Here is a 72,089-nt window from a genome sequence, read left to right on the forward strand (position 1 = left end):
TTCAATATTACAGGCATTTTTAGACAATTTACATGTTTGGTTTAAAAATTGTGTTTGAATACATTTGTATTGCTTTTTTCGCATTATCTCAGGAATCTAAGATCATTACTTTCATATTGAGTAAAACACTACTTTTTGTTTTTGCAAACCTTACAAACCCACATGAATACATTATTATAAGCAATTTTAGACATGACACACGTATGGTTCTGGAGTTATGTTTATATAACTTTTATATTTAGTATGACTGTTATACTGTCATATTGAATAAAAAAACTAGCTTGTGTCTTTGCAAACTCTACAAAAGATCATTTTTCTAGTAAAACTAACAAAGATACATGTCTCCAGGCATTATTACCCATTTTGCATGGGTTGTTTAGGAATTATGTTTAAATACATTTTATTGCTTTTTTCGCATTATCTCAGGATTCTTAGATCATTACTTTCATATTGAGTAAAAAACTACTTTTTGTTTTTGCAAACCTTATAAACCCACATGAATACATTATTATAAGCAATTTTAGACATGACACACGTTTGGTTCTGGAGTTATGTTTATATAACTTTTATATTTAGTATGACTGTTATACTGTCATATTGAATAAAAAAAACTAGCTTGTGTCTTTGCAAACTTTACAAAATATCATTTTCCTAGTAAAACTAACAAAGATACATGTCTCCAGGCATTATTAGCCATTTGCATGGATTGTTTAGGAATTATCTTTAAATACATTTTTATTGCTTTTTTCGCATTATCTCAGGATTCTAAAATCCTTACTTTCATATTGAGGAAAAAACTACTTTTTGTTTTTGCAAACCTTACAAACTCACATAAATACATTATTATAGGCAATTTTAGACATGACACACGTTTGGTTCTGGAGTTATGTTTATATAACTTTCATATTTAGTATGACTGTTATACTGTCTTATTGAATAAAAACAACTAGCTTGTGTCTTTGCAAACTTTACAAAATATACATTTCCTAGTAAAACTAACAAAGATACATGTCTCCAGGCATTATTACCCATTTTGCCTGGGTTGTTTAGGAGTTATGTTTGAATACATTTTTATTGCTTTTTTCGCATTATCTCAGGATTCTTAGATCATTACTTTCATATTGAGTAAAAAACTACTTTTTGTTTTTGCAAACCTTACAAACTCACATAAATACATTATTATAGACATTTTTAGACATGACACATGTTTGGTTTTGGAGTTATGTTTATATAACTTTTATATTTAGTATGACTGTTATACTGTCATATTGAATAAGAAAAAACTAGCTTGTGTCTTTGCAAACTTTACAAAAGATCATTTTTCTAGTAAAACTAACAAAGATACACGTCTCCAGGCATTATTACCCATTTTGCATGGGTTGTTTAGGAATTATGTTTAAATACATTTTTATTGCTTTTTTTCGCATTATCTCAGGATTCTAAAATCCTTACTTTCATATTGAGGAAAAAACTACTTTTTGTTTTGCAAACCTTACAAACTCACATAAATACATTATTACAGGCATTTTTAGACATAACACATGTTTGGTTTTTGAGTTAGGTTTTGATAACTTTCATATTTAGTAGGACTGTTATACTGTCATATTTAATTTTAAAAAACTAGCTTGTGTCTTTGCAAACTTTACAAAACATAATTTTCTAGTAAAACTAACAAAGATACATGTGTCCAGGCATTATTACCCATTTTGCATGGGTTGTTTAGGAATTATGTTTAAATACATTTGTATTGCTTTTTTCGCATTATCTCAGGATTCTAAGATCATTACTTTCATATTGAGTAAAAAACTACTTTTTGTTTTTGCAAACCTTACAAACTCACATAAATACATTATTACAGGCATTTTTAGACATGACACAAGTTTGGTTTTGGAGTTATGTTTATATTACTTTTATATTTAATATGACTGTTATACTGTCATATTGAATTAAAAAAACTAGCTTGTGTCTTTGCAAACTTTACAAAAGATCATTTTTCTAGTAAAACTAACAAAGATACACGTCTCCAGGCATTATTACCCATTTTGCATGGGTTGTTTAGGAATTATGTTTAAATACATTTTTATTGCTTTTTTTCGCATTATCTCAGGATTCTAAAATCCTTACTTTCATATTGAGGAAAAAACTACTTTTTGTTTTGCAAACCTTACAAACTCACATAAATACATTATTACAGGCATTTTTAGACATAACACATGTTTGGTTTTTGAGTTAGGTTTTGATAACTTTCATATTTAGTAGGACTGTTATACTGTCATATTTAATTTTAAAAAACTAGCTTGTGTCTTTGCAAACTTTACAAAACATCATTTTCTAGTAAAACTAACAAAGATACATGTGTCCAGGCATTATTACCCATTTTGCATGGGTTGTTTAGGAATTATGTTTAAATACATTTGTATTGCTTTTTTCGCATTATCTCAGGATTCTAAGATCATTACTTTCATATAGAGTAAAAAACTACTTTTTGTTTTTGCAAACCTTACAAACTCACATAAATACATTATTACAGGCATTTTTAGACATGACACATGTTTGGTTTTGGAGTTATGTTTATATTACTTTTATATTTAATATGACTGTTATACTGTCATATTGAATAAAAAAAACTAGCTTGTGTCTTTGCAAACTTTACAAAAGATCATTTTTCTAGTAAAACTAACAAAGATACATGTCTCCAGGCATTATTAGCCATTTTGCATGGGTTGTTTAGGAATTATCTTTAAATACATTTTTATTGCTTTTTTCGCATTATCTCAGGATTCTAAAATCCTTACTTTCATATTGAGGAAAAAACTACTTTTTGTTTTTGCAAACCTTACAAACTCACATAAATAAATTATTATAGGCAATTTTAGACATGACACACGTTTGGTTCTGGAGTTATGTTTATATAACTTTCATATGTAGTATGACTGTTATACTGTCTTATTGAATAAAAACAACTAGCTTGTGTCTTTGCAAACTTTACAAAATATACATTTCCTTGTAAAACTAACAAAGATACATGTCTCCAGGCATTATTACCCATTTTGCCTGGGTTGTTTAGGAGTTATGTTTAAATACATTTTTATTGCTTTTTTCGCATTATCTCAGGAATTTAAGATCATTACTTTCATATTGAGTAAAACACTACTTTTTGTTTTTGCACACCTTACAAACCCACATGAATACATTATTATAAGCAATTTTAGACATGACACACGTATGGTTCTGGAGTTATGTTTATATAACTTTTATATTTAGTATGACTGTTATACTGTCATATTGAATAAAAAAAACTAGCTTGTGTCTTTGCAAACTTTACAAAAGATCATTTTTCTAGTTAAACTAACAAAGATACATGTCTCCAGGCATTATTACCCATTTTGCATGGGTTGTTTAGGAATTATGTTTAAATACATTTTTATTGCTTTTTTCGCATTATCTCAGGATTGTTAGATCATTACTTTCATATTGGGTAAAAAACTACTGTTTGTTTTTGCAAACCTTACAAACCCACATGAATACATTATTATAAGCAATTTTAGACATGACACACGTTTGGTTCTGGAGTTATGTTTATATAACTTTTATATTTAGTATGACTGTTATACTGTCATATTGAATAAAAAAACTAGCTTGTGTCTTTGCAAACTTTACAAAATATCATTTTCCTAGTAAAACTAACAAAGATACATGTCTCCAGGCATTATTAGCCATTTTGCATGGGTTGTTTAGGAATTATCTTTAAATACATTTTTATTGCTTTTTTCGCATTATCTCAGGATTCTAAAATCCTTACTTTCATATTGAGGAAAAAACTACTTTTTGTTTTTGCAAACCTTACAAACTCACATAAATACATTATTATAGGCAATTTTAGACATGACACACGTTTGGTTCTGGAGTTATGTTTATATAACTTTCATATTTAGTATGACTGTTATACTGTCTTATTGAATAAAAACAACTAGCTTGTGTCTTTGCAAACTTTACAAAATATACATTTCCTATTAAAACTAACAAAGATACATGTCTCCAGGCATTATTACCCATTTTGCCTGGGTTGTTTAGGAGTTATGTTTAAATACATTTTTATTGTTTTTTTTGCATTATCTCAGGATTCTTAGATCATTACTTTCATATTGAGTAAAAAAATACTTTTTGTTTTTGCAAACCTTACAAACTCACATAAATACATTATTACAGACATTTTTAGACATGACACATGTTTGGTTTTGGAGTTATGTTTATATAACTTTTATATTTAGTATGACTGTTATACTGTCATATTGAATAAGAAAAAACTAGCTTGTGTCTTTGCAAACTTTACAAAACATCATTTTTCTAGTAAAACTAACAAAGATACATGTGTCCAGGCATTATTACCCATTTTGCATGGGTTGTTTAGGAATTATGTTTAAATACATTTGTATTGCTTTTTTCGCATTATCTCAGGATTCTAAGATCATTACTTTCATATTGAGTAAAAAACTACTTTTTGCTTTTGCAAACTTTACAAACTCACATAAATACATTATTATAGGCAATTTTAGACATGACACACGTTTGGTTCTGGAGTTATGTTTATATAACTTTCATATGTAGTATGACAGTTATACTGTCTTATTGAATAAAAACAACTAGCTTGTGTCTTTGCAAACTTTACAAAAAATACATTTTCTAGTAAAACTAACAAAGATACATGTCTCCAGGCATTATTACCCATTTTGCCTGGGTTGTTTAGGAGTTATGTTTGAATACATTTTTATTGCTTTTTTCGCATTATCTCAGGATTCTAAGATCATTACTTTCATATTGAGTAAAAAACTACTTTTTGTTTTTGCAAACCTTACAAACTCACATTAATACATTATTACAGGAATTTTTAGACATGACACATGTTTGGTTTTGGAGTTATGTTTATATAACTTTCATATTTAATATGACTGTTATACTGTCATATTGAATAAATAAAAAAACTGGCTTGTGTCTTTGCAAACTTTACAAAAGATCATTTTTCCAGTAAAACCAACAAAGATACATGTTTCCAGGCATTATTAGCCATTTTGCATATGTTGTTTAGGAGTATTGTTTAAATACATTTTTATTGCTTTTTTCGCATTATCTCAGGATTTTAAGAACATTACAGTCATATTGAGTAAAAAAACTATTTTACATTTACATCTAGTAAAACTCACATGGATTCAATATTACAGACATTTTTAGACATTTTGCATATTTGGTTTAGGAATTATGTTGGAATCATTTTTATTAATTTGTTCGTATTTGCTCAGAATTTTAGGACATTATTGTCATATTGAGTAAAGAAATAATTTTTGTGTTTGCAAGCCTTAAAAAAGCATATGTTTCGAGTAAAACTTACAAGAATGCATTATTTCAGGCATTGTTAATCATTTTTCATGTGTAGTTTAAGAGTTATGTTTAAATAACTGTCATATTGAGTGTGGCAGTTATACTGTCATATTGAGTAAAAAAAAACTAACCTGTATTTGCAAACCTTACAAAAGAAAATGTTTCTAGTAACACTCACAAAGATACATTTTTTCACGCATTATTAGACATGTTTCATGTGTGGTTAGGAGTAATAAATAAATAATTGTCATATTGAGTGTTACAGTTTTAATGTCATTATGTGTAAAACCTAATTTTTGTATTTGCAAACCTTACAAAAACAATTGATTCTAGTAAAACGTATATAAATTCAATATTACAGGCATTTTTAGACATTTTACATGTTTGGTTTAAAATTTGTGTTTCAATACATTTGTATTGCTTTTTTCGCATTATCTCAGGATTCTAAGAACATTACTTTCATATTGAGTAAAAAACTACTTTTTGTTTTTGCAAACCTTACAAACTCACATAAAAACATTATTACAGGCATTTTTAGACATGACACATGTTTGGTTTTGGAGTTATGTTTATATAACTTTCATATTTAGTATGACTGTTATACTGTCATATTGAATAAAAAAAACTAGCTTGTGTCTTTGATATCTTTACAAAAGATCATTTTTTTAAACTAACAACGTTACATGTCTCCCTAGGCATTATTAGCCATTTTGCATGTGTTGTTTAGGAGTTAGGTTTAAATACATTTTTATTGCTTTTTTCCCATTATCTCAGGGTTCTAAGAACATTACAGTCAAGTAAAAAACTACTTTTTGTGTTTGCAAAATATAAAACTCAGTAAAACTCCCAATGATTCATTATTTCAGGCATTATTAGCCATTTTTTTGTGTGGTTTATGAGTTATGTTTAAATAACTGTCATATTGAGTGTGATTTTGTCATCGTGAGTAAAACCTAATTTTTGTATTTGCAAACCTTACAAAAACAACCGATTCTAGGAAAAGTCACATTGATACAATATTACAGGCATGTTTAGACATATTGCATGTTTGGTTTTGGAGTTATATTTATATAACCTGCTTTCTGAGCCGCCACCTTTGTGGTTTGCGTGTACCACTGATCCAGGACAAACAGGTCCTAGGTGAGGGATCAGACAAAGAGCAGCTCAAAGACCTTTATTAAAAGTACAATTGAGGACCTAGATTTTTTCTCGCCCGGACGCAGGTCACCGTGGCTCCCCTGTGGAGCCAGGCCCAGAGGTGTGGCACGATGGCGATTGACGGGCCTGTCCCCATGGGGCCCAGCCGTGCTCAGCTCGAAGAGGCAACGTGGATCCCCCCTCCAGGGCTCACCACTCATGGGCTGGGTCATAGAGGGTGCAGTGTGAGCTGGGCGGCAGCCGAAGGCAGGGCACTTGGTGGTCCGATTATCGGCTACATAAGCTCGCTCTTGGGACATGGAACGTCACCTCGCTGGGAGGGAAGGAGCCTGAGCTGGTGCTTGAGGTGGAGACGTTCCCGGCTAGATATAGTTGGACTCACAGCAAGGGCTCTGGAACCTGTTCTCTAAGAGGGGCTGGACTGACCTGAACTTTCATTACTTGCAACGCCAGAGTGGAAGAGATTCCACACTGGCGTTGCAACTAATGAGAGGCTGGGGTGGCAATTCTTGTTGCCCCCCGGCTCAAAGCCTGCACGTTGGACTTTAAACCCAATAGACGAGATGGTAGCTTCCTTCAGCCTTCGGGTTGGGTGACGGGTCCTGACTGTTGTTTGTGTTTACACACCAAACAGCAGCTCAGAGTACCAACTCTTTTTGGATTCCCTTGAGGGAGTACTGGAGAGTGCTCCCTCGGGTGATTCCCTTGTTCTGCTGGTGGACTTCAACGCTATGTTGGCAACGACAGTGAAACCTGGAGAGTCGTGATTGGGAAAAATGGCCACCCGGATCTGAACCCAAGTGGTGCTTTGTTATTGGACTTTTGTGCTTGTCACGGATTGTCCATAACAAACACAATGTTCAAACATAAGGGTGTCCATATGTGCACTTGGCACAAGGACACCCTCGGCCGCATGATTGACTTTGTAGTTGTGTCATTTGCGGCCTCATGCTTTGGACACTCGGTGAAGAGAGGGGCAGAGCTTTCTACCAACCACCACCTGGTGGTGAGCTGGCTCCGATGGTAGGGGAGGTTGCCGGTCAGACCTGGCAGGCCCAAACGCATTGTAAGGGTCTGCTGGGAACACCTAGCAGAGTCTCCTGAAGAACTTTGAACATGTCCGGAAGAACTTTGAACATGTCACGAGGGAGGTGCTGGACATTGAGTCTGAGTGGACCATGTTCTCTTGTTGAGCCAGCTGATTGAAGCTGTGGCCGCAAGGTGTTTGGTGCCTGTCGTGGCGGTAATCCACCAGCACTGAGGGATGCTGTCAAGCTGAAGAAAGAGCCACCGGGTCCTTTTGGCTCATGGGACTCCAGAGGCAGTGGGCATATCGACAGGCCAAGCGAGACCTCCTCAGTCCCACCAACACGTCTTCCTATGAGGAAACAGTGCCTGGGAAGTCTGTGGTGGGCTCTCCTATTTCTGGGGCTGAGGTTGCCAAGGTAGTTAAAAAGCTCCTCGTATGGTATGAGCTCCGTCCGGAGTTCCTTAAGGCTCTGGATGCTGTGGGGCAGTCTTGGTTGACAAGACTCTGCAACATTGCGTCTACATCAGGGGCGGTACCTCTGGATTGGCAGACCGGGGTGGTGGTTCCTCTCTTTAAGAAGGGGAACCGGAGGGTGTGTTCCAACTATCGTAGATCACACTCCTCAGCCTTCCCGGTAAGGTCTATTCATGTGTACTGGAGAGGAGGAACCTCGGATCCAGGACGGACAGTGTGGTTTTCGTCCTGGTCGTGGAACGGTAGTCCAGCTCTATACTCTCGGCAGGGTCCTTGAGTGTGCATGGGAGTTTGCCCAACCAGTCTACATAAGTTTTGTGGACTTGGAGAAGACATTCGACCTTGGCCCCCGGTAAATCCTGTGGGGAGTGCTCAGAGAGTATGGAGTATCGGCATGTCTGATTGTGGCGGGTGTCTCCCTGTATGATCAGTGTCAGAGCTTGGTCCGCATTGCCGGCAGTATGTCGGACCCCTTTCCAGTGAGGGTTGGACTCCGCCAAGGCTGCCCTTTGTCACGATTCTGTTCATAACTTTAATGGACAGAATATCTAGGCGCAGTCATGGCTTTGAGGATCCCCTCAACGCCATGACTGCGCCTGGTTTGGTGGCTGCAGGATTAGGTCTCTGCTTTTTGCAGATGATGTGGTCCTGATGGCTTCAACTGGCCAAGATCTTCAGCTTTCATTGGATCGGTTCGCAGTGAAGCGACTGGGATGAGAATCAGCACCTCCATGTCCGAGTCCATGGTTCTCGCCCGGGAAAGGGTGGAGTGCCATCTCGAGGTTGGGAAAGAGATCTTGCCCCAAGTGAAGGAGTTCAAGTACCTAGGAGTCTTGTTCACGAGTGAGGATAGAGTGGATTGTGAGATCTACAGGCGGATCGGTGCGGCGTCTTCAGTAATGAGGACGCTATAGCGATCCGTTGTGGTGAAGAAGGAGCTGAGCCAGAAGGAAAAGCTTTCAATTTACCGGTCGATCAATGTTCCCATCCTCACCTATGGTCATGAGCTTTGGGTTATGACCGAAAGGACAAGGTACGGGTACAAGCGGCCGAAATGAGTTTCCTCCGCCGGGTGGTGGGTCTCTCCCTTAGAGATAGGGTGAGAAGCTCTGTCATCTGGGAGGAACTCAGTGTAAAGCCGCTGCTCCTCCACATTGAGAGGAGCCAGATGAGGTGGTTCGGGCATCTGCTCAGGATGCCACCCGAACGCCTCCCTAGGTCCGAACGGCAGGAGGCCATGGGGAAGACCTAGGATACATTGGAAAGACTATGGCCTGGGAACGCCTCGGGATCCCCCGAGAAGAGCTGGACGAAGTGGCTGGGGAGAGGGAAGTCTGGGCTCTCTGCTTAGGCTGCTGCCCCCGCAACCCGACCTCGGATAAGCGGAAGAAAATGGATGGATTTAGTATGACAGTTATACTGTCATATTGAGTGTGACAGTATACTGTCATAAAACCCAATTTTTGTATTTGCAAACCTGATTCTAGTAAAACTCACATCTATACAATATTACAGGCAATTTTGGACATAATGCACGTTTGGTTTTGGAGTTATGTTCATATAACTTTAATATATAGTATGTCATCTATACTGTTATAATGAGTAAAAAAACTAACTTGTGTCTGTCATAAAACTCAATTTTTGTATTTGCAAACCTTACAAAAACAAATGATTGTAGTAAAACTCACATGGATTCAATATTACAGGCATTTTTAGACACTTTGCATGTTTGGTTTAGGAATCATGTTGGAATACATTTGTATTGTTTTTTTCACATTATCTCAGCATTTTAAGAACTTGCTGTCATATTGAGTAAAAAAAACCTTTTGTGTTTGCAAGCCTTAAAAAAACAACCAATTCTAGTAAAACTCACATTGATACAATATTACAGGCATGTTTAGACATCTTGCATGTTTGGTTTTGGAGTTATGTTTATATAACCTGCTTTCTGAGCCGCCACCTTTGTGGTTTGCGTGTCCCACTGATCCTAGGAGCTATGTTGTCCGGGGGCTTCTATGCCCCCTGGTAGGGTCCCCCAAGACAAACAGGTCCTAGGTGAGGAATCAGACAAAGAGCAGCTCAAAGACCTGTATGAAAAGTACAAATCGAGGACCTAGATATTTTCTCGCCCGGACGCAGGTCACCGTGGCTCCCCTGTGGAGCCAGGCCCAGAGGTGGGGCACGATGGCGAGCGACTGGTGCCCATGGGGCCCAGCTCGAAGAGGCAACGTTGGTCCCCCCTGCAATAGGCTCACCACTCATGGGCTGGGTCACAGAGGTCGGGTGCAGTGTTAGCTGGGCGGAAGCCGAAGGCAGGGCACTTGGCGGTCCGATTATCGGCTACATAAGCTCGCTCTTGGGACGTGGAACGTCACCTCGCGAGGTGGAGAAGTTCCCGGCTAGATAAAGCTGGACTCACTTCGACGCACAGCAAGGGCTCTGGAACCTGTTCTCTCAAGAGGGGTTGGACTCTCTTCCACTCTGGCGTTGCAAGTAATGAGAGGCTGGGTTGGCAATTTTTGTTGCCCCCCAGCTCAAAGCCTGCACGTTGGACTTAACCCAGAAGACGAGATGGTAGCTTCCCTCCGCTTTCGGGTTGGGTGATGGGTCCTGACTGTTGTTGGTGTTTACGCACCAAACAGCAGCTCAGAGTACCCACTCTTTTTGGATTCCCTTGAGAGTGCTCCCTCGGGTGATTCCCTTGTTCTGCTGGGGGTCTTCAACGCTCATGTTGGCAACGACTTTGAAACCTGGAGAGTCGTGATTGGGAAAAATGGCCACCCGGATCTGAACCCAAGTGGTGCTTTGTTATTGGACTTTTGTGCTCGTCACGGATTGTCCATAACAAACACAATGTTCAAACATAAGGGTGTCCATATGTGCACTTGGCACCAGGACACCCTCGGCCGCAGTTCCATTATTGACTTTGTAGTTGTGTCATGGGATTTGCGGCCTCATGTTTTGGACACTCGGGTGAAGAGAGGGGCGAGCTTTCTACCGATCACCACCTGGTGAGCTGGCTCCGATGGTGGGGTAGGATCCCGGACAGACCTGGCAGGCCCAAACGCATTGTGAGAGTCTTTTGGGAATGCCTAGCAGAGTCTCCTGTCAGAGAGAGTTTCTTTTTCCACCTCCGGAGGAACTTTGAACATGTCACAAAGGAGGTGCTGGACATTGAGTCTGAATGGATCATGTTCCGTGCCTCTCTTGTCAAGCCAGCTGATTGGAGCTGTGGCCGCAAGGTGTTTGGTGCCTGTCGTGGCGGTAATCCTAGAACCCGCTGGTGGCCACCAGCAGTGCGGGATGCCGTCAAGCTGAAGAAAGAGCTTATCTGGTCCTTTTGGCTCATGGGACTCCAGAGGCAGCGGGCATACCGACAGGCCAAGCAGTGCCTGGGGAATCTGTGGTGGGCTCTCCTATTTCTGGGGCTGAGGTTGCCAAGGTAGTTTTAAAAGCTCCTCGGTGGCAAGGCCCCGGGGGTGGATGAGCTCTTAAGGCTCTGGATGCTGTGGGGCTGTTTTAGTTGACAAGACTCTGCAACATCGCGTGGACATCAGGGGCGGTACCTCTGGATTGGCAGACCGGGGTGGTGGTTCCTCTCTTTAAGAAGGGGAACCGGAGGGTGTGTTCCAACTATCGTAGATCACACTCCTCAGCCTTCCCGGTAAGGTCTATTCATGTGTACTGGAGAGGAGGAACCTCGGATCCAGGACGAACAGTGTGGTTTTCGTCCTGGTCGTGGAACGGTAGACCAGCTCTATACTCTCGGCAGGGTCCTTGAGTGTGCATGGGAGTTTGTCCAACCAGTCTACATGTGCTTTGTGGACTTGGAGAAGACATTCGACCGTGGCCACCCCGGGAAGTCCTGTGGGGAGTGCTCAGATAGTATGGGGTATCGGCATGTCTGATTGTGGCGGGTCGCTCCCTGTATGATCAGTGTCAGAGCTGGGTCCGCATTGCCAGCAATAAGTTGGCTGCCCTTTGTCACCAAATGTGTTCATAAATTTTATGGACAGAATTTCTAGGCGCAGTCATGGCGTTGAGGGTATCCGGTTTGGTGGCTGCAGGATTAGGTCTCTCCTTTTTGCAGATGATGTGGTCCTCATGGCTTTAACTGGCCAGGATCTTCAGCTCTCATTGGATTGGTTCGCAGCCGAGTGTGAAGCGACTGGGATGAGAATCAGCACCTCCAAGTCCGAGGTTCTCGCCCGGGAAAGGGTGGAGTGCCATCTCGAGGTTGGGCAGGAGATCTTGCCCCAAGTGGATGAGTTCAAGTACCTGGAGTCTTGTTCATGAGTGAGGGAAGAGTGGATCGTGAGATGCACAGGCTGATCGGTGCGGCGTCTTCAGTAATGAGGACGCTATATCGATTCGTTGTGGTAAGAAGGAGCTGCGCCAGAGGGAAAAGCTCTCAATTTACCGGTCAATCTACGTTCCCATCCTCACCTATGGTCATGAACTTTGGGTTATGACCGAAAGGACAACATCACGGGTACAAGCGGCCGAAATGAGTTTTCTCCGCTGGGTGGCGGGTCTCTCCCTTACTGTAAGAATTTTCACCGTTTGATTACAGTAACCTACTGGCAGCTAATGGTTCCAGTATAAAACTGTTTTTCTACAGCACACATACTGTGATTTATCACTACAGTTTATTACTGTAAAAAGTATCACAGTACTGTGCTGTATCAAATATACGCTTCACAGCATAATACTGTCATCTGTTTAGCGGCATTACACTGTTATTTTAGTGTATCTACTGTAATATCCATTAACAGTTAATTACAGTAAAATAATTGTAAGCACTATAGACTGAGCTTTACAGTATAATGCCACTACAAGTTAATGAGTTGAACTTTTAATTTTTCAAAATCAAAATCCCTGCAATCTGCTGGCATAAAAATGACTGGCCTTGCAAGATTATGTTTTTATTAACCAATTATTTATTGTGCATCAAGTACATTCAAAGTACATTTAGTGCATTCTTCTTATTTTCAGTAAAGCATTTTAACATTTATAACATGTCCACTTAATTTCTAACTGGAGACAAAACACTGAACACGAGTCCAGTGTTTAGTTGTCGGCTACATAAAGCCCCACTCAAAGTCTGTGAGATGTTTTATAAGGGTGGCTACGTGAGGATTTACAGTTGCTGCCTGTTTCTGGACCAGCTTCCCGGTCTTCTTGGACACCACCTTTCCCTGGCTAGCCTTTGTTCCCCTCTCAGGGTTAACGCCAATGAATCGCCTAAAAAAGAGAGAAAGCATATTAGATATTCTGTTGTGATTGAAGATTACTTGCAGTCGATACAGAACCCCCCTCACATTGTTATTTAGGAATATGCACTGCACAAATATTAATATCAATTTTAGGATATATGTGAGCCTATACCATAACCACAGCTGTAGATGAGCGAATGCTCTAAAACCCATTAAGACAAATTCAGAGAGGAAGACAATGCTAAAGCCTCCCCAATCCCTCTCTCTATTTATGTTTTCTCTCCATCTACGGGACCGTGTATTTACGCTGATGTTTCCTGCTTTCACCCATTTAACATATCGTTACCTGCTCATTACCTATCTTCTCTGCATCCTGGGGTCACACTGGTGCTTCTTGCCTTTACCCATTCAACATATCTTTACCTGCACATTACCTACCTTCTCTGCATAGTGTGGTCACGCTGGTGCTTTCTACCTTTACCCATTCAACATATCGTTACCTGCACATTACCTACCTTCTCTGTATCCTGGAGTCAAGCTGGTGTTTCCTGCCTTTACTCATTCAACATATCTTTACCTGCACATTACCTACCTTCTCTGTATCCTGGCGTCTAGCTGGTGTTTCCTGCCTTCACCCATTCAACATATCTTTACCTGCACATTACCTACCTTCCCTGCATCCTTGGGTCACACTGGTGCTTCTTTCTTTCACCCATTCAACATACCTTCACCCGCACATTACCTACCTTCCCTGCATGGTGGGGTCACACTGGTGCTTCCTGCCTTTACCCATTCAACATATCTTCACCCGCACATTACCTACTTGCTCTGCATTCTCGGGTCAAGCTGGTGCTTCCTGCCATCATCCAGTCAACATATCTTTACCTGCAAATTACCTACTTTTTCTGCATCCTGGGGTCAAACAGGTGCTTCCTTCTTTGACCCAGCCAACATATCTTTACCTGCACATTACCTACTTTCTCTGTATCCTAGAGTCAAACTGGTGCTTCGGTCCCTAATAAGAAGGTACACAAAGGAACAGAAGAGTCATTGATTTAAGGCACACAATTGGGGAAATGACAAGTCAAATTCCTGAACAGAGGTGAGAAATATAAAATAAAATATCCTAACAGTATTTTAACAGTATCAAGAGGATTTACCTTTGAACAAATTCCAATGTCCGAGGACCTTCCTCTTGGTATTCCAAGTTGAACACATAGTAGGTGGCAAGAAGGGCAGCAAGCCCTGAGATTAAGCTAGGTTGGACGCCTTTGCAGATGACATCACCTTCCATGCTGATCATCCAACGTTTTATTGTGACTTTGTCACCAGCAACTGGTACAGTCAAGAAATGCAGTTTATGTTCCTAAACAGTATCCAATATGGGTAGCATTTTAAAAGTATTTGGAATGGCCACCTCACTCGCTCTCTCTTTCCTCTGTTTACATCTAGTCTCCTAAGGCAGTGGTTCTCAAATGGGGGTACGCGTACTCCTGGGGGTACTTGAAGGTATGCCAAGGGGTACGTGAGATTTTTTTTAAATATTCTAAAAATAGCAACAATTCAAAAATCCTTTATAAATATATTTATTGAATAATACTTTGACAAAATATGAATGTAAGTTCATAAACTGAACAACTAATCAAGTAGGCTATTCCATTCATTACCATAAAGCCAGAGTTTCCCCCATGCCATGATGGTTTGACTCTACCTGGCGGTGCCACACGGCACCAACTGTCAATCAACTATCCATGTAGAAAACAATGGAGGTTTGGTTAAAGCGTAGTGGACATGTTCCATAAATATTGATGTTAAAGATTTCTTTTTTTGTGAAGAAATGTTGAGAATGAAGTTCATGAATCCAGATGGATCTCTATTGCAATCCCCAAAGAGGGCACTTTAAGTTGATTACTTCTATGTGTAAAAATCTTTATTTATAATTGAATCACTTGTTTATTTTTCAACAAGTTTTTAGTTATTTTTATATCTTTTTTTCCAAATAGTTCAAGAAAGACCACAACAAATGAGCAATAATTTGCACTGTTATATAATTTAATGAATCAGAAACTGATGACATAGTGTTGTATTTTACTTCTTTATCTCTTTTTTTCAACCAAAAATGCTTTGCTCTGATTAGGGGGTACTTGAATTTAAAAAATGTTCACAGGGGTACATCACTGAAAAAAGGTTGAGAACCACTGTCCTAAGGCAGTGGTTCTCAACCTTGTTTCAGTGCTGTGAACATTTTTTTAATGCAAGTAGACCTCCATGTCTTCATAACAGGAATATCCTGAATTCTCAAGTTGCATATCACAATAGTCATCATCAGTGTTAATAACATAAGAGCTGCTTGGATTTGCTGTTGATCAAGTCAAACTTCGTTCAGTGTAGCCGTAGTGCTTCCTTGACGCGTGCGATGTGAAAGTAGACTTAACTGTAAATCTTTTTTCACATTGACTGAAGGGGCACGTAACTGTCCTACCTTCGGTAATATGACTTTTCAAATGCAGGAGAAGGGCCCGTATATCATCGCACTTCGCGCTACATGAGACAATATTACAAGGTAAACCTTCTGCGCTATACATATCAGTCCTACTCTTGCCATATTTATGACGACGGCTGTGAGTTTTGAAGGCTGAGAAGTTGGAAAAAACTCTTGTGCATTTAGGGAAAGCACACTTAAATGATGCATTAGGCATACAACTATGACTTCGCATGTGTCTAACATACGCAAATACATTGCTGCAAGTCGTAGCACATATGTTGCAAGTTATCATCTTTTATGATGACTATGACAAAAAAGAAGAAAACTTAGCTAGCTAGCATGCGGCGGTACATGCGCGTGGTCAACGATAGTGTCTGTGATGCTGACATTTCGGACTTTATAAATATATATATAAAGTAATTCAAACAGAAAATGACACATCAAGGTACAAGTGACTCTTACCTTGTTATCAAAAACACACGATGCAGTAGGATGGATTTAGCCAGGTGAAATGAAGCTCGGTTGGACGAATTGTGGGCGGACCCAAGAAACAAGTCTGAAAAATACTGAATTACACTGTAGGTTTTACAGTAACTTACTGCTGGTCGATATTTTTTGAAAAATGCAACAAAATTTACAGTACTTAACTGCATTTAAGAAGAACATGATAGGTTGATTGGCAACACTAAATTGGCCCTAGTGTGTGAATGTGAGTGTGAATGTTGTCTGTCTATCTGTGTTGGCCCTGCGATGAGGTGGCGACTTGTCCAGGGTGTACCCCGCCTTCCGCCTGATTGTAGCTGAGATAGGCTCCAGCGCCCCCCGCGACCCCGAAGGGAATAAGCGGTAGAAAATGGATGGATGGATGGAGTATATAACTGTAATTTTATTTTTTATTTTTACAGTAATTTTTTACAGTGAAGGTCATGGGTGTCAAACTCTGGCCCGTGGGCCAAATTTGGCCCAACGTGTAATTTGACTTGGCCCTTGAGGCAATATCAAATTAACACTAAAGCTGGACCGGCGATTATACATTGCGGCAGTGCCGCGGTAACACCGCATTCACCGTTACTTCTAATACTTGCCAACCCTCCCGGGATTGACTCCAGCACTCCTCCCGAATTTATTTTTTTTATTTTTATTTTTTTTCAGCTAGTCAAACGAGTGCCGGCCCAGTGTCATGTCAGTGCAGCTTCTGCCAAGTGCCCCTGGCTGCAGCCCGCAGATCGAGGAGGGGCTTATTTTCCCTCAATGTGGGTGGGTCTCAACGTTGAGCCCGCGGGCTCCATCTGGTGGCGGAGATCCGGCAGCACACATTCTCAAACGTCAATAAAGCTACTTTTAACTTGTCAAATGTATTTTTTTTACCATGAAAAAACAATAAAAATATATATATATATATAAACCATAGTATGAAAAAAGGTTCATGTATTTGATAGACTTAGACATTCCTACTTTTAACTTGTCAAATGTATCTGCCATCTTTTTTGTAGTTTTATTCCTTTTTTATTATCTTCATTATTTTCTGTATTGATCCTACACTATTATTGTGTTTTTTTTGTTACTTCTGATATGGCCTTGCCACGGTTTATTTGCTTATTTATTCATTTATTTATTTTTTGTGTCTTTTTATTTTGTATTGTTTTACATCTGATCAACTTCTGTGACTTTCCTTTTCTTTTTTAAGTGTGAACGGTGGAGAGGTCCTCGAGAGGTGATCTTGGGATCACTTCCTGAGGATCCTTGATGCCGAGGAATGTTCATCCACTATGGTCTGGATAGCCTGTAGCTGATCCTGAGCCAGAGCGGGATGGATGGATATATATATATATACAATATCTGGGTATATTTTCTAATACTGTTTATACTGTAAACCTTGAATTGTTAAAGTTTAAGTGCACCTCTCTCCTCAAGTGTGCATGTGAGTGGGTATGAGTGGATGTGCGATTGTATGAAGGTTTTGCGTGACCAAAGTATGACTGTTAAATGTGATTTTAACTGTAAAATTCAATACAAATATTTGCAAAAAAAAACACAAAAAAAACTTGTCAAATGTATTTTTTTTTACCATGAAAAAACAATTTAAAAAATATATATATAAACCATAGTATGGAAAAAGGTTCATGTATTTGATAGACTTAGACATTCCTACTTTTAACTTGTCAAATGTATTTTTTTTTACCATGAAAAAACAATTTAAAAAAATATATATCTAAACCATAGCATTTCCATAAGAGTATAGACACATATCATTTTGCACACTCAATTATATTAGCAAAGTCAAATAAACCAAAGACAGAAGACTTTGCATCATTGATTTTATTTTTCACCCCAGGCTAAAAATGTTTGATCTGTAAAGAAAAAAAAATGTTGTAGCCTAGCCAAATACATTCCTTAAGCTCCCATAAATGTTTAACAATGGCAAGTATCAAGGTATTTTTCTGGCCCATAACAAGCAACCCTGTTCCCTGTTTCCAGTTCTGTTAATTTTCCACTGTCTAGAAAGGAAACAGATTGCGGTTCTTATAGGCACAATAACAATGCAAGATGTAAAACTAAGGTAATTGAAATAAGTGGAGGAATTACGCTTTAGTCTAGCAATAGTTGACTACAAGACTAATTAATCACATGACCTCTCACCTGTAGCCCTCCTTGCACTCGTCGCCGTTTTCTGTCCTGCAATCGGTCTTCTTCAGACCTTAGTGATTTAATGACAACATACATTCACTATGAAAACATTCATGTTGGTCTGTTGACCGTGAGTAAAACATTTTTTTTGTGATTTGTGATATTCAAAGCACTTACGGCATGGGGAAGTTCTGCAGGAGAGCGAGACACCACCATCTCCTAATTTGCAGCATGTTTTCCTTTGAAGAAGGAAATGCAGGAAGATGTTAATATCCATCCATCCATCCATTTTCTACCGCTTATTCCCTTCGGGGTCGCGAGGGGCGCTGGAGCCTATCTCAGCTACAATTGGGCGGAAGGCGGGGTACACCCTGGACAAGTCGCCACCTCATCGCAGAGATGTTAATATGTTGTAAAAAAAATAACACCTTGTACACTAAGCATAATGTGTCACGATTTACACATACCTCTCTGAAATCACAATTGGCCCCCATTACAATGTACAGAGTGTACTGTAAGCCAAGAGGTACTGCTTAATATAATGTCAGGCGTATTCCCAAGGATACATTTTTTTCAATACAAATTAATGTGTTAATGTGTTAAAGTTTTTTATACTGGCACCCTCAGTGTAACCTGTATCGCTGTTGATGAAGTATGCGTTGCATTCATTTGTGTATGCGTGCTGAAGCTGCACATATCTTGTGACTGGGTGTGAATGATGTTAGAATTGGGTGTACGAGATATGACTGTTGAACACCTTCGTTCGATAATGAAAGTTGCCTCAGCTCAAAGCCTGAGCCCCGACATTAAAGAACTAGCATCTAAAAAAAGATGCTAGGTATCTGGCTTGGGCACATCAAATTAGATCAGTGTGTTGCAAACTGAGCAGTTTAAAGTCCTGAATGGTTGTTTTATTCATTGTTATTTTATTTTCAAATTTATTAGCCTGTGGAAAAAGTTAATGTTGATATTTACCTCAGAAGGCTGCAAATAGAAAAGAGGCATTCAATTTTTATTTAAATTGTATTTGATATGCAATTGATATTTTTTAATTATTATTATTATTATTTGAAACTCCATTTTGCATGTCACTATAAAGTTATATAAGCCTTGCTTGTTCAATATTCAATGCAAAACTTGTTTGGGTCCCTATTAAAAGGTTAATTTGTTCAACCTTGGCCCGTGGCTTTGTTTAGTTTTAAACTTTGGCCCACTCTGTATTTGAGTTTGACACCCCTGGTGAAGGTGAATCTCTGTCATCCTGGAGGCCACGGGGAAGACCCAGGACACATTGGGAACACTATGTCTCCCGGCTGGCCTGGGAACGCCTCGGGATCCCCTGAGAAAAGGTCCTAGGTGAGGGATCAGACAAAGAGCAGCTCAAAGACCTTTATGAAAAGTACAAATCGAGGACCTAGATTTTTTCTCGCCCAGGCGCAGGTCACCGTGGCTCCCCTGTGGAGCCAGGCGCAGAGGTGGGGCACGATGGCGAGCGACTGGTGGCCGGGCCTGTCTCCATGGGGCCCTGCCTCGAAGAGGCAACGTGGGTCAACCCTCCAATGGGCTCACCACTCATGGGCCCATTGAGGTCATAGAGGTCGGATGCAGTGTGAACTGGGTGGCAGCCGAAGGCAGGGCACTTGGCGGTCCGATTATCGGCTACATAAGCTCGCTCTTGGGACGTGGAACGTCACCTCGCTGGGAGGGAAAGAGCCTGAGCTGGTGCGCGAGGTGAAGAAGTTCTGGCTAGATATAGTTGGACTCACTTCGACGCACAGCAAGGGCTCTGGAACCTGTTCTCTCAAGAGGGGCTGGACTCTCTTCCACTCTGGCGTTGCAAGCAATGAGAGGCTGGGGTGGCAATTGTTGTTGCTCAAAGCCTGCACGTTGGACTTTAACCCAGTAGACGAGATGGTAGCTTCCCTCCGCCTTCGGGTTGGGTGACGGGTCCTGACTGTTGTTTGTGTTTACGCACCAAACAGCAGCTCAGAGTACCCACTCTTTTTGGATTCCCTTGAGGGAGTACTGGAGAGTGCTCCCTCGGGTGATTCCCTTGTTCTGTTGGGGGACTTCAATGCTCATGTTGGCAAGGACAGTGAAACCTGGAGAGTCGTGATTGGGAAAAATGGCCACCCGGATCTGAACCCAAGTGGTGCTTTGTTATTGGACTTTTGTGCTCGTCACGGATTGTCCATAACAAACACAATGTTCAAACATAAGGAAGAACTTTGAACATGTCACGAGGGAGGTGCTGGACATTGAGTCTGAGTGGACCATGTTCCGTGCCTCTCTTGTCGAGCCTGCTGATTGGAGCTGTGGCCGCAAGGTGTTTGGTGCCTGTCGTGGCGGTAATCCTAGAACTCGCTGGTGGCCACTAGCAGTGAGGGATGCTGTCAAGCTGAAGAAAGAGCCTATCGGGTCCTTTTGGCTCATGGGACTCCAGAGGCAGCGGGCATACCGACAGGCCAAGCAGTGCCTGGGGAGTCTGTGGTGGACTCTCCTATTTCTGGGGCTTAGGTTGCCTAGGTAGTTAAAAAGCTCCTCTGTGGCAAGGCCCCGGTGGTGGATGAGTTCCTTAAGGCTCTGGATACTGTGGGGCTGTCTTGGTTGACAAGACTCTGCAACATCGCGTGAACATTGGGGGCGGTACCTCTGGATTGGCAGACCGGGGTGGTGGTTCCTCTCTTTAAGAAGGGGAACCGGAGGGTGTGTTCAAACTATCGTGAAACACACTCCTCAGCCTTCCCGGTAAGGTCTATTCATGTGTACTGGAGAGGAGGAAACTCGGATCCAGGACGAACAGTGTGGTTTTCGTCCTGGTCGTGGAACGGTAGACCAGGTCTATACTCTCGGCAGGGTCCTTGAGTGTGAAGCGACTGGGATGAGAATCAGCACCTCCAAGTCCAAGTCCACGCAGGAAAGGGTCGAGTGCCATCTCCAGGTTGGGGAGGAGATCTTGCCCCAAGTGGAGGAGTTCAAGTACCTAGGAGTCTTGTTCACGAGTGAGGATAGAGTGGATCGAGAGATCCACAGGCGGATTGGTGCGGCGTCTTCAGTATTGAGGACGCTATATCGATCCGTTGTGGTGAAGAAGGAGCTGAGCCAGAAGGAAAAGCTCTCAATTTACCGTCGATCTACGTTCCCAGCTTTGGGTTATGACCGAAAGGACAAGCGGCCGAAATGCGTTTCCTCTGCCGGGTGGTGAGTCTCTCCCTTAGAGACAGGGTGAGAAGCTCTGTCATCCGGGAGGTACTCAAAGTAAACCCGCTGCTCCTCCACATTGAGAGGAGCCATGAGGTGGTTCGGGCATCTGCTCAGGATGCCACCCGAACGCCTCTAGGGAGGTGTGGCAGGAGGCCACGGGGAAGACCTAGGACACATTGGAAAGACTATGTCCCCGGCTGGCCTGGGAACACCTCGGAATACCCCGAGAAGAGCTGGACGAAGTGGCTGGGGAGAGGGAAGTCTGGGATTTTCTGCTCAGGCTGCTGCCCCCGCAACCCGACCTCGGATAAGCGGAAGAAAATGGATGGATTTAGAATGACAGTTATACTGTCAGATTGAGTACAAAAACTAACTAAACCTTACACAATATAATGTTTCTAGTAAAACTCACAAAGATACATATCTCCAGGCATTATTAGCCATTTTGCATGTGTGGTTTAGGAGTTATATTTAAATAAATAACTGTCAGATTGAGTGTGACAGTAAACTATCATAGTGAGTAAAACCCTTATTTTGTATTTGCAAACCTTACAAAAACAACTAAATCTAGTTAAACTCACACAGATACAACATTACAGGCATTTTTAGACATAATGCATGTTTGATTTTAGAGTTATGTTTATATAACTTTCATATTTAGAAAGTTATACTGTCATATTGAATAAAAAAAACAACTAACCTTACAAAATACAATTTTTCTAGTAAAACTAACTAAGATACATGCTCCAGGCATTATTAGCCATTTTGCATGTGTTGTTTGAGTTATGTTTAAATAACTGTCATATTGAGTGTGACAGTATACTGTCATAAAACCCAATTTTTGTATTTGCAACCCTGATTCTAGTAAAACTCACATATATACAATATTACAGGCAGTTTTGGACATAATGCAAGTTTGGTTTTGGAGTTATGTTTATATAACTTTCATACATAGTATGACAGCTAAACTGTTATATTGAGTAAAATAACTAACTTGTGTTTGTCATAAAACCCAATTTTTGTATTAGCAAACCATACAACTGATTCAAATAAAACTCACATGGATTCAATATTACAGGCATTTTCAGACATTTTGCATGTTTGGTTTAGGAATTATGTTGTAATACATTTGTATTGCTTTTTTCACATTATCTCATGATTTTTAGAACATTACTGTCATATTGAGTAAAAAAATAATTTTTGTGTTTGCAAGCCTTAAAATAAGCATATGTTTCCAGTAAAACTCCCAAAGATGCATTATTTCAGGCATTATTAGCCATTTTTCAGGTGTGGTTTAGGAGTTATGTTTGAATAACTGTCATATTGAGTGTGGCGTTATACTGTCATATTGAGTTAAAAAAAACTAACTTGTGTCTTTGCAAACCTTACAAAAGAAAATGTTTCTAGCAACACTCACAAAGATAATTTTTTTCACGCTATTAGACATGTTTCATGTGTATTTAGGAGTTATAATTAAATAACTTTCATATTGAGTGTTAAAGTTATAATGTCATTATGTGTAAAACCTAATTTTTGTATTTGCAAACCTTACAAAAACAATTGAATCTAGTAAAACTTACATAGATTCAATATTACAGGCATTTTTAGACAGTTTACATGTTTGGTTTAAAAGTTGTGCTTGAATACATTTTTATTGCTTTTTTCGCATTATCTCAGGATTCTAAGATCATTACTTTCATATTGAGTAAAACACTACTTTTTGTTTTTGCAAACCTTACAAACTCACATAAATACATTATTACAGACATTTTTAGACATGACACATGTTTGGTTTTGGAGTTATGTTTATATAACTTTTATATTTAGTATGACTGTTATACTGTCATATTAAATAAAAAAAAACTAGCTTGTGTCTTTGCAAACTTTACAAAAGATAATTTTTCTAGTAAAACTAACAAAGATACATGTCTCCAGGCATTATTGCCCATTTTGCATGGGTTGTTTAGGAATTATGTTTAAATACATTTTTATTGCTTTTTTCGCATTATCTCAGGATTCTTAGATCATTACTATCATATTGAGTAAAAAACTACTTTTTGTTTTTGCAAACCTTACAAACTCACATAAATACATTATTACAGGCATTTTTAGACATAACACATGTTTGGTTTTGGAGTTATGTTTTGATAACTTTCATATTTAGTAGGACTGTTATACTGTCATATTGAAAGAAAAAAAAACTAGCTTGTGTCTTTGATATTCTTACAAAAGATCATTTTTCTAGTAAAACTAACAAAGATACATGTCTCCAAGCATTATTAGCCATTTTGCATGGGTTGTTTAGGAATTATGTTTAAATACATTTTTATTGCTTTTTTCGCATTATCTCAGGATTCTAAAATCCTTACTTTCATATTGAGGAAAAAAATACTTTTTGTTTTTGCAAACCTTACAAACTCACATAAATACATTATTATAGGCAATTTTAGACATGACACACGTTTGGTTCTGGAGTTATGTTTATATAACTTTCATATTTAGTATGACTGTTATACTGTCTTATTGAATAAAAACAACTAGCTTGTGTCTTTGCAAACTTTACAAAAGATACATTTTCTAGTAAAACTAACAAAAATACATGTCTCCAGGCATTAATACCGATTTTGCCTGGGTTGTTTAGGAGTTATGTTTAAATAAATTTTTATTGCTTTTTTCGCATTATCTCAGGATTCTAAGATCATTACTTTCATATTGAGTAAAAAACTAGTTTTTGTTTTTGCAAACCTTACAAACTCACATTAATACATTATTACAGGCATTTTTAGACATGACACATGTTTGGTTTTGGAGTTATGTTTATATAACTTTCATATTTAATATGACTGTTATACTGTCATATTGAATAAAAAAAACTGGCTTGTGTCTTTGCAAACTTTACAAAAGATCATTTTTCCAGTAAAACTAACAAAGATACATGTTTCCAGGCATTATTAGCCATTTTGCATATGTTGTTTAGGAGTAATGTTTAAATACATTTTTATTGCTTTTTTCGCATTATCTCAGGATTTTAAGAACATTACAGTCATATTGAGGAAAAAAACTACATTTTGAGTTTGCAAGATTTAAAAAAGCATGTGTTTCGAGTAAAACGGCCAAGGATGCATTATTTCAGGCATTATTAGCCATTTTTCATGTGTGGTTTGAGTTATGGTTAAATAACTGTCATATACTGTCAGTTATGACATAGTAAGTAAAACCTAATTTATGTATTTGCAAACCTTACAAAATCATTTAAATCTAGTAAAACTCACATGGATTCAATATTACAGACATTTTTAGACATTTTGCATGTTTGGTTTAGGAATTATGTTGGAATCATTTTTATTAATTTGTTCGTATTTTCTCAGAATTTTAGAACATTACTGTCATATTGAGTAAAAAAAATAATTTTTGTGTTTGCAAGCCTTAAAAAAGCATATGTTTCGAGTAAAACTTACAAGAATGCATTATTTCAGGCATTGTTAATCATTTTTCATGTGTAGTTTAAGAGTTATGTTTAAATAACTGTCATATTGAGTGTGGCAGTTATACTGTCATATTGAGTAAAAAAAACTAACCTGTCTTTGCAAACCTTACAAAAGAAAATGTTTCTAGTAACACTCACAAAGATAAATTTTTTCACGCATTATTAGACATGTTTCATGTTTGGTTAGGAGTTATAAATAAATAATTGTCATATTGAGTGTTACAGTTTTAATGTCATTATGTGTAAAACCTAATTTTTGTATTTGCAAACCTTACAAAAACAATTGATTCTAGTAAAACTTATATAGATTCAATATTACAGGCATTTTTAGACATTTTACATGTTTGGTTTAAAATTTGTGTTTGAATACATTTGTATTGCTTTTTTCGAATTATCTCAGGATTCTAAGAACATTACTTTCATATTGAGTAAAAAACTACTTTTTGTTTTTGCAAACCTTACAAACTCACATAAATACATTATCACAGGCATTTTTAGACATGACACATGTTTGGTTTTGGAGTTATGTTTATATAACTTTCATATTTAGTATGACTGTTATACTGTCATATTGAATAAAAAAAACTAGCTTGTGTCTTTGATATCTTTACAAAAGATCATTTTTTTAAACTAACGTTACATGTCTCCCTAGGCATTATTAGCCATTTTGCATGTGTTGTTTAGGAGTTAGGTTTAAATACATTTTTATTGCTTTTTTCCCTTTATCTCAGGGTTCTAAGAACATTACAGTCAAGTAAAAAAATACTTTTTGTGTTTGCAAAATGTAAAACTCAGTAAAACTCCCAATGATTCATTATTTCAGGCATTATTAGCCATTTTTTTGTGTGGTTTATGAGTTATGTTTAAATAACTGTCATATTGAGTGTGATTTTGTCATTGTGAGTAAAACCTAATTTTTGTATTTGCAAACCTTACAAAAACAACCGATTCTAGGAAAACTCACATTGATACAATATTACAGGCATGTTTAGGCATATTGCATGTTTGGTTTTGGAGTTATATTTATATAACCTGCTTTCTGAGCCGCCACCCTTGTGGTTTGCGTGTCCCACTGATCCAGGAACTATGTTGTCCGGGGGCTTCTATGGTCTCCCAAGACAAACAGGTCCTAGGTGAGGGATCAGACAAAGAGCAGCTCAAAGACCTTTATTAAAAGTACAATTGAGGACCTAGATTTTTTCTCGCCCGGACGCAGGTCACCGTGGCTCCCCTGTGGAGCCAGGCCCAGAGGTGTGGCACGATGGCGATTGACGGGCCAGTCCCCATGGGGCCCAGCCGTGCTCAGCTCGAAGAGGCAACGTGGATCCCCCCTCCAGGGCTCACCACTCATGGGCTGGGTCATAGAGGGTGCAGTGTGAGCTGGGCGGCAGCCGAAGGCAGGGCACTTGGTGGTCCGATTATCGGCTACATAAGCTCGCTCTTGGGACATGGAACGTCACCTCGCTGGGAGGGAAGGAGCCTGAGCTGGTGCATGAGGTGGAGACGTTCCCGGCTAGATATAGTTGGACTCACAGCAAGGGCTCTGGAACCTGTTCTCTCAGAGGGGCTGGACGGAGCTGAACTTTCATTACTTGCAACGCCAGAGTGGAAGAGATTCCACACTGGCGTTGCAACTAATGAGAGGCTGGGGTGGCAATTCTTGTTGCCCGCCGGCTCAAAGCCTGCACGTTGGACTTTAAACCCAATAGACGAGATGGTAGCTTCCTTCAGCCTTCGGGTTGGGTGACGGGTCCTGACTGTTGTTTGTGTTTACACACCAAACAGCAGCTCAGAGTACCAACTCTTTTTGGATTCCCTTGAGGGAGTACTGGAGAGTGCTCCCGCGGGTGATTCCCTTGTTCTGCTGGTGGACTTCAACGCTATGTTGGCAACGACAGTGAAACCTGGAGAGTCGTGATTGGGAAAAATGGCCACCCGGATCTGAACCCAAGTGGTGCTTTGTTATTGGACTTTTGTGCTTGTCACGGATTGTCCATAACAAACACAATGTTCAAACATAAGGGTGTCCATATGTGCACTTGGCACAAGGACACCCTCGGCCGCATGATTGACTTTGTAGTTGTGTCATGGGATTTGCGGCCTCATGTTTTGGACACTCGGTGAAGAGAGGGGCAGAGCTTTCCACCAACCACCACCTGGTGGTGAGCTGGCTCCGATGGTAGGGGAGGATGCCGGTCAGACCTGGCAGGCCCAAACGTATTGTAAGGGTCTGCTGGGAACACCTAGCAGAGTCTCCTGAAGAACTTTGAACATGTCCGGAAGAACTTTGAACATGTCACGAGGGAGGTGACATTGAGTCTGAGTGGACCATGTTCTGGACCGTTCCTCTCTTGTTGAGCCAGCTGATTGAAGCTGTGGCCGCAAGGTGTTTGGTGCCTGTCGTGGCGGTAATCCACCAGCAGTGAGGGATGCTGTCAAGCTGAAGAAAGAGCCACCGGGTCCTTTTGGCTCATGGGACTCCAGAGGCAGTGGGCATACCGACAGGCCAAGCGAGACCTCCTCAGTCCCACCAACACGTCTTCCTATGAGGAAACAGTGCCTGGGAAGTCTGTGGTGGGCTCTCCTATTTCTGGGGCTGAGGTTGCCAAGGTAGTTAAAAAGCTCCTCGGTGGCAAGGCCGTCCGGAGTTCCTTAAGGCTCTGGATGCTGTGGGGCAGTCTTGGTTGACAAGACTCTGCAACATTGCGTCTACATCGGGGGCAGTACCTCTGGATTGGCAGACCGGGGTGGTGGTACCTCTCTTTAAGAAGGGGAACCGGAGGGTGTGTTCCAACTATCGTAGATCACACTCCTCAGCCTTCCCGGTAAGGTCTATTCATGTGTAATGGAGAGGAGGAACCTCGGATCCAGGACGAACAGTGTGGTTTTCGTCCTGGTCGTGGAACGGTAGACCAGCTCTATACTCTCGGCAGGGTCCTTGAGTGTGCATGGGAGTTTGCCCAAACCAGTCTACATAAGTTTTGTGGACTTGGAGAAGACATTCGACCTTGGTCCCCGGTAAATCCTGTGGGGAGTGCTCAGAGAGTATGGAGTATCGGCATGTCTGATTGTGGCGGGTGTCTCCCTGTATGATCAGTGTCAGAGCTTGGTCCGCATTGCCGGCAGTATGTCGGACCCCTTTCCAGTGAGGGTTGGACTCCGCCAAGGCTGCCCTTTGTCACCGATTCTGTTCATAACTTTAAAGGACAGAATATCTAGGCGCAGTCATGGCTTTGAGGATCCCCTCAACGCCATGACTGCGCCTGGTTTGGTGGCTGCAGGATTAGGTCTCTGCTTTTTGCAGATGATGTGGTCCTGATGGCTTCAACTGGCAAAGATCTTAAGCTTTCATTGGATCGGTTCGCAGTGAAGCGACTGGGATGAGAATCAGCACCTCCAAGTCCGAGTCCATGGTTCTCGCCCGGGAAAGGGTGGAGTGCCATCTCGAGGTTGGGAAAGAGATCTTGCCCCAAGTGAAGGAGTTCAAGTACCTAGGAGTCTTGTTCACGAGTGAGGATAGAGTGGATTGTGAGATCTACAGGCGGATCGGTGCGGCGTCTTCAGTAATGAGGACGCTATATCGATCCGTTGTGGTGAAGAAGGAGCTGAGCCAGAAGGAAAAGCTTTCAATTTACCGGTCGATCAACGTTCCCATCCTCACCTATGGTGACGGGTACAAGCGGCCGAAATGAGTTTCCTCCGCCGGGTGGTGGGTCTCTCCCTTAGAGATAGGGTGAGAAGCTCTGTCATCTGGGAGGAACTCAGTGTAAAGCCGCTGCTCCTCCACATTGAGAGGAGCCAGATGAGGTGGTTCGGGCATCTGCTCAGGATGCCACCCGAACGCCTCCCTAGGTCCGAACGGCAGGAGGCCATGGGGAAGACCTAGGATACATTGGAAAGACTATGGCCTGGGAACGCCTCGGGATCCCCCGAGAAGAGCTGGACGAAGTGGCTGGGGAGAGGGAAGTCTGGGCTTTCTGCTTAGGCTGCTGCCCCCGCAACCCGACCTCGGATAAGCGGAAGAAAATGGATGGATTTAGTATGACAGTTATACTGTCATATTGAGTGTGACAGTATACTGTCATAAAACCCAATTTTTGTATTTGCAAACCTGATTCTAGTAAAACTCACATCTATACAATATTACAGGCAATTTTGGACATAATGCACGTTTGGTTTTGGAGTTATGTTTATATAACTTTAATATATAGTATGACATCTATACTGTTATAATGAGTAAAAAAAACTAACTTGTGTTTGTCATAAAACTCAATTTTTGTATTTGCAAACCTTACAAAAACAAATGATTATAGTAAAATTCACATGGATTCAATATTACAGGCATTTTTAGACATTTTGCATGTTTGGTTTAGGAATTATGTTGGAATACATTTGTATTGCTTTTTTTCACATTATCTCAGCATTTTAAGAACTTACTGTCATATTGAGTAAAAAAAACTTTTTGTGTTTGCAAGCCTTAAAAAAACAACCGATTCTAGTAAAACTCACATTGATACAATATTACAGGCATGTTTAGACATCTTGCATGTTTGGTTTTGGAGTTATGTTTATATAACCTGCTTTCTGAGCCGCCACCTTTGTGGTTTGCGTGTCCCACTGATCCTAGGAGCTATGCTGTCCGGGGGCTTCTATGCCCCCTGGTAGGGTCCCCCAAGACAAACAGGTCCTAGGTGAGGAATCAGACAAAGAGCAGCTCAAAGACCTTTATGAAAAGTACAAATCGAGGACCTAGATATTTTCTCGCCCGGACGCGGGTCACCGTGGCTCCCCTGTGGAGCCAGGCCCAGAGGTGGGGCACGATGGCGAGCGACTGGTGCCCATGGGGCCCAGCTCGAAGAGGCAACGTGGGTCCCCCCTGCAATAGGCTCACCACTCATGGGCTGGGTCATAGAGGTCGGGTGCAGTGTTAGCTGGGCGGAAGCCGAAGGCAGGGCACTTGGCGGTCCGATTATCGGCTACATAAGCTCGCTCTTGGGACGTGGAACGTCACCTCGCGAGGTGGAGAAGTTCCCGGCTAGATAAAGCCGGACTCACTTCGACGCACAGCAAGGGCTCTGGAACCTGTTCTCTCAGGAGGGGTTGGACTCTCTTCCACTCTGGCGTTGCAAGTGATGAGAGGCTGGGTTGGCAATTCTTGTTGACCCCCGGCTCAAAGCCTGCACGTTGGACTTAACCCAGAAGACGAGATGGTAACTTCCCTCCACTTTCGGGTTGGGTGACGGGTCCTGACTGTTGTTGGTGTTTACGCACCAAACAGCAGCTCAGAGTACCCACTCTTTTTGGATTCCCTTGAGAGTGCTCCCTCGGGTGATTCCTTTGTTCTGCTGGGGGTCTTCAACGCTCATGTTGGCAACGACTTTGAAACCTGGAGAGTCGTGATTGGGAAAAATGGCCACCCGGATCTGAACCCAAGTGGTGCTTTATTATTGGACTTTTGTGCTCGTCACGGATTGTCCATAACAAACACAATGTTCAAACATAAGGGTGTCCATATGTGCACTTGGCACCAGGACACCCTCGGCCGCAGTTCCATTATTGACTTTGTAGTTGTGTCATGGGATTTGCGGCCTCATGTTTTGGACACTCGGGTGAAGAGATGGGCGAGCTTTCTACCGATCACCACCTGGTGAGCTGGCTCCGATGGTGGGGTAGGATCCCGGACAGACCTGGCAGGCCCAAACGCATTGTGAGAGTCTTTTGGGAATGCCTAGCAGTCTCCTGTCAGAGAGAGTTTCTTTTTCTACCTCCGGAGGAACTTTGAACATGTCACAAAGGAGGTGCTGGACATTGAGTCTGAATGGATCATGTTCCGTGCCTCTCTTGTCAAGCCAGCTGATTGGAGCTGTGGCCGCAAGGTGTTTGGTGCCTGTCGTGGCGGTAATCCTAGAACCCGCTGGTGGCCACCAGCAGTGCGGGATGCCGTCAAGCTGAAGAAAGAGCTTATCTGGTCCTTTTGGCTCATGGGACTCCAGAGGCAGCGGGCATACCGACAGGCCAAGCAGTGCCTGGGGAATCTGTGGTGGGCTCTCCTATTTCTGGGGCTGAGGTTGCCAAGGTAGTTAAAAAGCTCCTCGGTGGCAAGGCCGCGGGGGTGGATGAGCTCCGTCCGGAGTTCCTTAAGGCTCTGGATGCTGTGGGGCTGTTTTAGTTGACAAGACTCTGCAACATCGCATGGACATCAGGGGCGGTACCTCTGGATTGGCAGACCGGGGTGGTGGTTCCTCTCTTTAAGAAGGGGAACCGGAGGGTGTGTTCCAACTATCGTAGATCACACTCCTCAGCCTTCCCGGTAAGGTCTATTCATGTGTACTGGAGAGGAGGAACCTCGGATTCAGGACGAACAGTGTGGTTTTCGTCCTGGTCGTGGAACGGTAGACCAGCTCTATACTCTCGGCAGGGTCCTTGAGTGTGCATGGGAGTTTGTCCAACCAGTCTACATGTGCTTTGTGGACTTGGAGAAGACATTTGACCGTGGCCACCCCGGGAAGTCCTGTGGGGAGTGCTCAGAGAGTATGGGGTATCGGCATGTCTGATTGTGGCGGGTCGCTTCCTGTATGATCAGTGTCAGAGCTTGGTCCGCATTGCCAGCAGTATGTCGGACCCCTTTCCAGTGAGGGTTGGACCGGAGTCCAACCCTCGTGTTGGCTGCCCTTAGTCACCAAATGTGTTCATAAATTTTATGGACAGAATTTCTAGGCGCAGTCATGGCGTTGAGGGGATCCGGTTTGGTGGCTGCAGGATTAGGTCTCTCCTTTTTGCAGATGATGTGGTCCTTATGGCTTTAACTGGCCAGGATCTTCAGCTCTCATTGGATTGGTTCGCAGCCGAGTGTGAAGCGACTGGGATGAGAATCAGCACCTCCAAGTCCGAGGTTCTCGCCCGGGAAAGGGTGGAGTGCCATTTCGAGGTTGGGCAGGAGATCTTGCCCCAAGTGGATGAGTTCAAGTACCTGGAGTCTTGTTCATGAGTGAGGGAAGAGTGGATCGTGAGATGCACAGGCTGGCGGCCGAAATGAGTTTTCTCCGCTGGGTGGCGGGTCTCTCCCTTACTGTAAGAATTTTCACCGTTTAATTACAGTAACCTACTGGCAGCTAATGGTTCCAGTATACAACTGTTTTTCTACAGCACACATACTGTGATTTATCACTACAGTTTATTACTGTAAAAAGTATCACAGTACTGTGCTGTATCAAATATACGCTTCACAGCATAATACTGTCATCTGTTTAGCGGCATTACACTGTTATTTTAGTGTATCTACTGTAATATCCATTAACAGTTAATTACAGTAAAATAATTGTAAGCACTATAGACTGAGCTTCACAGTATAATGCCACTAGAAGTTAATGAGTTGAACTTTTAATTTTTCAAAATCAAAACCCCTGCAATCTGCTGGCATAAAAATGACTGGAGAAATGGCCTTGCAAGATTATGTTTTTATTAACCAATTATTTTAAAGTGCATCAAATACATTCAATGTACATTTAGTGCATTCTTCTTATTTTCAGTAAAGCATTTTAACATGTATAACATGTCCACTTAATTTCTAACTGGAGACAAAACACTGAACACGAGTCCAGTGTTTAGTTGTCGGCTACATAAAGCCCCACTCAAAGTCTGTGAGATGTTTTATAAGGGTGGCTACGTGAGGATTTACAGTTGCTGCCTTTTCCTGGACCAGCTTCCCGGTCTTCTTGGACACCACCTTTCCCTGGCTAGCCTTTGTTCCCCTCTCAGGGTTAACGCCAATGAATCGCCTAAAAAAGAGAGAAAGCATTTAGATATTCTGTTGTGATTGAAGATTACTTGTAGTCGATACAGAACCCCCCTCACATTGTTATTTAGGAATATGCACTGCACAAATATTAATATCAATTTTAGGATATATGTGAGCCTATACCATAACCACAGCTGTAGATGAGTGAATGCTCTAAAACCCATTAAGACAAATTCAGAGAGGAAGACAATGCTAAAGCCTCCCCAACCCCTCTCTCTATTCATGTTTTCTCTCCATCTACGGGACCGTGTATTTACGCTGATGTTTCCTGCTTTCACCCATTTAACATATCGTTACCTGCTCATTACCTATCTTCTCTGCATCCTGGGGTCACACTGGTGCTTCTTGCCTTTACCCATTCAACATATCTTTACCTGCACATTACCTACCTTCTCTGCATAGTGTGGTCACGCTGGTGCTTTCTACCTTTACCCATTCAACATATCTTTACCTGCACATTACCTACCTTCTCTATATCCTGGAGTCAAGCTGGTGTTTCCTGCCTTCACCCATTCAACATATCTTTACCTGCACATTACCTACCTTCCCTGCATCTTTGGGTCACACTGGTGCTTCTTTCTTTCACCATACAACATATCTTCACCTGCACATACCTACCTTGTCTGCATGGCCTCGACCACACCTGCGCTTCCTTCTTTCACCCATTCAACATACCTTCACCCGCACATTACCTACCTTCCCTGCATAGTGGGGTCACACTGGTGCTTCCTGCCTTTACCCATTCAACATATCTTCACCCGCACATTACCTACTTGCTCTGCATTCTCGGGTCAAGCTGGTGCTTCCTGCCATCATCCAGTCAACATGTCTTTACCTGCAAATTATCTACTTTTTCTGCATCCTGGGGTCAAACAGGTGCTTCCTTCTTTGACCCAGTCAACATATCTTTACCTGCACATTACCTACCTTCTCTGTATCCTAGAGTCAAACTGGTGCTTCGGTCCCTAATAAGAAGGTCCACAAAGGAACAGAAGAGTCATTGATTTAAGGCACACAATTGGGGAAATGACAAGTCAAATTCCTGAACAGAGGTGAGAAATATAAAATAAAATATCCTAACAGTATTTTAACAGTATCAAGAAGATTTACCTTTGAACAAATTCCAATGTCCGAGGACCTTCCTCTTGGTATTCCAAGTTGAACACATAGTATGTGGCAAGAAGGGCAGCAAGCCCTGAGATTAAGCTAGGTTGGACGCCTTTGCAGATGACATCACCTTCCATGCTGATCATCCAACGTTTTATTGTGACTTTGTCACCAGCAACTGGTACAGTCAAGAAATGCAGTTTATGTTCCTAAACAGTATCCAATATGGGTAGCATTTTAAAAGTATTTGGAATGGCCACCTCACTCGCTCTCTCTTTCCTCTGTTTACATCTAGTCTCCTAAGGCAGTGGTTCTCAAATGGGGGTACGCGTACTCCTGGGGGTACTTGAAGGTATGCCAAGGGGTACGTGAGATTTTTTTAAAATATTCTAAAAATAGCAACAATTCAAAAATCCTTTATAAATATATTTATTGAATAATACTTCGACAAAATATGAATGTAAGTTCATAAACTGAACAACTAATCAAGTAGGCTATTCCATTCATTACCATAAAGCCAGAGTTTCCCCCATGCCATGATGGTTTGACCCTACCTGGCGGTGCCACACGGCACCAACTGTCAATCAACTATCCATGTAGATAACAATGGAGGCTTGGTTACAGCGTAGTGGACATGTTCCATAAATATTGATGTTAAAGATTTCTTTTTTTGTGAAGAAATGTTGAGAATGAAGTTCATGAATCCAGATGGATCTCTATTGCAATCCCCAAAGAGGGCACTTTAAGTTGATTACTTCTATGTGTAAAAATATTTATTTATAATTGAATCACTTGTTTATTTTTCAACAAGTTTTTAGTTATTTTTATATCTTTTTTTCCAAATAGTTCAAGAAAGACCACAACAAATGAGCAATATTTTGCACTGTTATACAATTTAATAAATCAGAAACTGATGACATAGTGCTGTATTTTACTTCTTTATCTCTTTTTTTCAACCAAAAATGCTTTGCTCTGATTAGGGGGTACTTGAATTTAAAAAATGTTCACAGGGGTACATCACTGAAAAAGGTTGAGAACCACTGTCCTAAGGCAGTGGTTCTCAACCTTTTTTCAGTGCTGTGAACATTTTTTTAATGCAAGTAGACCTCCATGTCTTCATAACAGGAATATCCTGAATTCTCAAGTTGCATATCACAATAGTCATCATCAGTGTTAATAACACAAGAGCTGCTTGGATTTGCTGTTGAGCAAGTCAAACTTCGTTCAGTGTAGCCGTAGTGCTTCCTTGACACGTGCGATGTGAAAGTAGACTTAACTGTAAATCTTTTTTTACATTGACTGAAGGGGCACGTAACTGTCCTACCTTCGGTAATATGACTTTTCAAATGCAGGAGAAGGGCCCGTATATAATCGCACTTCGCGCTACATGAGACAATATTACAAGGTAAACCTTCTGCGCTATACATATCAGTCCTACTCTTGCCATATTTATGACGACGGCTGTGAGTTTTGAAGGCTGAGAAGTTGGAAAAAACTCTTGTGCATTTAGGGAAAGCACACTTAAACGATGCATTAGGCATACAACTATGACTTCGCATGTGTCTAACATACGCAAATACATTGCTGCAAGTCGTAGCACATATGTTGCAAGTTATCATCTTTTATGATGACTGTGACAAAAAAGAAAAAAACTTAGCTAGCTAGCATGCGCGTGGTCAACGATAGTGTCTGTGATGCTGACATTTCGGACTTTATAAATATATATAAAGTAATTCAAACAGAAAATGACACATCAAGGTACAAGTGACTCTTACCTTGTTATCAAAAACACACGATGCAGTAGGATGGATTTAGCAGGGTCGGCCAGGTGAAATGAAGCTCGGTTGGACGAATTGTGGGCGGACCCAAGAAACAAGTCTGAAAAATACTGAATTACACTGTAGGTTTTACAGTAACTTACTGCTGGTCGATATTTTTTGAAAAATGCAACAAAATTTACAGTACTTAACTGCATTTAAGAAGAACATGATAGGTTGATTGTCAACACTAAATTGGCCCTAGTGTGTGAATGTGAGTGTGAATGTTGTCTGTCTATCTGTGTTGGCCCTGCGATGAGGTGGCGACTTGTCCAGGGTGTACCCCGCCTTCCGCCCGATTGTAGCTGAGATAGGCTCCAGCGACCCCGAAGGGAATAAGCGGTAGAACATGGATGGATGGATGGATGGAGTATATAACTGTAATTTTATTTTTTATTTTTACAGTAATTTTTTACAGTGAAGGTCATGGATGTCAAACTCTGGCCCGTGGGCCAAATTTGGCCCAACGTGTAATTTGACTTGGCCCTTGAGGCAATATCAAATTAACACTAAAGCTGGACCTTCGATTATACATTGCGACAGTGCCGCTACTTCTAATACTTGCCAACCCTCCCGGGAGTGACTCCAGCACTCCTCCCGAATTTTTTTTTTTTTCCAGCTAGTCAAACGAGTGCCAGCCCAGTTTCATGTCAGTGCAGCTTCTGCACCCACACACAATTGAATGCAACGCATACTTCATCAACAGCGATACAGGTTACACTGACGGTAGCCATATAAAAAACTTTAACACTTTTAGAAATATACGCAACACTGTGAATCCACACCAAACAAGAATGACAAACACATTTTGGGAGAACATCTGCACCGTAACACAACATAATCACAACACAACAAATACCCAGAACCCTTTGTAGCACTAAATCTTCCGAGACGCTACAAGGTGTGTGTGTGTGTGGGGGGGGGGGGGGTTTGGTGGTAGCGGGGGTGTATTTTGTAGCGTCCCGAAAGAGTTAGTGCTGCAAAAGATTCTGGGTATTTGTTCTTTTGTGTTTATGTTGTGTTACGGTGCGGATGTTCTCCCGAAAAGTGTTTCTTATTTTTGTTTGGTGTGGGTTCACAGTGTGGCGTATATTTCTAACAGTGTTAAAGTTTTTTATACTGGCACCCTCAGTGTAACCTGTATCGCTGTTGATGAAGTATGCGTTGCATTCATTTGTGTATGCGTGCTGTAACTGCACATATCTTGTGACTGGGTCTGAATGATGTTAGAATTGGGTGTACGAGATATGACCGTTGAACATCTTGTTCGATAATGAAAGTTGCCTCAGCTCAAAGCCTGAGCCCCGACATTAAAGAACTAGCATCTAAAAAAAGATGCCAGGTATCTGGCTTGGGCACATCAAATTAGATCAGTAGGTTGCAAACTGAGCAGTTTAAAGTCCTGAATGGTTGTTTTATTCATTGTTATTTTATTTTCAAATTTATTAGCCTGTGGATAAAGTTAATGTTGATATTTACCTCAGAAGGCTGCAAATAGAAAAGAGGCATTCAATTTTTATTTAAATTATATTTGATATGCAATTGATATTTTTTAATTATTATTATTATTATTTGAAACTCCATTTTGCATGTCACTATAAAGTTATATAAGCCTTGCTTGTTCAATATTCAATGCAAAACGTGTTTGGGTCCCTATTAAAAGGTTAATTTGTTCAACCTTGGCCGCGGCTTTGTTCAGTTTTAAACTTTGGCCCACTCTGTATTTGAGTTTGACACCCCTGGTGAAGGTGAAGCTCTGTCATCCTGGAGGCCACGGGGAAGACCCAGGACACATTGGGAACACTATGTCTCCCGGCTGGCCTGGGAACGCCTCGGGATCCCCTGAGAAAAGGTCCTAGGTGAGGGATCAGACAAAGAGCAGCTCAAAGACCTTTATGAAAAGTACAAATCGAGGACCTAGATTTTTTCTCGCCCAGGCGCAGGTCACCGTGGCTCCCCTGTGGAGCCAGGCGCAGAGGTGGGGCACGATGGCGAGCGACTGGTGGCCGGGCCTGTCTCCATGGGGCCCTGCCGGGCTCATTTCGAAGAGGCAACGTGGGTCAACCCTCCAATGGGCTCACCACTCATGGGACCATTGAGGTCATAGAGGTCGGATGCAGTGTGAACTGGGCGGCAGCCGAAGGCAGGGCACTTGGCAGTCCGATTATCGGCTACATAAGCTCGCTCTTGGGACGTGGAACGTCACCTCGCTGGGAGGGAAAGAGCCTGAGCTGGTGCGCGAGGTGAAGAAGTTCCGGCTAGATAAAATTGGACTCACTTCGACGCACAGCAAGGGCTCTGGAACCTGTTCTCTCAAGAGGGGCTGGACTCTCTTCCACTCTGGCGTTGCAAGCAATGAGAGGCTGGGGTGGCAATTGTTGTTGCTCAAAGCCTGCACGTTGGACTTTAACCCAGTAGACGAGATGGTAGCTTCCCTCCGCCTTCGGGTTGGGTGACGGGTCCTGATTGTTGTTTGTGTTTACGCACCAAACAGCAGCTCAGAGTACCCACTCTTTTAGGATTCCCTTGAGGGAGTACTGGAGAGTGCTCCCTCGGGTGATTCCCTTGTTCTGTTGGGGGACTTCAATGCTCATGTTGGCAAGGACAGTGAAACCTGGAGAGTCGTGATTGGGAAAAATGGCCACCCGGATCTGAACCCAAGTGGTGCTTTGTTATTGGACTTTTGAGCTCGTCACGGATTGTCCATAACAAACACAATGTTCAAACATAAGGAAGAACTTTGAACATGTCACGAGGGAGGTGCTGGACATTGAGTCTGAGTGGACCATGTTCCGTGCCTCTCTTGTCGAGCCTGCTGATTGGAGCTGTGGCCGCAAGGTGTTTGGTGCCTGTCGTGGCAGTAATCCTAGAACTCGCTGGTGGCCACCAGCAGGGAGGGATGCCGTCAAGCTGAAGAAAGAGCCTATCGGGTCCTTTTGGCTCATGGGACTCCAGAGGCAGCGGGCATACCGACAGGCCAAGCAGTGCCTGGGGAATCTGTGGTGGACTCTCCTATTTCTGGGGCTTAGGTTGCCTAGGTAGTTAAAAAGCTCCTCTGTGGCAAGGCCCCGGTGGTGGATGAGTTCCTTAAGGCTCTGGATACTGTGGGGCTGTCTTGGTTGACAAGACTCTGCAACATCGCGTGAACATTGGGGGTGGTACCTCTGGATTGGCACACCGGGGTGGTGGTTCCTCTCTTTAAGAAGGGGAACCGGAGGGTGTGTGCCAACTATCGTGAAACACACTCCTCAGCCTTCCCGGTAAGCTCTATTCATGTGTACTGGAGAGGAGGAAACTCGGATCCAGGACGAACAGTGTGGTTTTCGTCCTGGTCGTGGAACGGTAGACCAGGTCTATACTCTCGGCAGGGTCCTTGAGTGTGAAGCGACTGGGATGAGAATCAGCACCTCCAAGTCCAAGTCCATGGTTCTCGCGCAGGAAAGGGTCCAGTGCCATCTCCAGGTTGGGGAGGAGATCTTGCCCCAAGTGGAGGAGTTCAAGTACCTAGGAGTCTTGTTCACGAGTGAGGATAGAGTGGATCGAGAGATCCACAGGCGGTTTGGTGCGGCGTCTTCAGTATTGAGGACGCTATATCGATCCGTTGTGGTGAAGAAGGAGCTGAGCCAGAAGGAAAAGCTCTCAATTTACCGTCGATCTACGTTCCCAGCTTTGGGTTATGACCGAAAGGACAAGCGGCCGAAATGCGTTTCCTCTGCCGGGTGGTGGGTCTCTCCCTTAGAGACAGGGTGAGAAGCTCTGTCATCCGGGAGGAACTCAAAGTAAAGCCGCTGCTCCTCCACATTGAGAGGAGCCATGAGGTGGTTCGGGCATCTGCTCAGGATGACACCCGAACGCCTCTAGGGAGGTGTGGCAGGAGGCCACGGGGAAGACCTAGGACACATTGGAAAGACTATGTCCCCGGCTGGCCTGGGAACGCCTCGGAATACCCCGAGAAGAGCTGGACGAAGTGGCTGGGGAGAGGGAAGTCTGGGATTTTCTGCTCAGGCTGCTGCCCCCGCAACCCGACCTCGGATAAGCGGAAGAAAATGGATGGATTTAGAATGACAGTCATACTGTCAGATTGAGTACAAAAACTAACTAAACCTTACACAATATAATGTTTCTAGTAAAACTCACAAATATACATATCTCCAGGCATTATTAGCCATTTTGCATGTGTGGTTTAGGAGTTATGTTTAAATAAATAACTGTCAGATTGAGTGTGACAGTAAACTGTCATAGTGAGTAAAACCCTTATTTTGTATTTGCAAACCTTACAAAAACAACTAAATCTAGTTAAACTCACACAGATACAATATTACAGGCATTTTTAGACACAATGCATGTTTGGTTTTAGAGTTATGTTTATATAACTTTCATATTTAGTATGACAGTTATACTGTCATATTGAATAAAAACAACAACTAACTTGTGTCTTTGCAAACCTTACAAAATACCATTTTTCTAGTAAAACTAACTAAAACTAACTAACTAACATGCTCCAGGCATTATTAGCTATTCTGCATGTGTTGTTTGAGTTATGTTTAAATAACTGTCATATTGAGTGTGACAGTATACTGTCATAAAACCCAATTTTTGTATTTGCAACCCTGATTCTAGTAAAACTCACATATATACAATATTACAGGCAGTTTTGGACATAATGGTTTGGTTTTGGAGTTATGTTTATATAACTTTCATATATAGTATGACAGCTAAACTGTTATATTGAGTAAAAAAACTAACTTGTGTTTGTCATAAAACCCAATTTTTGTATTAGCAAACCATACAACTGATTCAAATAAAACTCACATGGATTCAATATTACAGGCATTTTCAGACATTTTGCATGTTTGGTTTAGGAATTATGTTTTAATACATAATACAATACAAATAATTTTTGTGTTTGCAAGCCTTAAAAAAAGCATATGTTTCCAGTAAAACTCCCAAAGATGCATTATTTCAGGCATTATTAGCCATTTTTCAGGTGTGGTTTAGGAGTTATGTTTAAATAACTGTCATATTGAGTGTGGCGTTATACTGTCATATTGAGTTAAAAAAATCTAACTCGTGTCTTTGCAAACCTTACAAAAGAATATGTTTCTAGCAACACTCACAAAGATAATTTTTTTCACGCTGTTAGACATGTTTCATGTGTATTTAGGAGTTATAATTAAATAACTTTCATATTGAGTGTTAAAGTTATAATGTCATTATGTGTAAAACCTAATTTTTGTATTTGCAAACCTTACAAAAACAATTGATTCTAGTAAAACTTACATAAATTCAATATTACAGGCATTTTTAGACAATTTACATGTTTGGTTTAAAAATTGTGTTTGAATACATTTGTATTGCTTTTTTCGCATTATCTCAGGAATCTAAGATCATTACTTTCATATTGAGTAAAACACTACTTTTTGTTTTTGCAAACCTTACAAACCCACATGAATACATTATTATAAGCAATTTTAGACATGACACACGTTTGGTTCTGGAGTTATGTTTATATAACTTTTATATTTAGTATGACTGTTATACTGTCATATTGAATAAAAAAAACTAGCTTGTGTCTTTGCAAACTTTACAAAAGATCATTTTTCTAGTAAAACTAACAAAGATACATGTGTCCAGGCATTATTACCCATTTTGCATGGGTTGTTTAGGAATTATGTTTAAATACATTTTTATTGCTTTTTTCGCATTATCTCAGGATTCTTAGATCATTACTTTCATATTGAGTAAAAAACTACTTTTTGTTTTTGCAAACCTTACAAACCCACATGAATACATTATTATAAGCAATTTTAGACATGACACATGTTTGGTTTTGGAGTTATGTTTATATAACTTTTATATTTAATATGACTGTTATACTCTCATATTGAATTAAAAAAAAGTAGCTTGTGTCTTTGCAAACTTTACAAAATATACATTTCCTAGTAAAAATAACAAAGATACATGACTCCAGGCATTATTAGCCATTTTGCATGGGTTGTTTAGGAATTATCTTTAAATACATTTTTATTGCTTTTTTCCTATTATTTAGGATTCTAAAATCCTTACTTTCATATTGAGGTAAAAACTACTTTTTGTTTTTGCAAACCTTACAAACTCACATAAATACATTATTATAGGCGATTTTAGACACGTTTGGTTCTGGAATTATGTTTATATAACTTTCATATTTAGTATGACTGTTATACTGTCTTATTGAATAAAAACAACTAGCTTGTGTCTTTGCAAACTTTACAAAATATACATTTCCTAGTAAAACTAACAAAAATACATGTCCCCAGGCATTATTACCCATTTTGCCTGGGTTGTTTAGGAGTTATGTTTAAATACATTTTTATTGCTTTTTTCGCATTATCTCAGGATTCTTATATCATTACTTTCATATTGAGTAAAAAACTACTTTTTGTTTTTGCAAACCTTACAAACTCACATAAATACATTATTACAGACATTTTTAGACATGACACATGTTTGGTTTTGGAGTTATGTTTATATAACTTTTATATTTAGTATGACTGTTATACTGTCATATTGAATAAGAAAAAACTAGCTTGTGTCTTTGCAAACTTTACAAAAGATCATTTTTCTAGTAAAACTAACAAAGATACATGTGTCCAGGCATTATTACCCATTTTGCATGGGTTGTTTAGGAATTATGTTTAAATACATTTTTATTGCTTTTTTCGCATTATCTCAGGATTCTAAGATCCTTACTTTCATATTGATGAAAAAACTACTTTTTGTTTTGCGAACCTTACAAACTCACATAAATACATCATTACAGGCATTTTTAGACATGACACATGTTTGGTTTTGGAGTTATGTTTATATAACTTTTATATTTAATATGACTGTTATACTGTCATATTGAATTAAAAAAAACAAGCTTGTGTCTTTGCAAACTTTACAAAATATAATTTTTCTAGTAAAATTAACAAAGATACATGTCTCCAGGCATTATTAGCCATTTTGCATGGGTTGTTTAGGAATTATCTTTAAATACATTTTTATTGCTTTTTTTGCATTATCTCAGGATTCTAAAATCCTTACTTTCATATTGAGGAAAAAACTACTTTTTGTTTTTGCAAACCTTACAAACTCACATAAATACATTATTATAGGCAATTTTAGACATGACACACGTTTGGTTCTGGAGTTATGTTTATATAACTTTCATATGTAGTATGACAGTTATACTGTCTTATTGAATAAAAACAACTAGCTTGTGTCTTTGCAAACTTTACAAAAAATACATTTTCTAGTAAAACTAACAAAGATACATGTCTCCAGGCATTATTACCCATTTTGCCTGGGTTGTTTAGGAGTTATGTTTGAATACATTTTTATTGCTTTTTTCGCATTATCTCAGGATTCTAAGATCATTACTTTCATATTGAGTAAAAAACTACTTTTTGTTTTTGCAAACCTTACAAACTCACATTAATACATTAATACAGGCATTTTTAGACATGACACATGTTTGGTTTTGGAGTTATGTTTATATAACTTTCATATTTAATATGACTGTTATACTGTCATATTGAATAAAAAAAAAACTGGCTTGTGTCTTTGCAAACTTTACAAAAGATCATTTTTCCAGTAAAACTAAAAAAGATACATGTTTCCAGGCATTATTAGCCATTTTGCATATGTTGTTTAGTAGTAATGTTTAAATACATTTTTATTGCTTTTTTCGCATTATCTCAGGATTTTAAGAACATTACAGTCATATTGAGTAAAAAAACTACTTTTTGTGTTTGCAAGATTTAAAAAAGCATGTGTTTCGAGTAAAACGGCCAAGGATGCATTATTTCAGGCATTATTAGCCATTTTTCATGTGTGGTTTGAGTTATGGTTAAATGACTGTCATATACTGTCAGTTATGACATAGTAAGTAAAACCTAATTTATGTATTTGCAAACCTTACAAAATCATTTAAATCTAGTAAAACTCACATGGATTCAATATTACAGACATTTTTAGACATTTTGCATATTTGGTTTAGGAATTATGTTGGAATCATTTTTATTAATTTGTTCGTATTTTCTCAGAATTTTAGAACATTACTGTTATATTGAGTAAAGAAATAATTTTTGTGTTTGCAAGCCTTAAAAAAGCATATGTTTCGAGTAAAACTTACAAGAATGCATTATTTCAGGCATTGTTAATCATTTTTCATGTGTAGTTTAAGAGTTATGTTTAAATAACTGTCATATTGAGTGTGGCAGTTATACTGTCATATTGAGTAAAAAAAAACTAACCTGTATTTGCAAACCTTACAAAAGAAAATGTTTCTAGTAACACTCACAATGATACATTTTTTCACGCATTATTAGACATGTTTCATGTGTGGTTAGGAGTTATAAATAAATAATTGTCATATTGAGTGTTACAGTTTTAATGTCATTATGTGTAAAACCTAATTTTTGTATTTGCAAACCTTACAAAAACAATTGATTCTAGTAAAACTTATATAGATTCAATATTACAGGCATTTTTAGACATTTTACATGTTTGGTTTGAAATTTGTGTTTCAATACATTTGTATTGCTTTTTTCGCATTATCTCAGGATTCTAAGAACATTACTTTCATATTGAGTAAAAAACTACTTTTTGTTTTTGCAAACCTTACAAACTCACATAAATACATTATTACAGGCATTTTTAGACATGACACATGTTTGGTTTTGGAGTTATGTTTATATAACTTTCATATTTAGTATGACTGTTATACTGTCATATTGAATAAAAAAAACTAGCTTGTGTCTTTGATATCTTTACAAAAGATCATTTTTTTAAACTAACAACGTTACATGTCTCCCTAGGCATTATTAGCCATTTTGCATGTGTTGTTTAGGAATTAGGTTTAAATACATTTTTATTGCTTTTTTCCCATTATCTCAGGGTTCTAAGAACATTACAGTAAAGTAAAAAACTACTTTTTGTGTTTGCAAAATATAAAACTCAGTAAAACTCCCAATGATTCATTATTTCAGGCATTATTAGCCATTTTTTTGTGTGGTTTATGAGTTATGTTTAAATAACTGTCATATTGAGTGTGATTTTGTCATTGTGAGTAAAACCTAATTTTTGTATTTGCAAACCTTACAAAAACAACCGATTCTAGGAAAAGTCACATTGATACAATATTACAGGCATGTTTAGACATATTGCATGTTTGGTTTTGGAGTTATATTTATATAACCTGCTTTCTGAGCCGCCACCTTTGTGGTTTGCGTGTCCCACTGATCCAGGACAAACAGGTCCTAGGTGAGGGATCAGACAAAGAGCAGCTCAAAGACCTTTATTAAAAGTACAATTGAGGACCTAGATTTTTTCTCGCCCGGACGCAGGTCACCGTGGCTCCCCTGTGGAGCCAGGCCCAGAGGTGTGGCACGATGGCGATTGACGGGCCTGTCCCCATGGGGCCCAGCCGTGCTCAGCTCGAAGAGGCAACGTGGATTCCCCCCTCCAGGGCTCACCACTCATGGGCTGGGTCATAGAGGGTACAGTGTGAGCTGGGCGGCAGCCGAAGGCAGGGCACTTGGTGGTCCGATTATCGGCTACATAAGCTCGCTCTTGGGACATGGAACGTCACCTCGCTGGGAGGGAAGGAGCCTGAGCTGGTGCTTGAGGTGGAGACGTTCCCGGCTAGATATAGTTGGACTCACAGCAAGGGCTCTGGAACCTGTTCTCTCAGAGGGGCTGGACTGAGCTGAACTTTCATTACTTGCAACGCCAGAGTGGAAGAGATTCCACACTGGCGTTGCAACTAATGAGAGGCTGGGGTGGCAATTCTTGTTGCCCCCCGGCTCAAAGCCTGCACGTTGGACTTTAAACCTAATAGACGAGATGGTAGCTTCCTTCAGCCTTCGGGTTGGGTGACGGGTCCTGACTGTTGTTTGTGTTTACACACCAAACAGCAGCTCAGAGTACCAACTCTTTTTGGATTCCCTTGAGGGAGAGTGCTCCCTCGGGTGATTCCCTTGTTCTGCTGGTGGACTTCAACGCTATGTTGGCAACGACAGTGAAACCTGGAGAGTCGTGATTGGGAAAAATGGCCACCCGGATCTGAACCCAAGTGGTGCTTTGTTATTGGACTTTTGTGCTTGTCACAGATTGTCCATAACAAACACAATGTTCAAACATAAGGGTGTCCATATGTGCACTTGGCACAAGGACACCCTCGGCCGCATGATTGACTTTGTAGTTGTGTCATGGGATTTGCGGCCTCATGTTTTGGACACTCGGTGAAGAGAGGGGCAGAGCTTTCTACCAACCACCACCTGGTGGTGAGCTGGCTCCGATGGTAGGGGAGGATGCCGGTCAGACCTGGCAGGCCCAAACGCATTGTAAGGGTCTGCTGGGAACACCTAGCAGAGTCTCCTGAAGAACTTTGAACATGTCCGGAAGAACTTTGAACATGTCACGAGGGAGGTGCTGGACATTGAGTCTGAGTGGACCATGTTCCGTTCCTCTCTTGTTGAGCCAGCTGATTGAAGCTCTGGCCGCAAGGTGTTTGGTGCCTGTCGTGGCGGTAATCCACCAGCAGTGAGGGATGCTGTCAAGCTGAAGAAAGAGCCACCGGGTCCTTTTGGCTCATGGGACTCCAGAGGCAGTGGGCATACCGACAGGCCAAGCGAGACCTCCTCAGTCCCACCAACACGTCTTCCTATGAGGAAACAGTGCCTGGGAAGTCTGTGGTGGGCTCTCCTATTTCTGGGGCTGAGGTTGCCAAGGTAGTTAAAAAGCTCCTCGGTGGCAAGGCCCTGGGGATATGAGGGCCTTTAAAGGGGATTGGCAGACCTGGGGTTTGGCAGACCGGAGTTCCTTAAGGCTCTGGATGCTGTGGGGCAGTCTTGGTTGACAAGACTCTGCAACATTGCGTCTACATCGGGGGCGGTACCTCTGGATTGGCAGACCGGGGTGGTGGTACCTCTCTTTAAGAAGGGGAACCAGAGGGTGTGTTCCAACTATCGTAGATCACACTCCTCAGCCTTCCCGGTAAGGTCTATTCATGTGTAATGGAGAGGAGGAACCTCGGATCCAGGACGAACAGTGTGGTTTTCGTCCTGGTCGTGGAACGGTAGACCAGCTCTATACTCTCGGCAGGGTCCTTGAGTGTGCATTGGAGTTTGCCCAACCAGTCTACATAAGTTTTGTGGACTTGGAGAAGACATTCGACCTTGGTCCCCGGTAAATCCTGTGGGGAGTGCTCAGAGAGTAGGGAGTATCGGCATGTCTGATTGTGGCGGGTGTCTCCCTGTATGATCAGTGTCAGAGCTTGGTCCGCATTGCCGGCAGTATGTCGGACCCCTTTCCAGTGAGGGTTGGACTCCGCCAAGGCTGCCCTTTGTCACCGATTCTGTTCATAACTTTAAAGGACAGAATATCTAGGCGCAGTCATGGCTTTGAGGATCCCCTCAACGCCATGACTGCGCCTGGTTTGGTGGCTGCAGGATTAGGTCTCTGCTTTTTGCAGATGATGTGGTCCTGATGGCTTCAACTGGCCAAGATCTTCAGCTTTCATTGGATCGGTTCGCAGTGAAGCGACTGGGATGAGAATCAGCACCTCCAAGTCCGAGTCCATGGTTCTCGCCCGGGAAAGGGTGGAGTGCCATCTCGAGGTTGGGAAAGAGATCTAGCCCCAAGTGAAAGAGTTCAAGTACCTAGGAGTCTTGTTCACGAGTGAGGATAGAGTGGATTGTGAGATCTACAGGCGGATCGGTGCGGCGTCTTCAGTAATGAGGACGCTATAGCGATCCGTTGTGGTGAAGAAGGAGCTGAGCCAGAAGGAAAAGCTTTCAATTTACCGGTTGATCAACGTTCCCATCCTCACCTATGGTCATGAACCTTGGGTTATGACCGAAAGGACAAGGTCACGGGTACAAGCGGCTGAAATGAGTTTCCTCCGCCGGGTGGTGGGTCTCTCCCTTAGAGATAGGGTGAGAAGCTCTGTCATCTGGGAGGAACTCAGTGTAAAGCCGCTGCTCCTCCACATTGAGAGGAGCCAGATGAGGTGGTTCGGGCATCTGCTCAGGATGCCACCCGAACGCCTCCGACAGGAGGCCATGGGGAAGACCTAGGATACATTGGAAAGACTATGGCCTGGGAACGCCTCGGGATCCCCCGAGAAGAACTGGACGAAGTGGCTGGGGAGAGGGAAGTCTGGGCTCTCTGCTTAGGCTGCTGCCCCCGCAACCCGACCTCGGATAAGCGGAAGAAAATGGATGGATTTAGTATGACAGTTATACTGTCATATTGAGTGTGACAGTATACTGTCATAAAACCCAATTTTTGTATTTGCAAACCTGATTCTAGTAAAACTCACATCTATACAATATTACAGGCAATTTTGGACATAATGCACGTTTGGTTTTGGAGTTATGTTTATATAACTTTAATATATAGTATGACATTTATACTGTTATAATGAGTAAAAAAACTAACTTGTGTCCGTCATAAAACTCAATTTTTGTATTTGCAAACCTTCCCAAAACAAATGATTCTAGTAAAACTCACATGGATTCAATATTACAGGCATTTTTAGACATTTTGCATGTTTGGTTTAGGAATTATGTTGGAATACATTTGTATTGCTTTTTTTCACATTATCTCAGCATTTTAAGAACTTACTGTCATATTGAGTAAAAAAAACTTTTTGTTTTTGCAAGCCTTAAAAAAACAACCGATTCTAGTAAAACTCACATTGATACAATATTACAGGCATGTTTAGACATCGTGCATGTTTGGTTTTGGAGTTATGTTTATATAACCTGCTTTCTGAGCCGCCACCTTTGTGGCTTGCGTGTCCCACTGATCCTAGGAGCTATGTTGTCCGGGGGCTTCTATGCCCCCTGGTAGGGTCCCCCAAGACAAACAGGTCCTAGGTGAGGAATCAGCCAAAGAGCAGCTCAAAGACCTTTATGAAAAGTACAAATCGAGGACCTAGATATTTTCTCGCCCGGACGCGGGTCACCGTGGCTCCCCTGTGGAGCCAGGCCCAGAGGTGGGGCACGATGGCGAGCGACTGGTGCCCATGGGGCCCAGCTCGAAGAGGCAACGTGGGTCCCCCCTGCAATAGGCTCACCACTCATGGGCTGGGTCATAGAGGTCGGGTGCAGTGTTAGCTGGGCGGAAGCCGAAGGCAGGGCACTTGGCGGTCCGATTATCGGCTACATAAGCTCGCTCTTGGGACGTGGAACGTCACCTCGCGAGGTGGAGAAGTTCCCGGCTAGATAAAGCTGGACTCACTTCGACGCACAGCGAGGGCTCTGGGACCTGTTCTCTCAAGAGGGGTTGGACTCTCTTCCACTCTGGCGTTGCAAGTAATGAGAGGCTGGGTTGGCAATTCTTGTTGCCCCCCGGCTCAAAGCCTGCACGTTGGACTTTAAACCCAATAGACGAGATGGTAGCTTCCTTCAGCCTTCGGGTTGGGTGACGGGTCCTGACTGTTGTTGGTGTTTACGCACCAAACAGCAGCTCAGAGTACCCACTCTTTTTGGATTCCCTTGAGAGTGCTCCCTCGGGTGATTCCTTTGTTCTGCTGGGGGTCTTCAACGCTCATGTTGGCAACGACTTTGAAACCTGGAGAGTCGTGATTGGGAAAAATGGCCACCCGGATCTGAACCCAAGTGGTGCTTTGTTATTGGACTTTTGTGCTAGTCACGGATTGTCCATAACAAACACAATGTTCAAACATAAGGGTGTCCATATGTGCACTTGGCACCAGGACACCCTCGGCCGCAGTTCCATTATTGACTTTGTAGTTGTGTCATGGGATTTGCGGCCTCATGTTTTGGACACTCGGGTGAAGAGAGGGGCGAGCTTTCTACCGATCACCGATGGTGGGGTAGGATCCCGGACAGACCTGGCAGGCCCAAACGCATTGTGAGAGTCTTTTGGGAATGCCTAGCAGTCTCCTGTCAGAGAGAGTTTATTTTTCTACCTCCGGAGGAACTTTGAACATGTCACAAAGGAGGTGCTGGACATTCAGTCTGAATGGATCATGTTCCGTGCCTCTCTTGTCAAGCCAGCTGATTGGAGCTGTGGCCGCAAGGTGTTTGGTGCCTGTCGTAGCGGTAATCCTAGAACCCGCTGGTGGCCACCAGCAGTGCGGGATGCCGTCAAGCTGAAGAAAGAGCTTATCTGGTCCTTTTGGCTCATGGGACTCCAGAGGCAGCGGGCATACCGACAGGCCAAGCAGTGCCTGGGGAATCTGTGGTGGGCTCTCCTATTTCTGAGGCTGAGGTTGCCAAGGTAGTTAAAAAGCTCCTCGGTGGCAAGGCCGCGGGGGTGGATGAGCTCCGTCCGGAGTTCCTTAAGGCTCTGGATGCTGTGGGGCTGTTTTAGTTGACAAGACTCTGCAACATCGCATTGACATCAGGGGCGGTACCTCTGGATTGGAAGACCGGGGTGGTGGTTCCTCTCTTTAAGAAGGGGAACCGGAGGGTGTGTTCCAACTATCGTAGATCACACTCCTCAGCCTTCCCGGTAAGGTCTATTCATGTGTACTGGAGAGGAGGAACCTCGGATCCAGGACGAACAGTGTGGTTTTCGTCCTGGTCGTGGAACGGTAGACCAGCTCTATACTCTCGGCAGGGTCCTTGAGTGTGCATGGGAGTTTGTCCAACCAGTCTACATGTGCTTTGTGGACTTGGAGAAGACATTCGACCGTGGCCACCCCGGGAAGTCCTGTGGGGAGTGCTCAGAGAGTATGGGGTATCGGCATGTCTGATTGTGGCGGGTCGCTCCCTGTATGATCAGTGTCAGAGCTTGGTCCGCATTGCCAGCAGTAAGTCGGACCCCTTTCCAGTGAGGGTTGGACCGGAGTCCAACCCTCGTGTTGGCTGCCCTTAGTCACCAAATGTGTTCATAAATTTTATGGACAGAATTTCTAGGCGCAGTCATGGTGTTGAGGGGATCCGGTTTGGTGGCTGCAGGATTAGGTCTCTCCTTTTTGCAGATGATGTGGTCCTTATGGCTTTAACTGGCCAGGATCTTCAGCTCTCATTGGATTGGTTCGCAGCCGAGTGTGAAGCGACTGGGATGAGAATCAGCACCTCCAAGTCCGAGGTTCTCGCCCGGGAAAGGGTGGAGTGCCATTTCGAGGTTGGGCAGGAGATCTTGCCCCAAGTGGATGAGTTCAAGTACCTGGAGTCTTGTTCATGAGTGAGGGAAGAGTGGATCGTGAGATGCACAGGCTGGCGGCCGAAATGAGTTTTCCCCGCTGGGTGGCGGGTCTCTCCCTTACTGTAAGAATTTTCACCGTTTAATTACAGTAACCTACTGGCAGCTAATGGTTCCAGTATAAAACTGTTTTTCTACAGCACACATACTGTGATTTATCACTACAGTTTATTACTGTAAAAAGTATCACAGTACTGTGCTGTATCAAATATACGCTTCACAGCATAATACTGTCATCTGTTTAGCGGCATTACACTGTTATTTTAGTGTATCTACTGTAATATCCATTAACAGTTAATTACAGTAAAATAATTGTAAGCACTATAGACTGAGCTTTACAGTATAATGCCACTAGAACTTAATGAGTTGAACTTTTAATTTTTCAAAATCAAAACCCCTGCAATCTGCTGGCATAAAAATGACTGGAGAAATGGCCTTGCAAGATTATGTTTTTATTAACCAATTATTTTAAAGTGCATCAAATACATTCAATGTACATTTAGTGCATTCTTCTTATTTTCAGTAAAGCATTTTAACATTTATAACATGTCCACTTAATTTCTAACTGGAGACAAAACACTGAACACGAGTCCAGTGTTTAGTTGTCGGCTACATAAAGCCCCACTCAAAGTCTGTGAGATGTTTTATAAGGGTGGCTACGTGAGGATTTACAGTTGCTGCCTTTTTCTGGACCAGCTTCCCGGTCTTCTTGGACACCACCTTTCCCTGGCTAGCCTTTGTTCCCCTCTCAGGGTTAACGCCAATGAATCGCCTAAAAAAGAGAGAAAGCATATTAGATATTCTGTTGTGATTGAAGATTACTTGTAGTCGATACAGAACCCCCCTCACATTGTTATTTAGGAATATGCACTGCACAAATATTAATATCAATTTTAGGATATATGTGAGCCTATACCATAACCACAGCTGTAGATGAGTGAATGCTCTAAAACCCATTAAGACAAATTCAGAGAGGAAGACAATGCTAAAGCCTCCCCAACCCCTCTCTCTATTCATGTTTTCTCTCCATCTACGGGACCGTGTATTTACGCTGATGTTTCCTGCTTTCACCCATTTAACATATTGCTACCTGCTCATTACCTATCTTCTCTGCATCCTGGGGTCACACTGGTGCTTCTTGCCTTTACCCATTCAACATATCTTTACCTGCACATTACCTACCTTCTCTGCATAGTGTGGTCACGCTGGTGCTTTCTACCTTTACCCATTCAACATATCTTTACCTGCACATTACCTACCTTCTCTATATCCTGGAGTCAAGCTGGTGTTTCCTGCCTTTACTCATTCAACATATCTTTATCTGCACAATACCTACCTTCTCTGTATCCTGGCGTCTAGCTGGTGTTTCCTGCCTTCACCCATTCAACATATCTTTACCTGCACATTACCTACCTTCCCTGCATCCTTGGGTCACACTGGTGCTTCTTTCTTTCACCATACAACATATCTTCACCTGCACATACCTACCTTGTCTGCATGGCCTCGACCACACCTGCGCTTCCTTCTTTCACCCATTTTACCCATTCAACATATCTTCACCCGCACATTACCTACTTGCTCTGCATTCTCGGGTCAAGCTGGTGCTTCCTGCCATCATCCAGTCAACATATCTTTACCTGCAAATTACCTACTTTTCCTGCATCCTGGGGTCAAACAGGTGCTTCCTTCTTTGACCCAGTCAACATATCTTTACCTGCACATTACCTACCTTCTCTGTATCCTAGAGTCAAACTGGTGCGTCGGTCCCTAATAAGAAGGTCCACAAAGGAACAGAAGAGTCATTGATTTAAGGCACCAAATTGGGGAAATGACAAGTCAAATTCCTGAACAGAGGTGAGAAATATAAAATAAATATCCTAACAGTATTTTAACAGTATCAAGAGGATTTACCTTTGAACAAATTCCAATGTCCGAGGACCTTCCTCTTGGTATTCCAAGTTGAACACATAGTAGGTGGCAAGAAGGGCAGCAAGCCCTGAGATTAAGCTAGGTTGGACGCCTTTGCAGATGACATCACCTTCCATGCTGATCATCCAACGTTTTATTGTGACTTTGTCACCAGCAACTGGTACAGTCAAGAAATGCAGTTTATGTTCCTAAACAGTATCCAATATGGGTAGCATTTTAAAAGTATTTGGAATGGCCACCTCACTCGCTCTCTCTTTCCTCTGTTTACATCTAGTCTCCTAAGGCAGTGGTTCTCAAATGGGGGTACGCGTACTCCTGGGGGTACTTGAAGGTATGCCAAGGGGTACGTGAGATTTTTTTTTAATATTCTAAAAATAGCAACAATTCAAAAATCCTTTATAAATATATTTATTGAATAATACTTCGACAAAATATGAATGTCAGTTCATAAACTGAACAACTAATCAAGTAGGCTATTCCATTCATTACCATAAAGCCAGAGTTTCCCCCATGCCATGATGGTTTGACCCTACCTGGCGGTGCCACACGGCACCAACTGTCAATCAACTATCCATGTAGAAAACAATGGAGGCTTGGTTAAAGCGTAGTGGACATGTTCCATAAATATTGATGTTAAAGATTTCTTTTTTTGTGAAGAAATGTTGAGAATGAAGTTCATGAATCCAGATGGATCTCTATTACAATCCCCAAAGAGGGCACTTTAAGTTGATTACTTCTATGTGTAAAAATCTTTATTTATAATTGAATCACTTGGTTATTTTTCAACAAGTTTTTAGTTATTTTTATATCTTTTTTTCCAAATAGTTCAAGAAAGACCACAACAAATGAGCAATATTTTGCACTGTTATACAATTTAATAAATCAGAAACTGATGACATAGTGCTGTATTTTACTTCTTTATCTCTTTTTTTCAACCAAAAATGCTTTGCTCTGATTAGGGGGTACTTGAATTTAAAAAATGTTCACAGGGGTACATCACTGAAAAAAGGTTGAGAACCACTGTCCTAAGGCAGTGGTTCTCAACCTTTTTTCAGTGCTGTGAACATTTTTTTAATGCAAGTAGACCTCCATGTCTTCATAACAGGAATATCCTGAATCCTCAAGTTGCATATCACAATAGTCATCATCAGTGTTAATAACACAAGAGCTGCTTGGATTTGCTGTTGAGCAAGTCAAACTTCGTTCAGTGTAGCCGTAGTGCTTCCTTGACACGTGCGATGTGAAAGTAGACTTAACTGTAAATCTTTTTTCACATTGACTGAAGGGGCACGTAACTGTCCTACCTTCGGTAATATGACTTTTCAAATGCAGGAGAAAGGCCCGTATATCATCCCACTTCGCGCTACATGAGACAATATTACAAGGTAAACCTTCTGCGCTATACATATCAGTCCTACTCTTGCCATATTTATGACGACGGCTGTGAGTTTTGAAGGCTGAGAAGTTGGAAAAAACTCTTGTGCATTTAGGGAAAGCACACTTAAACGATGCATTAGGCATACAACTATGACTTCGCATGTGTCTAACATACGCAAATACATTGCTGCAAGTCGTAGCACATATGTTGCAAGTTATCATCTTTTATGATGACTATGACAAAAAAGAAGACAACTTAGCTAGCTAGCATGCGGCGGTACATGCGCGTGGTCAACGATAGTGTCTGTGATGCTGACTGTGACGCTATGTCATTTCGGACTTTATAAATATATATATAAAGTAATTCAAACACAAAATGACACATCAAGGTACAAGTGACTCTTACCTTGTTATCAAAAACACACGATGCAGTAGGATGGATTTAGCAGGGTCGGCCAGGTGAAATGAAGCTCGGTTGGACGAATTGTGGGCGGACCCAAGAAACAAGTCTGAAAAATACTGAATTACACTGTAGGTTTTACAGTAACTTACTGCTGGTCGATATTTTTTGAAAAATGCAACAAAATTTACAGTACTTAACTGCATTTAAGAAGAACATGATAGGTTAATTGGCAACACTAAATTGGCCCTAGTGTGTGAATGTGAGTGTGAATGTTGTCTGTCTATCTGTGTTGGCCCTGCGATGAGGTGGCGACTTGTCCAGGGTGTACCCCGCCTTCCGCCTGATTGTAGCTGAGATAGGCTCCAGCGCCCCCCGCGACCCCGAAGGGAATAAGCGGTAAAAAATGGATGGATGGATGAAGTATATAACTGTAATTTTATTTTTTATTTTTACAGTAATTTTTTACAGTGAAGGTCATGGGTGTCAAACTCTGGCCCGCGGGCCAAATTTGGCCCAACGTGTAATTTGACTTGGCCCTTGAGGCAATATCAAATTAACACTAAAGCTGGACCTTCGATTATACATTGCGGCAGTGCCGCTACTTCTAATACTTGCCAACCCTCCCGGGAGTGACTCCAGCACTCCTCCCGAATTTTTTTTTTTTTTCCAGCTAGTCAAACGAGTGCCAGCCCAGTTTCATGTCAGTGCAGCTTCTGCACACACACACAATTGAATGCAACGCATACTTCATCAACAGCGATACAGGTTACACTGACGGTAGCCAAATAAAAAACTTTAACACTTTTAGAAATATACGCCACACTGTGAATCCACACCAAACAAGAATGACAAACACATTTCGGGAGAACATCCGCACCGTAACACAACATAAACACAACACAACAAATACCCAGAACCCTTTGTAGCACTAAATCTTCCGAGACGCTACAAGGTGTGTGTGTGTGGGGGGGGGGAGGTTTGCTGGTAGCGGGGGTGTATTTTGTAGCGTCCCGAAAGAGTTAGTGCTGCAAAAGATTCTGGGTATTTGTTCTTTTGTGTTTATGTTGTGTTACGGTGCGGATGTTCTCCCGAAAAGTGTTTTTTATTTTTGTTTGGTGTGGGTTCACAGTGTGGCGTATATTTCTAACAGTGTTAAAGTTTTTTATACTGGCACCCTCAGTGTAACCTGTATCGATGTTGATGAAGTATGCGTTGCATTCATTTGTGTATGCGTGGTGAAGCTGCACATATCTTGTGACTGGGTGTGAATGATGTTAGAATTGGGTGTACGAGATATGTCTGTTGAACACCTTCGTTCGATAATGAAAGTTGCCTCAGCTCAAAGCCTGAGCCCTGACATTAAAGAACTAGCATCTAAAAAAAGATGCCAGGTATCTGGCTTGGGCACATCAAATTAGATCAGTGTGTTGCAAACTGAGCAGTTTAAAGTCCTGAATGGTTGTTTTATTCATTGTTATTTTATTTTCAAATGTATTAGCCTGTGGAAAAAGTTAATGTTGATATTTACCTCAGAAGGCTGCAAATAGAAAAGAGGCATTCAATTTTTATTTAAATTGTATTTGATATGCAATTGATATTTTTTAATTATTATTATTATTATTTGAAACTCCATTTTGCATGTCACTATAAAGTTATATAAGCCTTGCTTGTTCAATATTCAATGCAAAACGTGTTTGGGTCCCTATTAAAAGGTTAATTTGTTCAACCTTGGCCCGCGGCTTTGTTCAGTTTTAAACTTTGGCCCACTCTGTATTTGAGTTTGACACCCCTGGTGAAGGTGAAGCTCTGTCATCCTGGAGGCCACGGGGAAGACCCAGGACACATTGGGAACACTATGTCTCCCGGCTGGCCTGGGAACGCCTCGGGATCCCCTGAGAAAAGGTCCTAGGTGAGGGATCAGACAAAGAGCAGCTCAAAGACCTTTATGAAAAGTACAAATCGAGGACCTAGATTTTTTCTCGCCCAGGCGCAGGTCACCGTGGCTCCCCTGTGGAGCCAGGCGCAGAGGTGGGGCACGATGGCGAGCGACTGGTGGCCGGGCCTGTCTCCATGGGGCCCTGCCGGGCTCATTTCGAAGAGGCAACGTGGGTCAACCCTCCAATGGGCTCACCACTCATGGGCCCATTGAGGTCATAGAGGTCGGATGCAGTGTGAACTGGGCGGCAGCCGAAGGCAGGGCACTTGGCAGTCCGATTATCGGCTACATAAGCTCGCTCTTGGGACGTGGAACGTCACCTCGCTGGGAGGGAAAGAGCCTGAGCTGGTGCGCGAGGTGAAGAAGTTCCGGGTAGATATAGTTGGACTCACTTCGACGCACAGCAAGGGCTCTGGAACCTGTTCTCTCAAGAGGGGCTGGACTCTCTTCCACTCTGGCGTTGCAAGCAAAGAGAGGCTGGGGTGGCAATTGTTGTTGCTCAAAGCCTGCACGTTGGACTTTAACCCAGTAGACGAGATGGTAGCTTCCCTCCGCCTTCGGGTTGGGTGACGGGTCCTGACTGTTGTTTGTGTTTACGCACCAAACAGCAGCTCAGAGTACCCACTCTTTTTTGATTCCCTTGAGGGAGTACTGGAGAGTGCTCCCTCGGGTGATTCCCTTGTTCTGTTGGGGGACTTCAATGCTCATGTTGGCAAGGACAGTGAAACCTGGAGAGTCGTGATTGGGAAAAATGGCCACCCGGATCTGAACCCAAGTGGTGCTTTGTTATTGGACTTTTGTGCTCGTCACGGATTGTCCATAACAAACACAATGTTCAAACATAAGGAAGAACTTTAAACATGTCACGAGGGAGGTGCTGGACATTGAGTCTGAGTGGACCATGTTCCGTGCCTCTCTTGTCGAGCCTGCTGATTGGAGCTGTGGCCGCAAGGTGTTTGGTGCCTGTCGTGGCGGTAATCCTAGAACTCGCTGGTGGCCACCAGCAGGGAGGGATGCCGTCAAGCTGAAGAAAGAGCCTATCGGGTCCTTTTGGCTCATGGGACTCCAGAGGCAGCGGGCATACCGACAGGCCAAGCAGTGCCTGGGGAATCTGTGGTGGACTCTCCTATTTCTGGGGCTTAGGTTGCCTAGGTAGTTAAAAAGCTCCTCTGTGGCAAGGCCCCGGTGGTGGATGAGTTCCTTAAGGCTCTGGATACTGTGGGGCTGTCTTGGTTGACAAGACTCTGCAACATTGCGTGAACATTGGGGGTGGTACCTCTGGATTGGCACACCGGGGTGGTGGTTCCTCTCTTTAAGAAGGGGAACCGGAGGGTGTGTGCCAACTATCGTGAAACACACTCCTCAGCCTTCCCGGTAAGCTCTATTCATGTGTACTGGAGAGGAGGAAACTCGGATCCAGGACGAACAGTGTGGTTTTCGTCCTGGTCGTGGAACGGTAGACCAGGTCTATACTCTCGGCAGGGTCCTTGAGTGTGAAGCGACTGGGATGAGAATCAGCACCTCCAAGTCCAAGTCCATGGTTCTCGCGCAGGAAAGGGTCGAGTGCCATCTCCAGGTTGGGGAGGAGATCTTGCCCCAAGTGGAGGAGTTCAAGTACCTAGGAGTCTTGTTCACGAGTGAGGATAGAGTGGATCGAGAGATCCACAAGCGGTTTGGTGCGGCGTCTTCAGTATTGAGGACGCTATATCGATCCGTTGTGGTGAAGAAGGAGCTGAGCCAGAAGGAAAAGCTCTCAATTTACCGTCGATCTACGTTCCCAGCTTTGGGTTATGACCGAAAGGACAAGCGGCCGAAATGCGTTTCCTCTGCCGGGTGGTGGGTCTCTCCCTTAGAGACAGGGTGAGAAGCTCTGTCATCCGGGAGGAACTCAAAGTAAAGCCGCTGCTCCTCCACATTGAGAGGAGCCATGAGGTGGTTCGGGCATCTGCTCAGGATGCCACCCGAACGCCTCTAGGGAGGTGTGGCAGGAGGCCACGGGGAAGACCTAGGACACATTGGAAAGACTATGTCCCCGGCTGGCCTGGGAACGCCTCAGAATACCCCGAGAAGAGCTGGACGAAGTGGCTGGGGAGAGGGAAGTCGGGGATTTTCTGCTCAGGCTGCTGCCCCCGCAACCCGACCTCGGATAAGCGGAAGAAAATGGATGGATTTAGAATGACAGTTATACTGTCAGATTGAGTACAAAAACTAACTAAACCTTACACAATATAATGTTTCTAGTAAAACTCACAAAGATACATATCTCCAGGCATTATTAGCCATTTTGCATGTGTGGTTTAGGAGTTATGTTTAAATAAATAACTTTCAGATTGAGTGTGACAGTAAACTGTCATAGTGAGTAAAACCCTTATTTTGTATTTGCAAACCTTACAAAAACAACTAAATCTAGTTAAACTCACACAGATACAATATTACAGGCATTTTTAGACACAATGCATGTTTGGTTTTAGAGTTATGTTTATATAACTTTCATATTTAGTATGACAGTTATACTGTCATATTGAATAAAAACAACAACTAACTTGTGTCTTTGCAAACCTTACAAAATACCATTTTTCTAGTAAAACTAACTAAAACTAACTAACTAACATGCTCCAGGCATTATTAGCTATTTTGCATGTGTTGTTTGAGTTATGTTTAAATAACTGTCATATTGAGTGTGACAGTATACTGTCATAAAACCCAATTTTTGTATTTGCAACCCTGATTCTAGTAAAACTCACATATATACAATATTACAGGCAGTTTTGGACATAATGGTTTGGTTTTGGAGTTATGTTTATATAACTTTCATATATAGTATGACAGCTAAACTGTTATATTGAGTAAAAAAACTAACTTTTGTTTGTCATAAAACCCAATTTTTGTATTAGCAAACCATACAACTGATTCAAATAAAACTCACATGGATTCAATATTACAGGCATTTTCAGACATTTTGCATTTTTGGTTTAGGAATTATGTTGTAATACATAATACAATACAAATAATTTTTGTGTTTGCAAGCCTTAAAAAAAGCATATGTTTCCAGTAAAACTCCCAAAGATGCATTATTTCAGGCATTATTAGCCATTTTTCAGGTGTGGTTTAGGAGTTATGTTTAAATAACTGTCATATTGAGTGTGGCGTTATACTGTCATATTGAGTTAAAAAAATCTAACTTGTGTCTTTGCAAACCTTACAAAAGAAAATGTTTCTAGCAACACTCACAAAGATAATTTTTTTCACGCTATTAGACATGTTTCATGTGTATTTAGGAGTTTTAATTAAATAACTTTCATATTGAGTGTTAAAGTTATAATGTCATTATGTGTAAAACCTAATTTTTGTATTTGCAAACCTTACAAAAACAATTGATTCTAGTAAAACTTACATAAATTCAATATTACAGGCATTTTTAGACAATTTACATGTTTGGTTTAAAAATTGTGTTTGAATACATTTGTATTGCTTTTTTCGCATTATCTCAGGAATCTAAGATCATTACTTTCATATTGAGTAAAACACTACTTTTTGTTTTTGCAAACCTTACAAACCCACATGAATACATTATTATAAGCAATTTTAGACATGACACACGTTTGGTTCTGGAGTTATGTTTATATAACTTTTATATTTAGTATGACTGTTATACTGTCATATTGAATAAAAAAAACTAGCTTGTGTCTTTGCAAACTTTACAAAATATCATTTTCCTAGTAAAACTAACAAAGATACATGTCTCCAGGCATTATTAGCCATTTTGCATGGATTGTTTAGGAATTATCTTTAAATACATTTTTATTGCTTTTTTCGCATTATCTCAGGATTCTAAAATCCTTACTTTCATATTGAGGAAAAAACTACTTTTTGTTTTTGCAAACCTTACAAACTCACATAAATACATTATTATAGGCAATTTTAGACATGACACACGTTTGGTTCTGGAGTTATGTTTATATAACTTTCATATTTAGTATGACTGTTATACTGTCTTATTGAATAAAAACAACTAGCTTGTGTCTTTGCAAACTTTACAAAATATACATTTCCTAGTAAAACTAACAAAGATACATGTCTCCAGGCATTATTACCCATTTTGCCTGGGTTGTTTAGGAGTTATGTTTGAATACATTTTTATTGCTTTTTTCGCATTATCTCAGGATTCTTAGATCATTACTTTCATATTGAGTAAAAAACTACTTTTTGTTTTTGCAAACCTTACAAACTCACATAAATACATTATTACAGACATTTTTAGACATGACACATGTTTGGTTTTGGAGTTATGTTTATATAACTTTTATATTTAGTATGACTGTTATACTGTCATATTGAATAAGAAAAAACTAGCTTGTGTCTTTGCAAACTTTACAAAAGATCATTTTTCTAGTAAAACTAACAAAGATACACGTCTCCAGGCATTATTACCCATTTTGCATGGGTTGTTTAGGAATTATGTTTAAATACATTTTTATTGCTTTTTTTCGCATTATCTCAGGATTCTAAAATCCTTACTTTCATATTGAGGAAAAAACTACTTTTTGTTTTGCAAACCTTACAAACTCACATAAATACATTATTACAGGGATTTTTAGACATAACACATGTTTGGTTTTTGAGTTAGGTTTTGATAACTTTCATATTTAGTAGGACTGTTATACTGTCATATTTAATTTTATAAAACTAGCTTGTGTCTTTGCAAACTTTACAAAACATCATTTTCTAGTAAAACTAACAAAGATACATGTGTCCAGGCATTATTACCCATTTTGCATGGGTTGTTTAGGAATTATGTTTGAATACATTTGTATTGCTTTTTTCGCATTATCTCAGGATTCTAAGATCATTACTTTCATATTGAGTAAAAAACTACTTTTTGTTTTTGCAAACCTTACAAACTCACATAAATACATTATTACAGGCATTTTTAGACATGACACATGTTTGGTTTTGGAGTTATGTTTATATTACTTTCATATTTAATATGACTGTTATACTGTCATATTGAATAAAAAAAAACTAGCTTGTGTCTTTGCAAACTTTACAAAAGATCATTTTTCTAGTAAAACTAACAAAGATACATGTCTCCAGGCATTATTAGCCATTTTGCATGGGTTGTTTAGGAATTATCTTTAAATACATTTTTATTGCTTTTTTCGCATTATCTCAGGATTCTAAAATCCTTACTTTCATATTGAGGAAAAAACTACTTTTTGTTTTTGCAAACCTTACAAACTCACATAAATAAATTATTATAGGCAATTTTAGACATGACACACGTTTGGTTCTGGAGTTATGTTTATATAACTTTCATATGTAGTATGACTGTTATACTGTCTTATTGAATAAAAACAACTAGCTTGTGTCTTTGCAAACTTTACAAAATATACATTTCCTTGTAAAACTAACAAAGATACATGTCTCCAGGCATTATTACCCATTTTGCCTGGGTTGTTTAGGAGTTATGTTTAAATACATTTTTATTGCTTTTTTCGCATTATCTCAGGAATCTAAGATCATTACTTTCATATTGAGTAAAACACTACTTTTTGTTTTTGCACACCTTACAAACCCACATGAATACATTATTATAAGCAATTTTAGACATGACACACGTATGGTTCTGGAGTTATGTTTATATAACTTTTATATTTAGTATGACTGTTATACTGTCATATTGAATTAAAAAAACTAGCTTGTGTCTTTGCAAACTTTACAAAAGATCATTTTTCTAGTTAAACTAACAAAGATACATGTCTCCAGGCATTATTACCCATTTTGCATGGGTTGTTTAGGAATTATGTTTAAATACATTTTTATTGCTTTTTTTGCATTATCTCAGGATTCTTAGATCATTACTTTCATATTGAGTAAAAAACTACTGTTTGTTTTTGCAAACCTTACAAACTCACATAAATACATTATTATAGGCAATTTTAGACATGACACATGTTTGGTTTTGGAGTTATGTTTATATAACTTTCATATTTAGTATGATTGTTATACTGTCATATTGAATAAAAAACAACTAGCTTGTGTCTTTGCAAACTTTACAAAATATACATTTCCTTGTAAAACTAACAAAGATACATGTCTCCAGGCATTATTAGCCATTTTGCATGGGTTGTTTAGGAATTATCTTTAAATACATTTTTATTGCTTTTTTTGCATTATCTCAGGATTCTAAAATCCTTACTTTCATATTGAGGAAAAAACTACTTTTTGTTTTTGCAAACCTTACAAACTCACATAAATACATTATTATAGGCAATTTTAGACATGACACACGTTTGGTTCTGGAGTTATGTTTATATAACTTTCATATGTAGTATGACTGTTATACTGTCTTATTGAATAAAAACAACTAGCTTGTGTCTTTGCAAACTTTACAAAAGATCATTTTTCTAGTAAAACTAACAAAGATACATGTCTCCAGGCATTATTACCCATTTTGCATGGGTTGTTTAGGAATTATGTTTAAATACATTTGTATTGCTTTTTTCGCATTATCTCAGGATTCTAAGATCATTACTTTCATATTGAGTAAAAAACTACTTTTTGCTTTTGCAAACTTTACAAACTCACATAAATACATTATTATAGGCAATTTTAGACATGACACACGTTTGGTTCTGGAGTTATGTTTATATAACTTTCATATGTAGTATGACAGTTATACTGTCTTATTGAATAAAAACAACTAGCTTGTGTCTTTGCAAACTTTACAAAAAATACATTTTCTAGTAAAACTAACAAAGATACATGTCTCCAGGCATTATTACCCATTTTGCCTGGGTTGTTTAGGAGTTATGTTTGAATACATTTTTATTGCTTTTTTCGCATTATCTCAGGATTCTAAGATCATTACTTTCATATTGAGTAAAAAACTACTTTTTGTTTTTGCAAACCTTACAAACTCACATTAATACATTATTACAGGAATTTTTAGACATGACACATGTTTGGTTTTGGAGTTATGTTTATATAACTTTCATATTTAATATGACTGTTATACTGTCATATTGAATAAATAAAAAAACTGGCTTGTGTCTTTGCAAACTTTACAAAAGGTCATTTTTCCAGTAAAACCAACAAAGATACATGTTTCCAGGCATTATTAGCCATTTTGCATATGTTGTTTAGGAGTATTGTTTAAATACATTTTTATTGCTTTTTTCGCATTATCTCAGGATTTTAAGAACATTACAGTCATATTGAGTAAAAAAAACTATTTTTTGTGTTTGCAAGATTTAAAAAAGCATGTGTTTCGAGTAAAACGGCCAAGGATGCATTATTTCAGGCATCATTAGCCATTTTTCATGTGTGGTTTGAGTTATGGTTAAATAACTGTCATATACTGTCAGTTATGACATAGTACGTAAAACCAAATTCATGTATTTGCAAACCTTACAAAATCATTTACATCTACTAAAACTCACATGGATTCAATATTACAGACATTTTTAGACATTTTGCATATTTGGTTTAGGAATTATGTTGGAATCATTTTTATTAATTTGTTCGTATTTGCTCAGAATTTTAGGACATTACTGTCATATTGAGTAAAGAAATAATTTTTGTGTTTGCAAGCCTTAAAAAAGCATATGTTTCGAGTAAAACTTACAAGAATGCATTATTTCAGGCATTGTTAATCATTTTTCATGTGTAGTTTAAGAGTTATGTTTAAATAACTGTCATATTGAGTGTGGCAGTTATACTGTCATATTGAGTAAAAAAAACTAACCTGTATTTGCAAACCTTACAAAAGAAAATGTTTCTAGTAACACTCACAAAGATACATTTTTTCACGCATTATTAGACATGTTTCATGTGTGGTTAGGAGTAATAAATAAATAATTGTCATATTGAGTGTTACTGTTTTAATGTCATTATGTGTAAAACCTAATTTTTGTATTTGCAAACCTTACAAAAACAATTGATTCTAGTAAAACGTATATAGATTCAATATTACAGGCATTTTTAGACATTTTACATGTTTGGTTTAAAATTTGTGTTTCAATACATTTGTATTGCTTTTTTCGCATTATCTCAGGATTCTAAGAACATTACTTTCATATTGAGTAAAAAACTACTTTTTGTTTTTGCAAACCTTACAAACTCACATAAATACATTATTACAGGCATTTTTAGACATGACACATGTTTGGTTTTGGAGTTATGTTTATATAACTTTCATATTTAGTATGACTGTTATACTGTCATATTGAATAAAAAAAACTACCTTGTGTCTTTGATATCTTTACAAAAGATCATTTTTTTAAACTAACAACGTTACATGTCTCCCTAGGCATTATTAGCCATTTTGCATGTGTTGTTTAGGAGTTAGGTTTGAATACATTTTTATTGCTTTTTTCCCATTATCTCAGGGTTCTAAGAACATTACAGTCAAGTAAAAAACTACTTTTTGTGTTTGCAAAGTATAAAACTCAGTAAAACTCCCAATGATTCATTATTTCAGGCATTATTAGCCATTTTTTTGTGTGGTTTATGAGTTATGTTTAAATAACTGTCATATTGAGTGTGATTTTGTCATCGTGAGTAAAACCTAATTTTTGTATTTGCAAACCTTACAAAAACAACCGATTCTAGGAAAAGTCACATTGATACAATATTACAGGCATGTTTAGACATATTGCATGTTTGGTTTTGGAGTTATATTTATATAACCTGCTTTCTGAGCCGCCACCTTTGTGGTTTGCGTGTACCACTGATCCAGGACAAACAGGTCCTAGGTGAGGGATCAGACAAAGAGCAGCTCAAAGACCTTTATTAAAAGTACAATTGAGGACCTAGATTTTTTCTCGCCCGGACGCAGGTCACCGTGGCTCCCCTGTGGAGCCAGGCCCAGAGGTGTGGCACGATGGCGATGGACGGGCCTGTCCCCATGGGGCCCAGCCGTGCTCAGCTCGAAGAGGCAACGTGGATCCCCCCTCCAGGGCTCACCACTCATGGGCTGGGTCATAGAGGGTGCAGTGTGAGCTGGGCGGCAGCCGAAGGCAGGGCACTTGGTGGTCCGATTATCGGCTACATAAGCTCGCTCTTGGGACATGGAACGTCACCTCGCTGGGAGGGAAGGAGCCTGAGCTGGTGCTTGAGGTGGAGACGTTCCCGGCTAGATATAGTTGGACTCACAGCAAGGGCTCTGGAACCTGTTCTCTCAGAGGGGCTGGACTGACCTGAACTTTCATTACTTGCAACGCCAGAGTGGAAGAGATTCCACACTGGCGTTGCAACTAATGAGAGGCTGGGGTGGCAATTCTTGTTGCCCCCCGGCTCAAAGCCTGCACGTTGGACTTTAAACCCAATAGACGAGATGGTAGCTTCCTTCAGCCTTCGGGTTGGGTGACGGGTCCTGACTGTTGTTTGTGTTTACACACCAAACAGCAGCTCAGAGTACCAACTCTTTTTGGATTCCCTTGAGGGAGTACTGGAGAGTGCTCCCTCGGGTGATTCCCTTGTTCTGCTGGTGGACTTCAACGCTATGTTGGCAACGACAGTGAAACCTGGAGAGTCGTGATTGGGAAAAATGGCCACCCGGATCTGAACCCAAGTGGTGCTTTGTTATTGGACTTTTGTGCTTGTCACGGATTGTCCATAACAAACACAATGTTCAAACATAAGGGTGTCCATATGTGCACTTGGCACAAGGACACCCTCGGCCGCATGATTGACTTTGTAGTTGTGTCATTTGCGGCCTCATGCTTTGGACACTCGGTGAAGAGAGGGGCAGAGCTTTCTACCAACCACCACCTGGTGGTGAGCTGGCTCCGATGGTAGGGGAGGTTGCCGGTCAGACCTGGCAGGCCCAAACGCATTGTAAGGGTCTGCTGGGAACACCTAGCAGAGTCTCCTGAAGAACTTTGAACATGTCCGGAAGAACTTTGAACATGTCACGAGGGAGGTGCTGGACATTGAGTCTGAGTGGACCATGTTCTCTTGTTGAGCCAGCTGATTGAAGCTGTGGCCGCAAGGTGTTTGGTGCCTGTCGTGGCGGTAATCCACCAGCACTGAGGGATGCTGTCAAGCTGAAGAAAGAGCCACCGGGTCCTTTTGGCTCATGGGACTCCAGAGGCAGTGGGCATATCGACAGGCCAAGCGAGACCTCCTCAGTCCCACCAACACGTCTTCCTATGAGGAAACAGTGCCTGGGAAGTCTGTAGTGGGCTCTCCTATTTCTGGGGCTGAGGTTGCCAAGGTAGTTAAAAAGCTCCTCGTATGGTATGAGCTCCGTCCGGAGTTCCTTAAGGCTCTGGATGCTGTGGGGCAGTCTTGGTTGACAAGACTCTGCAACATTGCGTCTACATCAGGGGCGGTACCTCTGGATTGGCAGACCGGGGTGGTGGTTCCTCTCTTTAAGAAGGGGAACCGGAGGGTGTGTTCCAACTATCGTAGATCACACTCCTCAGCCTTCCCGGTAAGGTCTATTCATGTGTACTGGAGAGGAGGAACCTCGGATCCAGGACGGACAGTGTGGTTTTCGTCCTGGTCGTGGAACGGTAGTCCAGCTCTATACTCTCGGCAGGGTCCTTGAGTGTGCATGGGAGTTTGCCCAACCAGTCTACATAAGTTTTGTGGACTTGGAGAAGACATTCGACCTTGGCCCCCGGTAAATCCTGTGGGGAGTGCTCAGAGAGTATGGAGTATCGGCATGTCTGATTGTGGCGGGTGTCTCCCTGTATGATCAGTGTCAGAGCTTGGTCCGCATTGCCGGCAGTATGTCGGACCCCTTTCCAGTGAGGGTTGGACTCCGCCAAGGCTGCCCTTTGTCACGATTCTGTTCATAACTTTAATGGACAGAATATCTAGGCGCAGTCATGGCTTTGAGGATCCCCTCAACGCCATGACTGCGCCTGGTTTGGTGGCTGCAGGATTAGGTCTCTGCTTTTTGCAGATGATGTGGTCCTGATGGCTTCAACTGGCCAAGATCTTCAGCTTTCATTGGATCGGTTCGCAGTGAAGCGACTGGGATGAGAATCAGCACCTCCATGTCCGAGTCCATGGTTCTCGCCCGGGAAAGGGTGGAGTGCCATCTCGAGGTTGGGAAAGAGATCTTGCCCCAAGTGAAGGAGTTCAAGTACCTAGGAGTCTTGTTCACGAGTGAGGATAGAGTGGATTGTGAGATCTACAGGCGGATCGGTGCGGCGTCTTCAGTAATGAGGACGCTATAGCGATCCGTTGTGGTGAAGAAGGAGCTGAGCCAGAAGGAAAAGCTTTCAATTTACCGGTCGATCAATGTTCCCATCCTCACCTATGGTCATGAGCTTTGGGTTATGACCGAAAGGACAAGGTACGGGTACAAGCGGCCGAAATGAGTTTCCTCCGCCGGGTGGTGGGTCTCTCCCTTAGAGATAGGGTGAGAAGCTCTGTCATCTGGGAGGAACTCAGTGTAAAGCCGCTGCTCCTCCACATTGAGAGGAGCCAGATGAGGTGGTTCGGGCATCTGCTCAGGATGCCACCCGGACGCCTCCCTAGGTCCGAACGGCAGGAGGCCATGGGGAAGACCTAGGATACATTGGAAAGACTATGGCCTGGGAACGCCTCGTGATCCCCCGAGAAGAGCTGGACGAAGTGGCTGGGGAGAGGGAAGTCTGGGCTCTCTGCTTAGGCTGCTGCCCCCGCAACCCGACCTCGGATAAGCGGAAGAAAATGGATGGATTTAGTATGACAGTTATACTGTCATATTGAGTGTGACAGTATACTGTCATAAAACCCAATTTTTGTATTTGCAAACCTGATTCTAGTAAAACTCACATCTATACAATATTACAGGCAATTTTGGACATAATGCACGTTTGGTTTTGGAGTTATGTTCATATAACTTTAATATATAGTATGACATCTATACTGTTATAATGAGTAAAAAAACTAACTTGTGTCTGTCATAAAACTCAATTTTTGTATTTGCAAACCTTACAAAAACAAATGATTCTAGTAAAACTCACATGGATTCAATATTACAGGCATTTTTAGACATTTTGCATGTTTGGTTTAGGAATTATGTTGGAATACATTTGTATTGTTTTTTTCACATTATCTCAGCATTTTAAGAACTTACTGTCATATTGAGTAAAAAAAACCTTTTGTGTTTACAAGCCTTAAAAAAACAACCAATTCTAGTAAAACTCACATTGATACAATATTACAGGCATGTTTAGACATCTTGCATGTTTGGTTTTGGAGTTATGTTTATATAACCTGCTTTCTGAGCCGCCACCTTTGTGGTTTGCGTGTCCCACTGATCCTAGGAGCTATGTTGTCCGGGGGCTTCTATGCCCCCTGGTAGGGTCCCCCAAGACAAACAGGTCCTAGGTGAGGAATCAGACAAAGAGCAGCTCAAAGACCTGTATGAAAAGTACAAATCGAGGACCTAGATATTTTCTCGCCCGGACGCAGGTCACCGTGGCTCCCCTGTGGAGCCAGGCCCAGAGGTGGGGCACGATGGCGAGCGACTGGTGCCCATGGGGCCCAGCTCGAAGAGAAAACGTTGGTCCCCCCTGCAATAGGCTCACCACTCATGGGCTGGGTCACAGAGGTCGGGTGCAGTGTTAGCTGGGCGGAAGCCGAAGGCAGGGCACTTGGCGGTCCGATTATCGGCTACATAAGCTCGCTCTTGGGACGTGGAACGTCACCTCGCGAGGTGGAGAAGTTCCCGGCTAGATAAAGCTGGACTCACTTCGACGCACAGCAAGGGCTCTGGAACCTGTTCTCTCAAGAGGGGTTGGACTCTCTTCCACTCTGGCGTTGCAAGTAATGAGAGGCTGGGTTGGCAATTCTTGTTGCCCCCCAGCTCAAAGCCTGCACGTTGGACTTAACCCAGAAGACGAGATGGTAGCTTCCCTCCGCTTTCGGGTTGGGTGATGGGTCCTGACTGTTGTTGGTGTTTACGCACCAAACAGCAGCTCAGAGTACCCACTCTTTTTGGATTCCCTTGAGAGTGCTCCCTCGGGTGATTCCCTTGTTCTGCTGGGGGTCTTCAACGCTCATGTTGGCAACGACTTTGAAACCTGGAGAGTCGTGATTGGGAAAAATGGCCACCCGGATCTGAACCCAAGTGGTGCTTTGTTATTGGACTTTTGTGCTCGTCACGGATTGTCCATAACAAACACAATGTTCAAACATAAGGGTGTCCATATGTGCACTTGGCACCAGGACACCCTCGGCCGCAGTTCCATTATTGACTTTGTAGTTGTGTCATGGGATTTGCGGCCTCATGTTTTGGACACTCGGGTGAAGAGAGGGGCGAGCTTTCTACCGATCACCACCTGGTGAGCTGGCTCCGATGGTGGGGTAGGATCCCGGACAGACCTGGCAGGCCCAAACGCATTGTGAGAGTCTTTTGGGAATGCCTAGCAGAGTCTCCTGTCAGAGAGAGTTTCTTTTTCCACCTCCGGAGGAACTTTGAACATGTCACAAAGGAGGTGCTGGACATTGAGTCTGAATGGATCATGTTCCGTGCCTCTCTTGTCAAGCCAGCTGATTGGAGCTGTGGCCGCAAGGTGTTTGGTGCCTGTCGTGGCGGTAATCCTAGAACCCGCTGGTGGCCACCAGCAGTGCGGGATGCCGTCAAGCTGAAGAAAGAGCTTATCTGGTCCTTTTGGCTCATGGGACTCCAGAGGCAGCGGGCATACCGACAGGCCAAGCAGTGCCTGGGGAATCTGTGGTGGGCTCTCCTATTTCTGGGGCTGAGGTTGCCAAGGTAGTTTTAAAAGCTCCTCGGTGGCAAGGCCCCGGGGGTGGATGAGCTCTTAAGGCTCTGGATGCTGTGGGGCTGTTTTAGTTGACAAGACTCTGCAACATCGCGTGGACATCAGGGGCGGTACCTCTGGATTGGCAGACCGGGGTGGTGGTTCCTCTCTTTAAGAAGGGGAACCGGAGGGTGTGTTCCAACTATCGTAGATCACACTCCTCAGCCTTCCCGGTAAGGTCTATTCATGTGTACTGGAGAGGAGGAACCTCGGATCCAGGACGAACAGTGTGGTTTTCGTCCTGGTCGTGGAACGGTAGACCAGCTCTATACTCTCGGCAGGGTCCTTGAGTGTGCATGGGAGTTTGTCCAACCAGTCTACATGTGCTTTGTGGACTTGGAGAAGACATTCGACCGTGGCCACCCCGGGAAGTCCTGTGGGGAGTGCTCAGATAGTATGGGGTATCGGCATGTCTGATTGTGGCGGGTCGCTCCCTGTATGATCAGTGTCAGAGCTTGGTCCGCATTGCCAGCAATAAGTTGGCTGCCCTTTGTCACCAAATGTGTTCATAAATTTTATGGACAGAATTTCTAGGCGCAGTCATGGCGTTGAGGGTATCCGGTTTGGTGGCTGCAGGATTAGGTCTCTCCTTTTTGCAGATGATGTGGTCCTCATGGCTTTAACTGGCCAGGATCTTCAGCTCTCATTGGATTGGTTCGCAGCCGAGTGTGAAGCGACTGGGATGAGAATCAGCACCTCCAAGTCCGAGGTTCTCGCCCGGGAAAGGGTGGAGTGCCATCTCGAGGTTGGGCAGGAGATCTTTCCCCAAGTGGATGAGTTCAAGTACCTGGAGTCTTGTTCATGAGTGAGGGAAGAGTGGATCGTGAGATGCACAGGCTGATCGGTGCGGCGTCTTCAGTAATGAGGACGCTATATCGATTCGTTGTGGTAAGAAGGAGCTGCGCCAGAGGGAAAAGCTCTCAATTTACCGGTCAATCTACGTTCCCATCCTCACCTATGGTCATGAACTTTGGGTTATGACCGAAAGGACAACATCACGGGTACAAGCGGCCGAAATGAGTTTTCTCCGCTGGGTGGCGGGTCTCTCCCTTACTGTAAGAATTTTCACCGTTTGATTACAGTAACCTACTGGCAGCTAATGGTTCCAGTATAAAACTGTTTTTCTACAGCACACATACTGTGATTTATCACTACAGTTTATTACTGTAAAAAGTATCACAGTACTGTGCTGTATCAAATATACGCTTCACAGCATAATACTGTCATCTGTTTAGCGGCATTACACTGTTATTTTAGTGTATCTACTGTAATATCCATTAACAGTTAATTACAGTAAAATAATTGTAAGCACTATAGACTGAGCTTTACAGTATAATGCCACTACAAGTTAATGAGTTGAACTTTTAATTTTTCAAAATCAAAATCCCTGCAATCTGCTGGCATAAAAATGACTGGCCTTGCAAGATTATGTTTTTATTAACCAATTATTTATTGTGCATCAAGTACATTCAAAGTACATTTAGTGCATTCTTCTTATTTTCAGTAAAGCATTTTAACATTTATAACATGTCCACTTAATTTCTAACTGGAGACAAAACACTGAACACGAGTCCAGTGTTTAGTTGTCGGCTACATAAAGCCCCACTCAAAGTCTGTGAGATGTTTTATAAGGGTGGCTACGTGAGGATTTACAGTTGCTGCCTGTTTCTGGACCAGCTTCCCGGTCT

This window comes from Entelurus aequoreus, linkage group LG10 (assembly GCF_033978785.1).
Source record: "Entelurus aequoreus isolate RoL-2023_Sb linkage group LG10, RoL_Eaeq_v1.1, whole genome shotgun sequence".
Lineage (NCBI taxonomy): Eukaryota > Metazoa > Chordata > Actinopteri > Syngnathiformes > Syngnathidae > Entelurus > Entelurus aequoreus.